Source organism: Anolis sagrei, chromosome X, assembly GCF_037176765.1.
Source record: "Anolis sagrei isolate rAnoSag1 chromosome X, rAnoSag1.mat, whole genome shotgun sequence".
Classification (NCBI taxonomy): Eukaryota; Metazoa; Chordata; class Lepidosauria; order Squamata; family Dactyloidae; genus Anolis; species Anolis sagrei.
Genome location: NC_090034.1, coordinates 96,035,108 through 96,096,055, shown reverse-complemented (window position 1 = coordinate 96,096,055; position 60,948 = coordinate 96,035,108). Strand labels below are relative to the sequence as shown.

The following is a 60,948-nucleotide window of genomic DNA, read 5'->3' as shown; positions in this document are numbered from 1 at the left end:
CAGAACCCCCATGTCCAACAGAAAATACGTTTTCTGATGGTCTTTGGTGACCCCTCTGACATCCCCTCGCGACCCCCACAGGGGTCCCGACCCCCAGGTTGAGAAACACTGGTTTAACCCATTGTGCCACAGGGGGCTCTTGTCACAATCCATATCCCAATATCACAGTATAAAGTTCACGTTGTTTCTGAGTAATGGTGATCCTGCCCCAGGGTTGTTGGGGGCACAGAGTGTGACCTGCCTAGGGTCTTCATGGCTGAGTGGAACCCTCATTTCGAATTGCAATGTTCAATCCATTATGTTGCAATAGTGTCTTAAATTTTAGCGGTCTTCCTTAAGCCTTTGGATGCTGCAGCTGCACATCCCCCTTGACTCAATGATTCAAACCACAACAAAACTTTCATTTTTATTCTGTTTTATTGACAGTCCTTCCAATCTTTTTTTTTTTAAAAAAAGGCAATTATCAAGAGAACAATTCCCAAAGAGACTGAACGCAATCAAGTTTTGATTTTTGTTAAAAAGTATAAAAACGCACTAAACGCTACACAAGTCTTATCCTGCTCACACAGAAACTTCTTTCTTCCTGGAAGGCAAAAGGGCATCATTGCTCAAGGCAGGCACAGGAGTTGAGACAGAGGCACGCCAGGTGAGGCCTGCTATGCCAACGGAGATCTGATTCAGAGAAAGAAGCAAAAGGTTCCCCGCTGTCCCAGCAACTCAAACAGTCACCCAAGAGAGAGAGAGAGTAGCAGAAGAGCTCCAAAAAGTGAAATGCACGTGGTTGCAATTTGGATTTCCAAGTGAAACGCAGAATGAGAAGACCCGCTTCAGATCCCAAGAAAACACCCAAGAGGTATATAGCCAGCGGTTGGAGGGAGACAGAGGAGATGGTTGCAAACAGGAGGGAAACCCACCAAGTACCGTTTGTAATTCCTTGCGGTATCCAGATCCCTGTCTTATGGACTGAGGAGATGGAAGTTCACAAGAGGTTCAATCAAAATAGTAGCCAAGGAGAAAGGGAAGGAGTGTTGAGGAAAATTTGGAACTCTTTCTGCTTATCAAGGTGGGGAAGAGACACTCTCCTTAAGAGTGTGCTGCAAAATGTCAAAAAGGGTTGAAAAGTGGCACAGCTATCTACTCAATCCCACCTGCTTTACAGCTGCAGTCGTTGTTTGTCCTTTCCTCCCACAAACAACCACAGTGACAAACCCCTGAGGACAACATTTCCCCCCACTTCTGTACTCTTCTGGATGTGGACATACCAGAAACTCTACTGAAAACCAAACAAGCCCTTGGATAGACGAGAATGGAGTCATCATTGCTATGAGAGAAGGAGCCCCTCCTAGGATAGATTTATGATCCAGGTGTATTCCTATGAAGATGGATCTACAGAGGATTGAGACATGGTGAGGAGGTTCCCCCCCCCCCCTCCCACTTGTGTATTATTTACAGGCGGCCGGAGCCCCAGCCGCGTTCGCAAGAAGTGCGCGCTCAGAGTGTGTAGGCGTTGTTCATCAGGGCCTCCTTGTCATCCATGGTGCTCCATACCCTCTCCAGTGTGCCGTCCTGGTTCCTCCGGCAGAGCTTGACGAAGAAGAACACCATGGAGCCCAGGAGAATGGCAGCCATGATAGCCAGGAGAATTGCCAGAACCACTGCTGCGGAGAGAATATCCAGGCATTAGGGCAAAGCAGGGCGAGGGTGGCCCAAATGGTGAGCTCCGTTTCATGGCCAATCATTCTTGGTGAACCATTTATCATGATTACTAGCTGTACCCTCCACGCGTTGCTGTAGCCAACCTTCCCTCCCTCTTTCTCTCCTTCCTTTACTCTTTTTCTTTCCCTTCCTATTTATCTTCTTATTTCTTCCATCTCTACCTGTTTCTTTCCTCCCTTTCTTTGGTGTTTGGTTACTTCCTTGTATTTTTCCTTTCACTTTTTTATTTCCTTTTCTTCTTTCTTGCTTCTCTACCTTTCTTTCTTTCCTTCTTTCCCTCCTTCCTTCCCTCTTTCCCACTTTCATTCCTTCCCTCTTTCCCTCCTTCTCTTGTTACTTCTTGACAGTCCCTTCCAACTCTGTTCTACAATTCTTTTAAATTTGTATTATGTAGTAATATATAATACTAACATATTATATAGTAATGTACATAACAATATATAAAATATTGTATTTATATCTTACATAGAAAGAAGGAAAGGAAGAAGGAAGGAAGGAAGGAAAAAGGGAGGGAGGGAGAGAAGGGAAGCAAGGAAAGGAAAGAAGGAGGGACAGGAAGGAAGGAAAAACGAAGGAAGGAAAGGAATGAGAAGGAAGGAGAAGGAAGGAAGGAAGGAAGGAAGGAAGGAAGGAAGGGAGGGAGGGAGGGAGGAGAATGAAGAAAGGAGGGAGGGAAGGAAATGAAGGGGAAGGAAATGAAGAAAGGGAAAGAAGGAGGAAAGGGAGTGAGGGAGGGAGGAAGGAAAGGAAGGAAAGGAAGAAGAGACAGGAAGGAAGGGAAAGAGGGAAAGAAGGAAAGGAAGGAGGGAGGGAGAGGAAGGAAGGAGGGGGAAGGAAAGGAAGGGGAAGGAAGGAAGAAAAGGAAAAAAAGGGAGGGAGGAAAGAAGGGAAGGGAGGGAGGGAGAGAAGGAGTGGAATGTGGCAGAGGCAGCTACCTCCCAGTCTGGATGTTAATAGGGGAGGGAAAGAGAGAGAGAGAGAGAGAGAGAGAGAGAGAGAGAGAAATGTGAGCTTGTGTTGTCAGAGACAGCTGAGCAGGTCACTTTAAATTTCCCCACAAGGAGGAGGGGGCATGGCCATGGGTCTCTTTGTGGGCATGCAGTTTAGAAGTCCTTTCTGCTTTATGTTTTCATTGTTTTTTGAGTGAAGGACGTACATTGGGTTGTTAGGTGTCTTGTGTCCAAATTTGGTGTCAATTCGTCCAGTGGTTTCTGAGTTCTGTTAACCCCACAAACGAACATTACAATTTTATTTATATAGATTGGTTTTACTGATGGGTCTATGGACCATAATAAATGGTTGTTGTTTGTTTGTTTTAGTTTATGTTTGGAAAATCCCCCAGCTCAGATTTCGCCACTTCCTCACAGAACTACAATCTTATTCACACTACAAAGTTATAGCAGTATTATTCCTCTTTATTTTCAGATATATTAAAATTAACTAGGTATTTTGAATGACAGAAATGAGTGAGTCAAGCACTGAAAGGGTTAAATGGATATAATGACTTTACAAAAGCTGCAGTTCAATATAAGCAGGTGTGCCTGTTGCTTAGTAGCTCTCAGTCTGTGAGAGGTCTCTCTGGGAGAAGGCCTCAGTGTGTTAGTAGGCCTCAGCATGAGTAGGCCTCAGTGGGAGAAAGGCTCGGTCTAAGAGAGTCCTCAGTGTGAGAAGGTCTCAAAGGGAGAGAGGCCTCAGTGTTAGTAGCCCTCATGAGAAGCTTTGGTGAGACAAACCCCAGGTTGAATAATAATAATAATAATAACAATAATAATAATAATAATAATATTTTATTTATACCCCGCTCCCTTTGGAAGAGTCACCTACCTCTGGTGGAGTGCATCAAGGGTCCTGGGAAGAAGTGGGACGGTGAGTCTGGCCCCAGGGGTTCATCAATGATATCTAAAAAGGCAAGGAAGGAGATTTGAGGGGTGCAAAAGTAGCGTCGTCTGGCTCACTAGAGTGCTCTTATCAATATTCTTTTGGGCCTTAGCATCTCCCTCCTCTTACCTCCACTCCCAGTGCACTGGTTCAGGCAATGCTCCTCAAAGATGTAGTTGTTCTTGTTGCCTCCGCAGCCGCCATAGATGAACATCTTGCATGTCCGAGTCTCGGTGTCAAAGTACCATCGTGGGAAGGAGGCCCGGCAGTGACCAACCTCCTTGGGCGCAGCACAAAACTCTGAAAGAGCAGGATGCCATCAGATATTACCCATTGCCTTCACTAGATGTATCAACAGGGCCAGAGGTTACCATAAAGTGGCCCCGAAAGACCTACAGCAGTGGTTCTTCTCAACCTTCCTAATGCTGTGACCCTTTAATACAGTTCCTCGTGTTGTGGTGACCTCCAACAATAAAATTATTTTCGTTGCTACTTCATAACTGTAATTTATGTTATGAATCGTAATGTAAATATCTGATATGCAGGATGTATTTTCGTTCACAAATTTGGCACAAATACTCAATACACCCAGATTTGAATATTGGTGGGGTTCGGGAGGATTGATTTTGTCATTTGGGAGTTGTAGTTGCTGGGATTTATAGTTCACCTACAATCAAAGAGCATTCTGAACCCCACCAATGATGGAACTGAACCAAACTTGGCACACAGAACCCCCATGATCAACAGAAATACTGGAAGTGTTTGCTGGGCATTGACCTTGAGTTTTGGAGTTGTAGTTCACCTACATCCAGAGAGCACTGTGGACTCAAACAATGATGGAACTGGACCAAACTTGGCACAAATACTCAATATACCCAAATGTGAACACTGGTAGAGTTTGGGGGAAATAGACCTTGACATTTGGGAGTTGTGGTTGCTGGGATTTATAGTTTACCTACAATCTTATTGATAATGTTGTATATTTTATTGTCTATGTTTTATTTTAATTGCTTGTACTGTTGTTATTATTGCTTGTACTGTGTTCAGCCTCGGCCTCATGTAAGCCGCACCGAGTCCCTTGGGGAGATGGTAGCGGGGTACAAATAAAGTATTATTATTATTATTATCATCATCATCAAGGAGTATTCTGAACTCCACCAATGATGGAATTGAACCAAACTTGGGACCAAGCTTTTGGGACAATGCAATAAAGCAGTGATACCTTACCAGGCCAATTAGATTAGATGCAGAGGATCGAGGCGGTTTTAAACAGTGTATTTTAATTGTTTTAATTTTTATGTATGCACTAGCCGTCCCCTGCCACACGTTGCTGTGGCCCAGTCTGTGTATATGTGCTTTGTGTGTGTATAAATTTTTATGTGTGTATATATGTGTACTTGCGTATATATATGTGGTTTTGCACATGCGTTGTAATGTATTTTTAGTTTTCTAAAGTCTCTTCTGCTGTGTTTTTCAGTGTCTTTATGAGTGATTGTCACTCATTGGCCTGAGAGGTGTCTTGTGTCCAAATTTGGTGTTAATTCATCCAGTGGTTTTTGAGTTATGTTAATCCCACAAACGAACATTACATTTTTATTTATATAGATATAATGAATTCTTGTCCCGGCATTGAATGTCTGCCATATATATGCTGTGCTCTGCTCTGAGTCCCCTTCGGGGTGAGAAGGGCAGAATATAAATGTTTTAAATAAATAATAAATAAATACAGAACTCCCATGATCAACAGAAGGTACTGGAAGTGTTTGGTGGGCATTGACCTTGAGTTTGGGAGTTGTAGTTCACCTACATCCAGAGAGCACTGTGGACTCAAACAATGATGGATCTGAACTAAATTTGGCACAAATACTCAATATGTCCAATTTTGAGTACATTTTGGGGGGAAAAGACCTTGTCATTTGGGAGTTGGAATTGTTGGGATTTATAGTTTACCTACAATCAAAGAGCATTTTGAACCCCACCAATGATTGAATTGGGCCAAACTTCCCACACAGAACCCCCATGACCAACAGAAAATACTGTGTTTTCTGATGGTCTTTGGTAACCCCTCTGACACCCCCCTCGCCCCCTCAGGGGTCCCGACCCCTAGGTTGAGAAATGCTAATGTAAAATCTTCCTCTGTAAGGATTAGTTAGGCATTACCCATGTTTCTACAATAAGTTCAGGAATGTATCCTCCATGGATTTGGTGTCTGAGCTGTTTGCAAATCCCCTTCTCCTCACTCAGCTATTCCCACTACCCTATCAATGGTCTATTGCCCACTAATCTCAGAGAAAGAAAGGGTGAATTACCTTCAAAGCCAACTCTGTCGTCTCCTGGTTCACGACGGCGGCCAGATCTGGACGTAGCTGCTGGGGAGAGAAGGCAAAACTGTCTGGAACCAATTTTGGCAAAGATATAGTTTGCTCAGGGCCTTGTGGCGCAGTGGGTTAAACCACTGACCTGAACTTTCTGACCGAAAGGTTGGTGGTTTGAATCTGGGCAGTGAGGTGAGCTCCCGCTGTTAGCCCCAGCTTCTGACAACCTAGCAGTTTGAAAACATTAGCTACCCAGGTGACCTTGGAAAGCGATGTATCCTCTGTACACACAAAAATCATTTTTGATTCCCAAATATCCCTTGTCATCCTTTTAGGATTATATGGGAGAGGTTATCACTATATTTGCAATACAACCCAAGCCATTTTAGGGAGTGTTTTTGTGTTTGAAAATAAGACCTTTGTCGAGGAGCCCCCGGTGGAACAGCGGGTTAAACTGCTGATCTGCTGAATTTGCTGATCAAAAGGTCAGTGGTTCGAAAACAGGGAGCAGGGCAAGCTCCCGCTGTTAGCCCCAGCTTCTGCCAACCTATCAGTTTGAAAACATGCAAATGTGAGTAGATAAATAGGTACTGCTCCAGCAGCAAGGTAACAGTGCTCCATGCAGTAATGCTGGCCACATGACCTTGGAAGTGTCTATGGACAACACTGGCTCTTCGGCTTAGAAATGGAGACGGGCACCAGGCCACAGAGTTGGACACGACTGGACTTAATGTCAGGGGAAAACCTTTACCTTTACCTAATAATAATAAATTGAGTAAAATAATAAATGTAATAATAATAATAAATAGAAGTGTCCGACGTGTGATCCGATACAACAGCCAGCATAGTGACCTTGTTTTCTGTGTACTAATCTTGATGTGTTTCAAATAAATAAAGTAAAATAATAAATGTAATAAAATAATAACAGAGTAAAATAATAAATAACCTTGACTCGAGTATAAGCCGAGGGAGGTTTTTTCAGCCTAAAAAAGGGGATGAAAAACCCAGCTTATAATCGAGTATCTATGGTACATTTTAGTCTTTGGTAAATAATTTTAATTTTTGCCATCCTAGTAGTTTGATAACATGCAAATATGAGCAGACGAATAGGTTCTGCTTCTGTGGGATGGTAACAGCGCTCCATGCAGTCATGCTGGCCACATGACCTTGGAGGTGTCTACGGAGAAGGCCAGCTCTTTGGCTTAGAAATGGAGATGAGCACCAACCCCCAAAGTCAGACACGATTGGACTTAATGTCAGGGGAAAACCTTTACTTTGTAAAAACAACCAACAGCTTAACTTTCAAAAAGTAATGTTCTAAGCTCAGCCAAAGCCTGAGATAAAATCTACCAGACATCCCTAGAAAACCTGCAGTGAAGAAGATCGCGACTAAAGGGAGGTTCTTAAATGGAAAGCCTTCCAAGTTGCCAAACTTTGTTTTGCCTTCTCTGAATCACAACCATGACAGCTGAGAGCTGTTCTTTATAACCAGTGGTACTGCTGGTTGTAAACAGGATTCCTCAGTGGTTCTCAACCTGTGGGTCCCCAGATGTTTTGGCCTTCAACTCCCAGAAATCCTAACGGCTGGTAAACCGGCTTGGATTCCTGGGAGTTGTAGGCCAAAACAACTGGGGATCCACTGGTTGAGAACCACTGGGAATAAAGGATCCAGGATGATCAGCCCATAAGTTTCCAGGATGATCAGCCCATAATCTCCCTTGACTCTCCATCCTTCATCCTCCAAACTTCTCAATGGAGAGGGCCTACCTTTAGTGGTGGACGTAATGATCTCTTCTGCTGGTCCGTCATGGGTCACTGGTACATCCACATCTCCATCTGAAAGCAAAAAAAATCTATATGAGCCAAGCATAGATGAAGACGTCCAAAGACAGATGTCCTTTGCGTTGATTATATTGGCCAACACACATTTTGGTGCCTCAAGTATCAGACCTGTTTCTGGGTATGTTTGAACACTGGATTCCAAAATGGCACTAGTTCTCCCCTATCAGCTCTGGCTTTTGAGATACAGAACATATGCAGTCTACCAGTCACCATCTGTTCACCCATTTTTTGTGTGTGACAGGAGCGACTTGAGAAACTGCAAGTCACTTCTGGTGAGAGAGAATTGGCTGTCTGCAAGGACGTTGCCCATGGGACGCCCAGATGTTTTAACAACTTGTGGGAGGTTTCTCTCATGTCCCTGTATGAGAAATTGGAGCTGACAGACAGGAGCGTACCCTGCTCCCTGGATTCAAAGCGCTGACCTTTTGGTCAGCAGATATTACCCAAGGGACGTTCAGATGTGTTACCATCCTATGGGAGGCTTCTCTCATGCCCCCGCATGAGAAGCTGGTGCTGACAGATGGGAGTCCACCCCTCTCCCTGTTTTTGAACCATTACCCAAGGGATGTTTGGATGTGTTACCATCCTATGAGAGGCTTCTCTCATGTCCCAGCATGAGAAGCTGGAGCTGATAGGTGGGAGCTCACACCACTCCCTGGATTCAAACCGCTGACCTTTTGGTCAGCAGACATTACCCAAGGGATGTCCAGATGTGTTACCATCCTATGATAGGCTTCTCTCATGTCCCAGGATGAGAAGCTGGAGCTGACAGATGGGAGCTCACCCCACTCTCTGGATTTGAACTGCTGACCTTTCGGTCAGCAGTCCTGTTAGCACAAAAATTTAACCAATTGTAACCATGGGGGCACCCACGGAAAACCATGTTAACCATATCTAAGAAACTAGAGCTGATGTAATGCATCTGATGCAGTTTTTTAAAAATATATATATATTATTAGGGTTTTGTTTAAAGAAATGAAAAAGAAAATGGATATTGTAACATTGAAAGTGGGAGAACAATGTGATATATAGTAAAGTAGGAAATGTAAAAAAAATAAAGAAAAATATATATAAATATAAAAATATTTTAGAAAATAGAAAAAATGAGTTTCCGAATCTGTGCCCAAAATAACTCCACGAACTGACCTATAAACAAAGGCACCAAGACATTTTAATTGGTTGTTAGTGCTTTGTTACAAACGTCAAAGACAATAATGCAATTTGTCAGCATTGACATGCCTTTGGACTTCCAAAAGAAAGCATCAAAGCCATGCATATAAAAAGAGAAAAGTGCCCAAAGCCCGGTCTGAAAATTGCTCTGCAAAACAAACCTGCCTTAAGATCATCAGGGGAGCCTTTGACAATGCAGGATTATAGTGTTATCACTGCACTTTAACAGCCATGGCTGAATCTTGTGGAATCTTGAGAGTTAGTGAGGCACTAGAATTCCCTGCCTGAGATTTCTAAATACCCTTACATGCACTACAAATCCCAGGACTGCATGGAGAAACGTAAGGCTGTAACTTGGATATTGCAAAAGGATCCCAAGCAATGAAAAATAGCTCAACGTTGTTTATCTGTAGAGCAGGCATGAGCAAACTTGGGCCTTCCAGGTGTTTTGGACTCCAACTCCCAGCATTCCTAACAGCCTCAGGCCCCTTCCTTTTCCCCCTCAGCCGCTTAAGCGGCTGAGGGGGAAAAGGAAAGGGCCTGAGGCTGTTAGGAATGCTGGGAGTTGGAGTCCAAAACACCTGGAAGGCCCAAGTTTGCCCATGCCTGCTGTAGAGGCAAAAGAATCAGCCAAGGAAGTGAAAATGGGTTTGTAGTTAAACATAAACTCAAGATCCCGCAAACAAAGAAGAACTTGTAATAAATGAACAGTTTCCTCATTTTGTTTCCCACTGTTCCAAATACTTTAACTATCAGATAGTAGGCGTTTGGATACTGAATACGAAAGAGGAAGTGGGTTGGAGGAAATAAATGCCTTTCTCCCTGCCCCATTTCTGTTGCATGACTTTTGAATGTTTACTTTCTGGAAAGGAGGGGAGACGCTGCATGTAGGTTGCAATCAGATCCCAGAAGTTACTCTATCTTTCTTTCTATCTATCTATCTATCTATCTATCTATCTATCTATCTATTCATGCATTAATTGAGCAATTTTAGTTAAAACTGACCCCATGAGGTGGTGCTGGTGCCTCTCAACTTACCCACGGGTCATATCAAAATCCATAATTTTGCTCCCCATACCATCCCTTGACTATATATATATATATATATATATATATATATATATAGTAAATAGTAGTAAGCAGAACCTCAGCATGGGGGAGCCAAAGCTGTCCCTGCTTTCTCTACTTGAATATTGACAAGCTGAAACATATCCAAAGAAAGGCAACTAAAATGGTCAAAGGTCTGGAAGCCAAGCCCTATAAGGAGCGGCTTAGGGAGCTGGAGATGTTTGACTTGGGAGAAGAGACAGTTGAGAGGGATATGATAGTCATGTTCAGTAATGAGGTGGAGGCAAGTTTGTTTTCTGTTGTTCTAGACCAGCGTTTCTCAACCTGGGGAGCACGAGGGAGTGTCAGAGGGGTCGCCAAAGATAATCAGAAAACACAGTATTTTCTGTTGGCCATGAGGGTTCTGTATGCAAAGTTTGGTCCAATTCTGTCATTGGTGGGGTTCACATTGTAGGTGAACTATAAATCCCAACAACTATATCTCCCAAATATCAAGGTCTATTTTCCCCAAACTCCACCTATGTTCACATCTGGGCATATTGAGTATTCATGCCAAGTTTGGTCCAGAGCCATCATTGTTTGAGTCCATTGTGCTCTCTGGATGTAGGTAGACTACAACTCCCAAACTCAAGGTCAATGCCCACCAGACCCTCCCAGTATTTTCTCTTGGTCATGGGAGTTCTGTGTGCCAAGTTTGGTTCAATTCCATCATTGGTGGAGTTTGGGATGCTTTTTGATTGTAGGTGAACTATAAATCCCAGCAACTCCAACTCCCAAATGACAAAATCAATCCTCCCAACCCCACCAGTATTCAGATTTGGGCATATTGGATATTTGTGCCAAATTTGGTCCAGTGAAAATACATCCACCATATCAGATATTTACATTATGATTCATAACAGTAGCAAAATTACAGTTATGAATTAGCAACAAAAATAATGTTATGGTTGAGGGTCACCACAACATAAGAAATTGTATTAAGGGTTTGCGGAATTAGGAAGGTTGAGAAACACTGGCCTAGATTGCCCTTGGAGGTCTCTTTCAACTTCATGACACAACAATCATACTATTGAAAGCCACTCTGAAATACTTCATCATTGTAAAACCACCATGAGAATATGTAAACATGACAGGTCTCAAAGGCAGCAGCAATGATTATTTGGTTACAAGGAAAAGAGCCAGTTTTAGCACAGCAAGTTAATCACCAGCTGCAGTAAATCTTGTCAACCGAAAGGCTGACAGTTCGGAGCCAGGTCAGGGTGAGCTTTTGACCTTCATCCCAGCTCCCCGCCCACCTAGCAGATTAAAAACAGCAATGTTAGTAGATAAATAGGAACCGAATTAAAGCAGAGAGATATTTTAGGCACAGCATTTCAATGAGGAAAAGTTTATGAACAAAGAAAGTTGTTCGTAAAGGAGATGGCACGACAGCACCCTCCTGTGGCTGGAACCGAGCACAGCCTCCAAATACGCCAAAAAGACAGAGAAAAAGCCTATATAATGCCTCTATCTGTTGTCTGTTCTGTCATTGTATAATCAGCATTGAATTTTTGCTGTATATGTGTTCTGTGATCTGCCCTGAGTCCCCTTTGGGGTGAGAAGGGCAGACTATAAATACGGATGATAATAATAATAATAATAATAATAATAATAATAATAATAATACAAGGAAAAGGTTCTTGACAAAGGCAGAATTTCAGGTGTGCTAGATACACTGGTATATTTTGCCCCTGTCTCCCCAAACAAACCTCTCACCTGTGGGACACCCCTTCTGGCACTCTTCTTCAGACAGAAAGTTGTTGTCGTTGCCTTTACAGCCCCCAAAGATGAATCTCTGGCACGTCTGGCTGGTGGCGTTGTACCACCATCTTGGGAAGGAAGCCCGGCATCGGCCCACAACTTTGGGCAAGTGGCAATGTTCTGAAAGCAAAGAGGGAGCCTGTGAGAGGGAGGCTGAGCCATGAATAGAACCACCACATGTAGATATTGGGAACAAGCAACTGATCACTTAGGTAGAGTATCCAAAACAGGTTGGCAATTTCTGTGGGGCCAGTAACCCCTTTTCAGGTTGATTACACTATCTAACAAAATTGAAAATGAATTCTGTTCCTGGTTTGAAAGTGCTAATTCCTGTTTAACCATGCGGTATTTACTTTGAAAGTAGTTGTTACACTCCAGAAACTTTGTTTTTGTGACTGCCATAAACTATGTTGAATTGGTTGAGACTCTAGGAGATCCTCATTGAAAAACTAGAGGAAAATGTGCTGCAAGATGTCCCACAAAAAGTTTTTGTACCTTAATCAACTTTTCCCATTTTTTAAAAAATGAGAGAATCAATTAGGAAATGGCATTTACAACCCGGGAACAAAATTGTGTTACATAGTGCTATTTGTGCAAAGGCCGCATACTTGAAAGGAAAAGGGCAAAGCATGGAGGACTTTTTCCTCTAAAGATATATTAAAATTACCATTTAGATAAAAATTGACTTTTGCTGCTTTTTATTATTTATTTATTTATTTATCTAAATCTTTCATATCCCGATCTTCTCTACCTCCGTAGAGGGACTCAGACCGGCTGACAGCAAGAATTCAATTCTAACAGTAAAAGTCTAAAACATCATAATATCAACAGTAAATTAACAAATACATATAAAATAAATACATAAATGCCCCTCGCCAAGATAAAAAACATGTCCAACTCAGTCCATATATTGCGGTCAATAACTTTGGTCGGTTACCAGTCTCAACCTCATTCTGCAAAGGCCTCATTCCACAACCAGGTTTTCACTAATTTCCTAAAGGTCAGGAGGGAGAGGATAGATCTAATTTCATTCAGGATGGAATTCCATAGCCGGGGAGCCACTACAGAAAAGGCCCTGTCTCTCGTTCCCAACAGATGCGACTGGGAAGGTGGTGGGACCGAGAGCAGGGCCTCTCCAGACGATCTTAACACTCTTGATGGTTCATAGGGCAGAATACAAGTGACTGACACAATGCGCATAATTTTAGATTTTCATCTTTAAAAAGATAATACAAGTAATAATTGGGGAATTCTCTTCACATATTTTTGTCCACATTAAAGTAATGGAAATAATTATAATTGGTAAGTATGATTATTAAGTGTTGAAGCTCCAAGCTGAAAAGCCCATCCAAGGATCACTTAGGAAAATGGGACCGATCCAAACTTTGGCCCTTCAGGTGTTTTGGACTTCAAGTCCCAGAAATCCTAGACAGCTTACCAGCTGTTAAGAATGGTGGGAGTTGCCCCACAAAGTTTGTCCATGCCTGATCTATACTGTGATCCCAACCATCAAGCCAGTGAACTCTGCTTGTTCATCCCGATGGAAAGGTTCACCCAACTTAAAGCGGACAGTGGAGATTTTCCGATTGCAACAGCCAAGTGGGACGACGTCTTGCAGCAAATAGCCCAGTGTGACAACATTTCAGACTGCATAGCAATGTGGGGCGATGCCTCTTCACCTAGGTCAAAGGGAAGCTGGAGGCTGGGCCAGGGATTGGGACTCAAACAAACTTCCTCTGGAAATGCTTAGGACTATCACAACAGAAAAACATGTTCCCTCCACATCATAACCGCCCCATCTGCCTACTTTTGTGAAGAAGTACCTTGTTTCAGGTAGCAGAGAAGGACAAAAGGAATACAGGACAATTCTCATGCCCTCTGTCAAAGGGAAATCCATCCTCCAGACCTAAGGCGATAGGGAGACTTCTGATTTCTTTAAAAGTATAAGGCCAATCTGAGAGTACTGTAGCTCCCCAAAAAAGGAAAATATTCCTTCCATTCCCAATAATTTAAAACTGGAGCACTAAAAATATAGAATCATAGAGTTGGAAGAGACCTCATGGGCCATCCAGTCCAACTCCCTGCCTAGAAGCAGGAATATTGCATTCAAAGCACCCCTGACAGATGGCCATCCAGCCTCTGTTTAAAAACTTCCAAAGAAGGAGCCTCCAACACACTCCAGGGCAGAGAGTTCCACTGCTGAACGGCTCTCACAGTCAGGAAGTTCTTCCTCATGTTCAGATGGAATCTCCTTTCTTGTAGTTTGAAGCCATTGTAATTTAGACAACCAAATTAAAAATAAGGATCAGGCAAAGTCACAGAGGGAAAGCAAACGCAGCACATGTTAAGAATTGTAGATGTCAACTCCCATCGTCTCACATTGTACAATGCTAGATATTTGGGGACTAAAAGAAAATTCAATTGGCAGGCAGAATTTTTGTTTGAAGGGGCAATGTCCTTATTTTGCCTTCCTCCTCCTCAATTCTTGTGGCCCCGGAGCTGCACTTTTTCCATCCCTGACCTACTGGGATATGGGCAGGGTCTATGTGCCTCCAAGGCATTTATTGATCTGTGCTGACCCTATTAATATCAAATTGTTTTCGTTAGTCAGAAATACTCAGAAGTAGCTCATCCTTTCAAATATATTTTACAGAACCTGCCGGTTCCATGAAGGTCTCCCATCCAAGTACTAATCCTGCCTGGTTTTGCTTCCAAAATCAGATGGGATCTGGTACTTTCAAGGTATTTAGGTTTGGGGCATATAAGGTTCGATTTGAAAAACAGATCATTTTTCTTGAGGAAAAAGAGGAGGATGAGTAAGGAGAAAAAGGGATGGTAGATAAACCAGGTCTTGAGAACGTATATTTGGTCTGGAATCATGGGAAACCAGGTTTCTGTAAGTTTTCCGGGCTGTATGGCCATGTTCCAGAAGCATTCTCTTCTGACCTTTTGCACACATCTATAGCACACATCTTCTGACCTTTTGCACACATCTATAATCTTTAATATTTAAATGAGGTTTGGAAATGTCTCTTTTATACTTCTTATATACTACAGTTGATTCTTGCATAGTTCCCTCTATGGCCCCTCTGTGGGGTTCCTCGCACATATCATTGTCAATAGATGATATGATTGAGAGAGTAGATAGATATGGTTGAGAGAGAGAAGATTGTGTCAAGGAGGTGTCAAAAGGGTCACCAAAGACCATCAGAAAGCACAGTATTTTCTGTTGGTCATGGCGGTTCTGTGTGGAAAGTGTGACCCAATTCTATTGGTTGGGTTCAGAATGCTATTTGATTTTAGGTGAACTACAACTTCCAGAAACTACTCCCAAATGTAAAGGTCTATCTTCCCCAAACTCCCATCAGTGTTCACTTTGGGCATATTAAGTATTTGTGCCAAGTTTGGTCCAGCTCCATCATTGTTTGAGTCCACAGTGCTCTCTGGATGTAGGTGAACTACAACTCCAAAATTGAAGGTCAATGCTCATCAAACCCTTCCTGCATTACCTTCCAGCCGGAGCGGTACCTATTGATCTACTCACAGTTGCATGTTTTCGAACTGCTAGGTTGGCCGAAGCTGGGGCTGACAGTGGAAGCTCACGCTGCTCCCCGGATTAGAACCTGTGAACTTTTGGTCAACAAGTTTAGCACCTCAGCGCTTTAACCCACTGTGCCACCGGGGGCTCCTATTTGTGTATATGTGTTTGCGCATATGTGTGTGTATGTGTGGTTTTGTGCATGGGTTGTAATGTATTTTTGTTTTTTTGGCTTTTTAAGTCTTTTCTGTGTGTTTTTCAGTGTTTTTATGAGTGATGGTCACTCACTGGCCAGATAGGTGTATTGTGTCCAAATTTGGTGTCAATTCGCCCAGTGGTTTTTGAGTTATGTTAATCCCACAAACAAACATTACATTTTTATTTATATAGATACTAGCCGTCCCCTGCCACGCGTTGCTGTGGCCCACATGGGGGTTCTGTGTGGGAATTTTGGCCCAATTCTATCATTGATGTTGTTCAGAATGCTCTGTGATTGTAGGTGAACTATTAATCCCAGCAACTACAACTCCCAAATGCCAAGATTCTATTTTCCCCAAACTCCACCAGTGTTTACATTTGGGCATATTGAGTATTTGTGTAGAGTTTGGTCCAGATCCATCAGTTTGAGTCCACAGTGATCTCTGGATGTAGGTGAACTACAACTCCAAAAGCAAAGGACACTGCCCACCAAACCCTTCCAGTATTTTCTGTTGGTCATGGGAGAACTGTGTGCCAAGTTTGGTTCAATTCCATCGATGGTGGGGTCCAGAATGTTCTTTGATTGTAGATGAACTATAAATCCCAGCAACTACAATTCCCAAAATGACAAAATCAGTGTTTTTTTTAGTGAAGGACATACATTGGGTTGTTAGGTGCATCGTGTCCAAATTTGGTGTCAATTCCCCCAGTGGTTTTTGAGTTTTGATGGTATCACAAACGAATGTTACATTTTTATTTATATAGATGATCACTCGTTGGCCTGATAGGTGTATTGCATCCAAATTTGGTGTCAATTCGCCCAGTGGTTTTTAAGTTATGTTAATCCCACAAACGAACATTACATTTTTATTTATATAGATATTGTATGAATCTCTTATAACAGGTTGGTTTAACCTCCAGCTTGCTAGTAAAACCGAATGACCGTGTCGCGAAATAGTGCAGGTCTAAAAAGCATGCCACCAACATGGAAAGTTTGGAAAGCTCTGAGATAAAGGACCCATTGTGGCAGAGCGCTCTCCCAGGCTCTTTTGTGATATATTGGACTCTAGCCCAGAAAAGCCGTACCATCATATATTACCCAGTGTCTGTCTTTTAGGTGTGGCTGGGCTGTTGTTGTTTCATGGAGGCAGCTGCTTAACTAAAGGATTTGTGGAAAGGTCACAAAACTCTCACTGCCTCCAGGTTGTTTCCTGAAGCAACGGTGACCAACCAAACTGGATTTTGACTCACTTAAGAGAGTAGGTGCATGTCCTTGAGAAACATAGCATGTTCCCTGCAGCTTATGGGCATGTGCTGGCCACAAGAAGGTGTGTGGGTTTTAGTTTGTTTACATATATAAGAAAAAGGAGCCTTGTGGCACCTTAAAGCCTAGCAGGTTATAGTTTGAGGACTACATCCAATTTCATTAGATCTACATCTAAGATGTAGGTGAATGGAAATGTTTAGCCTTTTAAGGTGCCCGAGGAGTGTTTGACTAACACAGCAAAAATACCTCCCCACTCCCAACGTTTTTACATGCGTCATTAAGCCAGACTCATACACCGTAAAGCTGCCCAAAGAAGACCCATTTCCTGTCTGTTGGTCATCGACCATTTTGTCATCATTTTTGGTAACAGGTAAATTCCATCTAATCCTAATCCCTCCCTCCCTTTAGGCAAAGTTTACCTTCCACATGTTAGAAAATGATAATGAGCTTTTAATAAGCAACTTTCACATATACTAGGGAGAGCATAAAATAACAAATGTATCTCCACCGACAAAAGTTTGCAATTGCAACAAAGTAGCAGAATCACACAAAAAATTATTTAGCAAAGACTAAAATGTAGCATGTACCATGGATACTTGATTATAAGTTGAGTTTTTCAGCCCTTTTTTAGGCTGAAAAAGCCTCCCTCGGCTTATAATCGAGTCAAGGTTATTTATTATTTTACTCTGTTATTATTTTTTATTACATTTATTATTTTACTCCATTTATTTGAAACACAACAAAATTAGTACACAGCAAACAAGGTCACTATATGCTGGCTGTTGTACTGGATCACAGGTCGGACACTTCTATTTATTATTATTACATTTATTATTTTACTCAATTTATTATTATTAGGTAAAGGGTTTTCCTCTGACATTAAGTCCAGACGTGTCCAACTCTGGGGGCTGGTGCTTATCTCCATTTCTAAGAGCCAGCACTGTCCATAAACACTTCCAAGGTCATGTGGCCAGCATGACTTCATGGAGCACTGTTACCTTCCAGCTGGAGCAGTACCTATTGATCTACTCACATTTGCATGTTTTCAAACTGCTAGATTGGCAGAAGCTGGCGCTAACAGTGGAAGCTCATGCCACTCCCCGGATTCGAACCTGTGACCTTTTGGTCAGCAAGTTCAGCAGCTCAGTGCTTTGAATTTATTATTATTGCATTTATTATTTTACTCTATTATTAGCTTAAAGCAAGGCTTTTCAAACTTTTTAAACAGAGGGCCAGGTCACAGTCCCTCAAATTGTTGGAGGGCCAGATTATAATTTGAAGAAAAAAAAACCATAAAAGAATTCCTATGCACACTACACATATCTTATTTGTAGTGCAAAAAACACTTAAAACAATACAATAATTCAAATGAAGAACAAATTTAACAAATATAAAATTATTAGTATTTCAGTGGGAACTGTGGGCCTGCTTTTGGCTGATGAGACAGGATTGTTGTTGCTGTGTGCTTTCATGTCATTTCGGACTTAGGTTGATCCTGAGCGAGGGCCGGGTAAATGACCTTGGAGGGCTGTATCCGGCCCTTGGGCCTTAAGTTTGAGGACCCCTGGCTTAAAGAGCTGGGCATGTTTAGCCTGCAGAAGAGAAGGCTGTGGGGGGGGGGGGGAGGGGGGAGAGATGATGGCCATGTATAAATATGTGAGGGGAAGTCATAGGGAGGTGGAAGCAAGCTTGTTTTCTGCTGACTAGGACATGGAACAATGGCTTCCAACCACAGGAAAGGGGATTCCACCTGAACATTTGGAAGAACTTCCTTTCTGTGAGAGCTGTTCAGCAGTGGAACTCTCTGCCCCAGAGTGTGGTGAAGGCTCCTCCTCTGAAGGCTGGTAGTTCCTCTTGGGACTTAACAATTGTGTAGGTAGTTTGGAGTACTATGTCCACAGCTATAGAATAGCACCTGATATTCTAAGTAAATCTACATATATTTTCTATCTTCTATACATATATCTTCTACACACATAACAAATATATAATAATATAAATAATAATATATCGATACGTATTTTTGTTTTTTGGCTTTTAAAGTCTCTTCTGTTGTGCTTTTCAGTGTTTTTATGAGTGATGGTCACTTGTTGGCCTGATAGGTGTCTTGTGTCCAAATTTGGTGTCAATTTGTCCAGTGGTTTTTTGAGTTATGTTAATCCCACAAACGAAAATTACATTTTTATGTATATAGATGTAATATTATTATTATTACAGTATAATGATATAGTACAATATAGTAATATATAGTACTGATATTGTGCTATGCTAATAATATAATACATTGCACGTATATATTATCTTGTAAGCTGCTCCGAGTCTCCTTTGGGGTGAGAAGGGCGGCATATAAATGTCGTAAATAAATAAAAACCCTTCACAAGGCCACCATTCTCAGTCCTATAAACTCTGCACCCTTGAATATGACACAAGACTATGCAACAAATCTGTCATTCTGAAACAAGAAGACAGCACGGAGTATCCAGTTAGGTCTCTTTGCACATTTGGGAAAGGTAAAGGGATGTGAAAGAAAGCAAAAGAGGTCATGTCAGTGTCAGACAAACCGACTCCCCACAAGGAAGTCTGAGTCTTGGCCATCCCTATGTGTCCAGTCCTCCTGCTGCTGCTTGTTGTTGACTCAGCCGGAGGCCGCCATGGTGACATCAGGGCAAACAGGTAGAGCCAGTTTGGGGAAGGTGGCCCAACCCAGTTCAAGCAGGTTTCACTCTGAATCTAAAGCACTGTGTTGGTTCAGTGCTAGGGCAGCCTCTTCCTCAACCCAGAAACAGTCATGCCCTCTCAAACTCTGTGAAAAGAATCCACCAAAACAAGGGAAAGATAACAAAGGTCTGGAGACCATCAATCCCCCTGAGGAGTGGTCTATTCAGCTTGTAGAAAAAGTGGAGAGGAGACATAATGGCCATGTTTAAATATCTGAAAGGCTGTCATAAGGAAGGGGAGCAGGCTTGTTTTGTGTTGCCCTGGAAACTAAGAGTAATGGGTTCAAATAACAGAAAAAGAGATTCCACTGAACATTAGGAAGAACTTCCTGACCATATTAGCTGTTCAATAGTGGAACTCACTGCTTCAGAGTGGTGGAAGCTCCTTCCTTGGAGGCTGGCTGAATGAACATCTGTCAGTGATGCTTTGATTGTGTTTTTCTTGCACAGAAAGAACCTCTTGACAGTAAGAGCTGCTCGGCAGTGACATAGGTTGCTTCAAAGTATGGTTGTGTCTCCGTTAAGCAGAGGTCAGATGGCCATCTGTTGGGAGTGCTTAGATTGTGTCTTCCTGCATGATGGAATGGGGTTGGAATACATGGCCCTTGAGATCTCTTCCAACTCTGTGACTCACTACACCTGGCATAATAGTTCACCATTCACCATCCATAGGCAAAGCAGGTTATGTCCTTCCAGGTCAGGTAAATGTTGGAACATCAGGGAAATTACCAACTTGGCAGGGGAAATTTCAGTGAAAACAGCTTGCTGGAAACCAGTTGGGAAGTTCAGATTGCCACCTGAAATTCCCAACTTGGCATTCCAATGAGACCTGTAGGCCTGAGAGGGATTTTCCCACCCCATTCTGGACAGGAACCATTCCTTTAGTAACTCAAGACTTCACTCCTACACTCTGGGCATTGACTTGCAGCTCTCTGCACCCACACACCTTTAGCCATGAGTAAACATGCACTATTTCCTCCTCCGCTTCCATTGTTAAAGGCAACTTCAGTTTTCCCAAAGCAAGCCACTGCCTGGGGCTGATTGAGTGGCACTCCCTCTTAGAATAATCCTTTTCTAAACTGTGTCACAATGGGCCAAAAGACTGCAATTGGGGGGGGGGGGGGTTTGCTAAGGGGAGCAGCTAGCCCTTCCCCTTCCAGTAATACTGGCATTAAGGTTGGGACAAGTTCACACAAGGGTTGGAACACAGTTTTAAGAAACCAGGAAGGACATCATGTACTTGACAGCAATGCCTCCCCTTCTAAGGAGGCTTTCTGGGAAACTCGGGAGTCCTAATGTGGGTATACATGGCAACAGTAGGGAGGACAACTCTCTTCAGAGCTTGCCCACCCTTCTGTTCTTGGGAGCAATACACAAAGAACCCACTAAATAGTACAATTTGAACATGAGTCAACAGTCTGATGCAGCGGCCAAAAAAACCAATGTAATTCTAGGCTGCATCGATAGGAATATAGACTCAACCTGGGGACAGGACCCCTGGGGAGGGGTTCCCAGAGGGTGTCAGAGGGTTCACCAAAGACCATCAGTATTTTCTGTTTGTCATTAGGGTTCTGTGTGCCAAGTTTAGTTCAATTCCATTGTTGGTGGAGTTCAAAATGCTCTTTGATTGCACGTGAACTATAAATCCCGACAACTACAACTCCCAAATGTCAAGGTCTATTTTCCACAAACTCTACTAGTGTTCACATTAGGGCATGCTGAGTATTGGTGGCAAGTTTGGTCCAGATCTATCATTGTTGGAGTCCACACTGCTCTCTGGATATAGGTGAACTACAACTCCCAAACTCAAGGTCAATGCCCAGCAGATTCTCCCAGTATTTTCTGTTGGTCATGGGAGTTCTGTGTGCCAAGTTTGATTCAATTCCATTGTTGGTGGAGTTCAGAATGCTCTTTGATTGCAAATCCCAACAACTACAACTCCCAAATATCAAGATCTATTTCCCCCAAACTCCACCAGTGTCCACATAAGGGCATGTTGAGTATTCATGCCAAGTTTGGTCCAGATCCATCATTGTTGGAGTCCACAGTGCTCTCTGGATGTAGGTAAACTACAACTCCCAAACTCAAGGTCAATGCCCAGCAGATTCTCCAAGTATTTTCTGTTGGTCATAGGAGTTCTGCGTGCCAAGTTTGATTCAATTCCATCATTGGTGGAGTTCAGAATGCTCTTTGATTGTAGGTGAACTATAAATTCCAAATTACAAAATCAATCCCCCCCCCAACCCATCAATATTCAAATTTGGGTGTATTGGGTATTTGTGCCAAATTTGGTCCCATGAATAAAAATACATCCTGCATATCGGATATTTACATTACGATGCATAACAGTAACAAAATTCCAGTTATGAAGAAGCAACAAAAATAATGTTATGGTTGGGGGTCACCACAACATGATGAACTGTATGAAGAGGTTGTGGTATTAGGAAGGTTAATAACCACCACTATACATCAAAGGAAATCGTAGTCCCACTGTATTCTGCTTTGGGTAGACCTCACCTGGTATAAGACTGCGTCCATTTCTGGGAAACCACAATCCAAGAAGAATATTGGCAATATGTAACAGAGAAGGGCAACTACAACAGTACAAAGTCTGGAAGCAATGCTCTGACAGTGGTTCTCAACCTGGAAGTCCCCAGATGTTTTGGCTTGAATTTCTGGGAGTTGTAGGCCAAAACATCTCAAGACCCACAGGTTGAGAACCACTGTTCTATGAGGAGCAGCTTAGGAAGCTGGGTATGTTTAGCTTGGAGATAGAGACCTTCGAAAGGGGACATCATGTCGAAAGATCTGAATGGCTGTCCCATTGAGGAGGGAGCAAACTTGGGTTCAAAGTGCAGGAGAAGAGGTTTCACGTAAACATTAGGAAGAACCTCTTGACAGTAAGAGCTTCTACGCAGTGGCATAGGCTGCTTCAAAGTGTGGTTGTGTCTCCTTTAAGCAGAGGCTGAATGACCATCTGTTAGGAGTGCTTAGATCAGGCTTAAGCACCTGAGGGGGGAAAGGAGGCTGTTAGGGCCCTGAGGCTGTTAGGAATTGTGGGAGTTGGAGTCCAAAACCCCTGGAGGACCCAAGTTTGCCTATGCCTGGCTTAGAATGTGTCTTCTTAGGTGATAAAATAGGGTTCAAAAGCCAAAAATCCTTGTGTGATTGTTGAGCAGAACAGACAACTCTGCATCTGTATGCTTGTGCACTGTGCCCTGCCTCATGTACAGAGGAGGAGTTGTTGGAGGCTACAGACAATGCCGTTTTATACTAATTTATGCAATGCTTTTGATACAAAATAATAATAATAATAATGGAATGGGGTTGGACTAGATATCTTTTGTGATTCCTTCCAATTCTATGGATTTTAGGTGCTGCAAATGAAGAATCCTCCCTCCCAAATTACCTGATCAACAGACAACTCTGCATCTGTATGCTTGTCCACTGTGCCCTGCCTCAAGTACAGAGGAAGAGTTGTTGGAGGCTACAGACAATGCCATTGCTGTTGCCCATTTTTTGGTCAAGGGATATTTAGCCGCCTGCGCTCCTTCTATTTTTATCAGTTTTATATTAATGTATGCAATACTTTTGATACAAAATAATAATAATAATAATAATAATAATAATGGAATGGGGTTGGACTAGATGGCTTGTGTGGTTCCATCCAGTTCTATGGATTTTAGGTGCTGCAAATGAAGAATCCTCCCACCCAATTTCCCTGATTAGCAGACAACTCTGCATCTGTACGCTTGTCCACTGTGCCCTGCTTCATGTACAGAGGAGGAGTTGTTGGAGGCTACAGACAATGCCGTTGCTGTTGCCTGTTTTTGGTCAAAGGATATTTAGCCACCTGCACTACTTCTATTTTTATCAGTTTTATACTAATTTATGCAATGCTTTTGATACAAAACAACAACAACAACAACAAAGTCCTAGACGCTTGGGAAGTGTTCGACTTGTGATTTTGTCGAACACTTCCAAAATCTTGCACATAGATCTCGGTGTCAATAATGATGATGATGATGGTGATGGAATGAAGATTGGACTAGATGACTTTTGTGATTCCTTCCAATTCTATGGATTTAGGTGCTGCAAATGCAGAATCCTCCCTCCCAATTTCCCTGATCAGCCACTCCCCATATTGTTGCCCAAAACACCCTGCCATGACGTCACACCATGGCTAGTTTGAACTCTCCTCCACTCCTTTTGGGGAGGGGGGTGCCTCTTTCTCCTCCTCCAGCACCAAACTGGTTCAATCAGGTTTCTAAACACAAACCGGATCAGTGTAAACAACAACCAGCAAATCCACTAAAACCACAATCTCTCATTGAGGGGTATTTTAGTTCCAAATCTGAAATAGTCCAACCCCCCCCCCCCTATAAGGCCTCGAAATGGATGCTTCCACTCCCTTTCCCGAGTGCATACGGACTGGTCCATTTCCATAAAGAGGGGAGTTTCCAAAGAAAGGCCAAAACTGAATGGGACATCCTGGTGCCCAGCCTGCCATCACTAATATCTCTTAAAGGACCCCGCAGAAAGAACGTCAGGTTTCCAAACACAAGTCGGTTCAGTGTAAACAACAACCAGCAAACCCACTAAACACACAATACTCCCATTGGGGAGCATTTTAGTTCCAAATCTGATAAAGTCAAATCCCCCCCTATAAGGCCTCCAAATGGATGCTTCCATTCCCTTTCCCAAACGCGTATGGACTGGTCCATTTCAATAAAGAGGGGTGTTTCCCTTCGAAATATAGGTTTCCTTCTCACCTGGCACCGACTCCGCCCCGGTCAGCATCATCAATAGGGCCAGCAAGGCCCACAACGGGGCTCCACCGCTTTCCCTGGCCGAATGCATCCTCTGATCTCTCCACGCTGCTTCCAGGAGGGCAACTGGGCGGAGAAGGGCAGAGGCTACCAAACCCCACAGGTGAGCCACGCCCCCCGGGTCCCCGTCGCCCAATCGGGGAGCGCGACGTCACAGACAGAGCCTCGCCTCCGCAGCACCTGCGATGCGAAGAGGGCCCAGGCCACGCCCACCTCGTTTACATAGCGCCAATGAGGGGGAGGGGCTAAGGAAGAAGGAGCATGCGCAGATTCCTTCTCCTCTTCCAAGTGTTTTGGACTTCAACTCCCAGAAGCCTCAGCTAACTGGGACAGTGATCAGGGATTCTGGGAGCTGGAGTCCAAAACCCGTGGAAGACAAAATTTCTTGTGCTCATGGTGCTGCTGAACAACAGTAATATAATAATATAACAATAATAAATGATAACTATTATTATTGTTGTATTATTACCTGCCTCTCCTTGCATCACAAAAGGGGCCTCCAAAATAACAATAATAAGCAATAATATGATGAACCATGTGTTACTATTTTAATAATAATATAATAATAAATAATAAGCATGATTATTGTTATTGTGAAAGCCCCTTTTGTGATGCAAGGAGAGGCAGGTAATAATAATAATAATCATAATAAGCAACAACATGATGAACTATATATTACTATTTTAATATAATAATAATAATAAATTAAGAAATAATTACAAATTATTATTATTATTACCTGCCTCTCCTAGCATTACAAAAGGGGCTATCACAATAATAATAATATGCAATATTAGTATAATGACAATGAACCATATATTATTTAATAATAATATAACAAAAATAATAACAACATATTATTAACTTTTATTATTGTTGTTGTATTATTACCTGCCTCTCCTTGCATCACAATAATAATAATAATAAGCAATAATAATATAATAATGGTGATGTCGATGAACCATATATTATTATTTTGATAGCACTATAACAATAATATATATTATTATCTGCTTCTCCTTGCATCACAAAAGAAGCTTCTGTAATAATAACAAGCAATAATAATATAATAATGATGATGTAGGTGAACCATATATTATTATTTTGATAGTAATATAACAATAATATATATTATTATCTGCCTCTCCTTGCATTACTAAAGGGGCTTTAATAATAATAATGATGATAATAATAATAATAATAATAATAAGCAATAATAATATAATAATGGTGATGTCGATGAACCATATATTATTATTTTGATAGCAATATAACAATAATATATATTATTATCTGCCTCTCCTTGCATTACTAAAGGGGCTTTAATAATAATAATGATGATAATAATAATAATAATAATAATAAGCAATAATAATATAATAATGGTGATGTCGATGAACCATATATTATTATTTTGATAGCAATATAACAATAATATATATTATTATCTGCCTCTCCTTGCACCACAAAAGGGGCTTCTGCAATAATAACAATGCCTTTCATGTTCCTTAATTGCCCAGACACAAATTAAGGAACATGAAAGGCATTGCAGACTAATTCAACCAGAGATGTCAGCCACAGCAGAGCACCTGATGAACCAACTTGGACGCAGCATATTATTGGAGAACTCAGAAATGCTGGACCACACAAACAACCACCATGTCAGCATGTGGACAATTTCAACAGAAAGGAGGAAACCATGAAAATGAACAAAATCTGGCTACCAGTATTTTAAAAAGTCTAAAATCAGGACAGTAAAGATAGAGCAACACTTAAAAAACTGGAGAATTCCAGGCAGGAAACAATCATGACTAGCTAATCACCTCCCAACAAAGGATTCGCCCAGACAGGAAGCTACGGGGCTTTGAAACTGCAAGACTATTCAGTGATGATCAAGGTGATTAACTGCAATGTTCACACTTAATAATAATAATAATAATAATAATAATAATAATAATAATCTTTATTTATACCCCGCCACCATCTCCCCAATGGGGACTCGGAGCGGCTTACATGAGGCCAAGCCCAAACAACAAATTACAACAGAGTAAAACCGAAAACGCAAACAATAAACAATAACATCATTATTACACTTGCCTCAAACAGAGAAGCGTTCCTTCTCCCACCCTGGATATGCCACAGATATATAAACCCCACTTGCCTAGACCTCACAACCTCTGAGGATGCCTGCCATAGATGTGGGTAAAACATCAGGAGAGAATGCTTCTAGAACATGGCTATACAGCCCGGAAAACTCGCAGCAACCTAAATAAAGCTTTGTCAAACTGCTTTACTTTGACATTGCAAATCCAGCCCTGAAAAGTCTTCTCTCAATTGCAATGTGTCTGTTTTGATCACTGTCCTAAAATAATTAGATGGCGGGCAATAGTTTAACAAGATCAATTAAAAAATGTATATTGCTAGTAACTCTTTGGTGGAATTCCTATACAGTCTCCCAAGAAGGTAAGTAGATGTAAAGGAGAGGTGGCCAACTTTAGGAGATATAGAGGGCAATTTGGGAAGTAATTACAGTGCCAAAGGCCACTTCTCAATCTGTAACAAAGGAAACTTTTTTTAAAAAAATTAATAGTTCAGTGGGACAAGGATGTGACTAATTTAAAAGATGACACTCCATTCCACACCTGCGGGCTTGTAATAAAGGAAATCCCCTCCCTTTTGCTTTCCTTGCATTCTCACTCCAAAAGAGGTGGGAATTGGATAGACGCCCAAATCAGCAGGAAATGCAAACTGATCCTTTACATCCTTCACAATATTTTTTGCTGTGCTGGTTCAACTTGATAATTTCAGGCCTCGGGAGTCATGGTCTCTCGGATAAGCCTTCCTTCCTTTGTGAACCACACATCTAACATGTCATTGTGTGCCTTTAAATCATTTCTGACTTATGGTGATCCCAAGGCGAAACTGCGAGGGTTGAATGAAAAGTAATGCCTCCACCTTCATAACTCCTCAACAGATGGCAGTATTGGTATGTGGCAGGTACTGGCTTGTATATATTCATACAAAAGACATATATACAGACTGGGCCACAGCTACGTGTGGCAGAGTACAGCTAGTCTATATAAATAAAAATGTAAGGTTCGTTTGTGGGATTAACATAACTCAAAAACCACTGGACGAATTGACACCAAATTTGGCCACAAGACACCTAATAACCCAAGGCATGACCATCACTAAAATAATGATTTTTTCAGCTATGGATAGTGAGATCCGGACTGTGGATAGTGAGATCCAGACCATGGATAGTGAAACCCGATTACCTTACTTACTTACTTAGGCGATCCCTCATTGTCCAAGTAGGATAGTCTTCCAAGATCAGGTCCAGCGGAGCTGATGGCAGAGGACCATCGCTTCAATGCTGGTGGTCTTTGCTTCTTCCAGCATGCTGACATTTGTCCGCTTGTCTTCCCAAGAGATTTGCAGGATTTTTCAGAGGCAGTGCTGATGGAATCGTTCCAGGAGTTGCATGTGATGTCTGTAGACTGTCCACGTCTCACAGGCGCATAGCAGGGTTGGGAGGACAATCTATATATATAAAAATGCTCTGTGCGTAATGAGTACCTTAAAAACAAAAGAACCAATGAACGAAATCACACCAAATTTGGCAGCAGAATGTCTCACAACACAAGGAGTGACCATCACTCAAAATTTATGATTTTGTCATTTGTGAGTTGTAGTTGCTGTGATTTATAGTTCACCTACAATCAAAGAGCATTCTGAACCCCACCAATGAAGGAATTGAACCAAACTTGGCACACAAGACTCCCATGACCAACAGAAAATACTGGAAGGGTTTGGTGCGCATTGACCTTGAGTTTTTGGAGTTGTGGTTCACCTACATCCAGAGAACACTGTGGACTCAAACAATGATTGATCTGGACCAAACTTGGCACAAATACTCCATATGCCCAAATATAAAAAAAGATTGAATTTTGGGGAAAATAGACCTTGACATTTGGGAGTTGTAGTTACTTCTTGGGAGGAGAGCAATGTCCAATCTTGATAAAATAGTGAAGAGTAGAGACATCACACTGGCAATGAAGATCCACACAGTAAAAGCAATGGTATTCCCCATAGTCACCTACGGATGTGAGAGCTGGACCATAAGGAAGGCTGGGCGAAGGAAGAGAGATGCTTTTGAACGGTGGTGCTGGAGGAAAATACTGAGAGTGCCTTGGACCACGAGAAGAACCAACCAGTCCATACTTCAGGAAATAAAGCCCAACTGCTCATTGGAGGGACGGATTTTAGAGATGAAGTACATTGGCCACATCATGAGAAGAAAGGAAAGCTTAGAGAAGACAATGATGCTGGGGAAAATGGAAGGAAAAAGGAAGAGGGGCCGACCAAGGGCACGATGGATGGATGGCATCCTTGAAGTGACTGGATTGACCTTGAAGGAGCTGGAGGTGGTGACGGCCAACAGGGAGTTCTGGCGTGGGGTGGTCCATGAGGTCACGAAGAGTCGGAAACAACTGAAAGAATGAACAACAAACAACAAGTTACTGGGATTTATAGTTCACCTACAATCAAACTTCACCAACAATAGAATTGGGCCAAACATTTCACACAGAACCCCCATGACAAACAGAAAATGCTATGTTTTCTGGTGGTCTTTCGGGTCCCTTCTGACACCCTTCACGACCTGCTCCCAGAGGTCCCTACCCCCAGTTTGAAAAGTGCTGCCTTAAGGCCACCCAGTCCAACTCCCATCATCAGGTCAAGAACACATAAAGTCCTCCTGACAGAGCCATCCAGCCATTGATATAGATATATATGATTCACATATATGTATATGACAGATATAGTATCATATATTTGAAAGGGGCCCCTAAAGAAGGACAATTATATGTTGCATGTTCCAGAGTAGGCAATCTCTATGTCAACACTGATAAAGAAGCAACAAGAAATACAGTTTGCCCACAAGCATAAAGAAATTACATACATTAGAAACTAAAACTTTCTCGTTACTTTATTTTGCAGATCACCAAATTGGGCCACAGCAACGTGTGTTAGCCCTGTTTCTGCCAACCTAGGTAAAGGTAAAGGTTTTCCCCTGACATGAAATCCAGTCGTGTCTGACTCTGAGGTGTGGTGCTCATCTCCATTTCAAAGCCGATGAGCTGGCGTTGTCCGTAGACACCTCCAAGGTCATGTGGCCAGCATGATTGCATGGAGCGCCGTTACCTTCCCGCCAGAGCGGTACCTATTGATCTACTCACATTTGCATGTTTTCGAACTGCTAGATTAGCAGAAGCTGGGGCTAACTGCAGGAGCTTACGCCACTCCCCAGGTTCGAATCTGCAACCTTTCGATCAGCAAATTCAGCTCAGTGGTTTAAACCACTGTGCCATCGGAGGCTCCTTTAGCGCCCTTAGAGAGCTAAAAATCTCCAGTGTGGGGCATGCCATATTCAACAACAGATGCACCTTAAGTGACCCTAATTTAGAAAGGATAGAGGAGAAGGAACAGGCAGGATGCAGTTAGTTCTAGAGACATCTTTGGCTCCTGGAGGAAATCCAGCCTTGCTGCCATGTCACATTAGCTGGAACAAGGGGAACCAGCAGCAGAAATGTGAATTTATTTCCTTCCTTCCCAGCTGCTTGTTTGGCTTTTTTTGCAGAGATGTGGGAGGGACCTATGGGTGAAATAGGGAGGTGAGTGGTGCAAATAGTCTGGCACTGCAGCAGGGGGCTCAGTCTTCCCTTTATCTTCTTCCAAAACAACACCCACGACTTCCTTTTCTTCCCTTCCAACTGGGCTTTTCCCTTTGGGTTGCCATGAATCAGGAATGAACTGAAGGCACACAACAACAGCAACAACAACACCACCACACTTTGGCACTTCTTTTGTGAAAAATGTGCTGATGCATAAAAACAAAACCTGGACTGGAGTGCCAGAGGCACTGTTTTCCAAAATATTGGGAGATATTGTAGGTTTTCCAGGCTATATGGCCATGTTCTAGAGGCATTTTCTCCTGACGTTTCGCCTGCATCTATGGCAAGCTTCCTCAGAGGTAGTGAGGTCTGTTGGAAGTAGGAAAATGGGTTTATATATCTGTGGAAAGACCAGGGTGGGACAAAGGACTTTTGTCTGCTGGAGCTGGGTGTGAATGTTTCAACTGACCACCTTGATTAGCATTTTCCTACTTCCAACAGACCTCACTACCTCAGAGGATGCTTGCCATAGATGCAGGCGAAACGTCAGGAGAAAATGCCTCTAGAACATGGCCATATAGCCCGGAAAACCTACAACAACCCAGTGATTCCGGCCATGAAAGCCTTCGACAATATATTGGGAGACAGATACATAGATAGATAGATCCACACACACACACACACACACAAATCCCACATTTATTAGAAAATTATTTTTTAAGGGTGGAATATGAGCCCCCGGTGGCGCAGTGGGTTAAACTGCTGAGCTGCTGAACTTGCTGTCCGAAAGGTCACAAATTCGAATCCAGGGAACGGGGTGAGCTCCTGCTGTTAGCTCCAGCTTCTGCCAACCTAGCAGTGCAAAAACATGCAAATATAAGTAGATCAATAGGTACCGCTCCAGCGGGTAGGTAACGGTGCTCCATGCAGTCATGCTGGCCACATGACCTTGGAGGTGTCTACGGACAATGCCGGCTCTTCAGCTTAGAAATGAAGATGAGCACCAACCCCAAGAATCAGACACGACATGTCAGGGGAAAATCTTTTTTACCTATAGATGTGTGTGTGTATATACACACTCTCACACACACACATATACATATATACGAAACCCACGTTTTGGAGACAATTTTTTTTTAAGGGGGAATACGTTCCAAACACATGTTCTCAGACATTTTTGGAAAATACAGAAATGCTGGACCCGTCTAACAACCACCATGTCAGACTACACAGAGAAACCATTGAAATCCATAACCATGTGGACAATTTCAACAGAAAGCCACAAAAACGAACAAACTCTGGCTACCAGTATTAAAAAGCCTTTAAAATCAGGACAGAGGAACACTAGAAAAAAGGACATTCCAAATAGGAAACAATCATGGCCAGTTAACAGCTCCCAACAAAGGATTCCCTCAGGCAGCAACCAGCTAGGCTTTGAAACTGCAAGGCTATTCTAGGTGGCCAATTGCAACATTCACACTTGCCCCAACCAGACAAGATTTCTTTCTCCCACCCTGGACATTATTCCACAGATATATAAACCTCACTTGCCTAGTTTCCAACAGACTTCACAACCTGCCATAGATGTGGGTGAAATGACAGGAGAGAATGCTTCTGGAACATGGCCATACAGCCTGGAAAACTAACAGCAACCCAATGAACAATCTTGTTAACAATTGATCATATCCTTGACAAGATGTGGATGTGTTTCTTTTCTGGGGAAGAATTAATACAATTTGACACCACTTTAACTGCCATGGCTCAATGCCATGGAATCATAAGAGTTGTAGTTTTACAAGGTGTTTTCTTTTAGCCTTCTATGCCAAATAATGCTGGTGCCTCACGAAACGATAACTCCCAGGATCCCATAGCATTGAACCACAGCAACGAAAGTAGTGTCATATTAATTTTTTTCTGTATTGACGTATATATATCAGAGCAGGATGTCTTAAGATCTGCAACATCCTTTCTCATAGAAGATGGGGAAAATGCTGACCCCCCCCCCCCCCATTTTAAATCAATGGCAGGGCATTGGGTCAAGAAATGACCTCTCTCTGCCCCTTTCCTCCAGAAAGAATGGTGAAAGCTGATGGCAGGAGCTGGGCTTTGCCTCTCTCTCAGTAGCAACCTTTAACCCTTTTCGAGAGCAAGGACCAGGCTTATCTCTTCCAGGAAAAGGTCCAAAGAATCTTGCGGCACTCGTTTCTGTGCACAGAAAGGAAGGAGGAAGGAAGGAAGGAAGGGGGATCTGTTTCTCTTAAGCTCAAAACAACAGTAGTTTATTTCATCCCTGTTCCAATCTTCTTTCTCACTTCTTTACTGACAACAACAAAAACAAAAACATCTGGGCAATATGTAGGCCTTTGATTCCAACATCATCACCCCTATTCTCCTCCTGTATAATTGGAATGCCTGGGGTGGGAGAAAGAACTCTTGTCTGGTTGAGGCAAGTGTGAAGGTTGCAATTGGCCACCTTGATTAGCACTGAATGGCTTGCAGCTTCAAAGCCTGGCTGCTTTCTGCCTGGGGGATCCTTTGTTGGGAGGTGTTAGCTGGCCCTGGTTGTTTCCTGCCTAGAATTCTCCTGTTTTTCTGAGTGTGGTTCTTTATTTACTGGCAGGAAGCAGCCAGGCTTCAAAGCTGCAAGGACCTGGCCTCTCTGGGCTAGACAAGAATGTTTATTCGAAACAACAAACAATTACTCAGGCCAGGCTTGAGAGCCTAAAGCTATCGCCCAGCCATCTAGCAAACACTATTCACCTTAATCCTATTTTTTTCTCCTTCCTTTCATTGTTTCCCATCGAACACGCCTCTTGCCTCCCCATTGACTGAGCGGCCGAAGTGGGGCTAGTGCTCTGATTGGACAGAATGCTGCCGCCCTCAGCCGCTCCTCCCAACCAGCTGATGTCTCCACCAATCAGCACGAAGCCGGCTTAGGGGGGCAGGAATGGGAAATTTGAATTTGACAGCTCTGTGTTTCTATAAATATTGTGTTTCTTTGCCCAGCGGGTCATGTTGGCTCCTTGGCAAATGATTGTGGTCATCATCCTTTCCAGCTGGAATGAAATAAACATCTCAGTGGCTTTCCTTCAACTTGGTGAGACTTTATTTGGGGGAAAATAGGGAAAAATCTTTTTGAGTGCTTGTCTTGCCAGGTGTCCCGGATCCTCTTTCTTGGGTCTGGCCGGTCTCTGCCTTTACAGGGCACCCCAAATTCGTGTTCGACATCAACACTGCTATATAATCCAGTTCAATGTGGATTTTATACAGCTGCATGGAAAGTGCCATGGTGTAATTTTTGAGAGTACTAAGTAACAGTTTGGGGACTGGGTTGTTCTGAGTTTTTCGAGTCATATGGCCATGCTACTGAAGCATTCTCTCCTGACGTTTCACCTGCATCTATGGCAAGCATCCTCAGAGGTTGTGTGGGCTGTTGGAAACCAGGAAAATTGGGTTTATATATCTGTGGTATATCCAGGGTGGGAGAAAGAACTCTTGTCTGTTTGACGTAGGTGTGAATGTTGCAATTGGCCACCTAGATTAGCATTTAGGGTTTCCCCCTGACATTAAGTCTTGTGGGGGTGGTGCTCTTCTCCATTTCTAAGCCGAAGAGCCAGCATTGTCTGTAGACACCTCCAAGGTCACGTGGCCGGCATGACTGCATGCAGCATCGTTCCCTTCCCGCCAGAACGGTACCTATTGATCTACTCTCATATGAATGTTTTTGAACTGTCAGCTTGGCAGAAGCTGGGGCTAACAGTGGGAGCTCACGCTGCCCCCCGGATTCGAACTTGTGATCTTTCGGTCAACAAGTTCAGCAGCTCAGCAGTTTAACCTGCTGCACCACCAGGGGCTCAGCTAGATCTATCTATCTATCTATCTCCATCCATCCATCCATCCATCCATCTATCAATCCATCATCTATCATCTGTAACTACTATCTTTCTCTGATCTATCTATCTATCTCTATCCATCCATCATCTATCATCTGTAACTACTATATCTCTCTGATCTATCTATCTATCTCTATCCATCCATCATCTATCATCTGTAACTACCACCTCTCTCTCTGATTTATCTATCTATCCCCATCCATCCATCCATTCATCATCTATCATCTGTAACTACCATCTGTCTTAGATCTATGTATCTATCTTCATCCATCCATCCATCTTTTTATTCATCCATCCATCATTTATCATCTGTAACTACCATCTCTCTCTCCGATCTATCTATCTATCTATCTATCTATCTATCTATCTATCTATCCATCTCCATCCATCCATCTATATCCACCCATCCATCCATCATCTATCATCTGTAACTACGACATTTCTCTCCGATCTGCCTGTTTATCTATTTCCATCTATCCATCTATCCATCCATCCACCCATCATCTATCATCTGTAACTACCATCTCTCTCTCTCCTATCTATCTATCTATCTATCTATCTCCATCCATCCATCCATCCATCATCTATCATCTGTAACTACCATCTCTCTCCGATCTATCTATCTATCTCCATCCATCCCATCTATCTATCTATCTATCCATCCATCCATCCATCCATCCATCCATCATGCATCATCTCTAACTGCCTCTCTCTGATCAATCTATCTCCATCCATCCATCTATCCATCCATTCATCCATCCATCATCTATCATCTGAAACTACCATCTCTCTCTCTGAGTGATTGATCGATCTATCTCTTTCCATCCATCTATCCACCCATCATCTATCATCTGTAACTACCCCTCTCTCCGATCTATCTATCTATCTATCTGTCTATCTATCTCTATCTGTCCACCCATCATCTATCAGCTGTAACTAACATCTCTCTCTCTGTCCAATCTATCTATCTGTCTGTCTGTCTCCATCCATCAATCCATCCATTCAATATCTATCATCTGTAACTACCATCTCTCTCTTCAATCTGCCTGTCTATCTATCTATCTATCTCAATCCATCCATCATCTATCATCTGTAACTATCATCTCTCTCTCTGATTGATTGATCGATCTATCTCTATCCATCCATCATCTATCATCTGTAACTTTCATCTCTCTCTGATTGATTGATTGATCTATCTCTATCCATCCATCTATCCATCCATCATCTATCATCTGTAACTTTCATCTCTCTCTCTGATTGATTGATTGATTGATCTATCTCTATCCATCCATCTATCCATCAATCATCTATCATCTGTAACTACCTCTCTCTCAGATCTATCTACCTATCTCTATCCATCCATCTATCCACCCATCATCTATCAGCTGTAACTAACATCTCTCTCTCTGTCCGATCTATCTATCTATCTCCATCCATCTATCCATCCATCCATCAGCTGTTATCTGTAACTACCATCTCTCTCTCCGATTGATTGATTGATTGATTGATCTATCTCCATCCATCCATCTATCTGTCTGTCTGTCTATCTGTTTATCCATCCATCCATCTAATCTATCCATCTATCTGTCCTATCTCGCACTCCCTGGGGGAATCCTTTGTTGGGAGGTGATTAGTTAGCCCTGCTTGTTTCTTGTCTGGAATTTTTTGAGTGTTGTTCTTTGTTTAATGTTGTGGTTTTAGAGTTTTTTTTAAAAATATATTGGTAGCCAAATTTTGTTCATTTTCATGGTTTCCTCCTTTGGGGATGATGGAAATGATGGCTGCAGTGCGCGGTATCAGCCAGAAGGGGGCCGCCTGGGTTGCTTGTCTGCAGCCTCGACGGGGCGGACCAGCAGGTGGCGCTGCAGAGGCGCCTGCCCCAATTGGGCAAGCAGAAGAGGAGGAGGAGGAGGAGGAGGAGGAGGAGGCGCTGCTCCCCCTCCGACGTTATAAAGCCCGGTGGGTCCCGTCCGGCGTGGGATTTGGAGCCATGGCGGCCAACCGGGTGGGCAGGAGGCTGGGGCGGGCTTCTCCGGCGCGGCCGGGCGCGGCGCTCTCCCCGGAAGGCTCCCGCACGGACCGGACCCCGAGCCCCGGCATCCAGAGGCGCCAAGCCCGAGTCACCGTCAAATACGACCGGAGGGAGCTGCAGAGGCGCCTCGACACTGAGAAGTGGATCGACGGCTGGTTGGAGGAGCTCTACCGGGGCCAGGTGGGCAGGAGGCGCATCTACACCAGCCATGGGCCAATTTGGGCTCTCCAGGTGTTTTGGACTCCAACTTAAGCGGCTGAGGGGGAAAAGAAAAGGGCCTGAGGTTGTTAGGAATGGTAGGAGTTAGAGTACAAGACCCTGAGGGTGCTAGGAATGGTGGGAGTTGGAGTCCAAGACCCTGAGGATGTTAGGGATGGTGAGAGTTGGAGTCCTAGGGGCCTAAGGGTGTTAGGAAGGTGAGAGTTGGAGTCCAAGACCTTGAGGGTGTTAGGAATGGTGGGAGTTGGAGTCTAAGGGTCCTGAGGCTGTCAGGAATGGTGGGAGATGGAGTCCAAGGGGCCTGAGGGTATTAGGAATGGTGGGGTTGGGATCCAGAGGGCCTGGGGCTGTTAGGAATGGTGGGAGTTGGAATCCAAGGGCCTGAGGCTGTTAGGAATGGTGGGAGTCCAAGGGTCCTGAGGCTGTTAGGAATGGTGGGAGTTGGAGTCCAAGAACCTGAAGGTGTTAGGGTTGGTGGGAGTTGGAGTCCAAGACCCTGAGGGTGTTAAGAATGGTGGGAGTTGAAATCCAAGACCCTGAGGCTGTTTGGAATGGTGGGAGTTGGAGTCCAAGGGGCCTGAGGGTATTAGGAATGGTGGGAGTTGGAATCCAGGGGACCTGAGGCTGTTAGGAATGGTGGGAGTTGGAGTCCAAGGGGCCTGAGGCTGTTAGGAATGGTGGGAGTCCAAGGGTCCTGAGGCTGTTAGGAATGGTGGGAGTCCAAGGGTCCTGAGGCTGTTAGGAATGGTGGGAGTTGGACTCCAAGACCCAGAGGCTGTTCGGAATGGTGGGAGTTAGAGTCCAAGGGCCTGAGGCTCTTGGGAATGGTGGGAGTTGTAGTCCAAGACCTTGAGGGTGTTAGGAATGGTGGGAGTTGGAGTCCAAGGGCCTGAGGCACTTAGGAATGGTGGGAGTTGAGTCCAAAGGGCGTGAGGCTGTTAGGAATGGTGGGAGTTGGAGTCCAAGGGCCTGAGGCTCTTAGGAATGGTGGGAGTTGAGTCCAAAGGGCCTGAGGCTCTTAGGAATGGTGGGAGTTGAGTCCAAAGGGCGTGAGGCTATTAGGAATGGTGGGAGTTGGAGTCCAAGGGGCCTGAGGGCATTAGGAATGGTGGGAGTTGGAGTCCAAGGGGCCTGAGGCTGTTAGGAATGGTGAGAGTTGGAATCCAGGGGGCTTGAGGCTGTTAGGAATGGTGGGAGTTGGAGTCCAAGGGGCCTGAGGGCATTAGGAATGGTGGGAGTTGGAGTCCAAGGGGCGTGAGGCTGTTAGGAATGGTGGGAGTTGGAGTCCAAAACACCTCGAGGGCCCAAGTTGGCCCATGCCTGCTCTACTCCCGAACTAGGTCCGAACTGTGTTAAATAGAGTTGATTGGGATGGGATGACCTTGGGATGCTAACTCTATATAGGAGGATGAAGCGCCTGTCTCTTCTGCCTCATCTCCCTTTTGGCAAGCAAGAGGTTAATCCTTTGGAGGCCCTTCCCTTCCTCTCTCTTCCCCAGCTGCTGCCCTCTTTGCCCCCAGGGAAGGAAGGGGCTTGGGGTTGCCATCTGCCCTGATGGGGAGGCGCATCTGGTGTGTGGGGAGGAAAGCAGCTTGGGTTCCCCCTCCCCTCTCCAGGCAAAAGAAGGAGAGACATCCCCCTTGTCTAAGCCTTTTTACCTAGACGGAATATAGGCAGTCCCCGAGTTACAAACACCCAACTCTTAGTTAAGAACAAGGGTGAGACAACAGGAAAGGAGAAAAATCTACCCCCAGAAGGAAATTCACTCCTTGGAAGAGTTACCATGGTGGAAAGTGGTCTTCACTGAAGTCTGATCACCAATCCTTGTTTCCACTACAAGTCACATTTTTCAAAATCCAATTATCTCAGGAACAAAAAGTGAAGTGAAATCTTCCAAACAGGACACAGACACCCAAACAAACACCACAGGGGTGTTGACCCTTCCATATGCTATCCAAAGGTTGCGTATGTATGTATGTATGTATGTATGTATAAGTGTGTGTGTGTGTTTGTCTGCACGTACCTGTCTATTTCTATCTGCATCTCATCTATCTATCTGTTTATCTATGTATCTATCTATCTCTCTGTAACTCATCTATCTAGCTATCTAGCTATCTCTGTCTGTATCTCATCTATCTGCATATTGATCCCCCCAAATGAGATTAGAGGTACCTATGTTGTTGCTTATGATGCTTGCTTTTATTGTTTACGATTTTTTTTGTTCTCTTTTTAATTGTATGTTGCCTGGGCATTGCCCATGTAAGCCGCCCCGAGTCCCTTCAGGGCGATGGAGGCAGGGTAGAAAAATAAAATTATCATCATCATCATCATCATCATCATCTGTCTATCCATCTATGTAGCTATCTATCTGTCTATCCATCTGCTTATCTATCTAATCTATCTATCTGTATCTCATCTATCTATCCATCCATCTATCCATCTATCTGTTTCTGTATCTCATCTGTCTATCCATCTACTTATCTATCTATTCTATCTATCTCTTTCTGTATCTCATCTATCTATCTATCTATCTATCATCTGTTTCTGTCTGTATCTCATCTATCTGTCTATCCATCTACTTATCTATCCATCTACTTATCTATCTCTATTTGTACATCATCTATCTATCTGTCTATCCATTTACATATATCTATCTCTATCTGTACCTCATCTATCTACCTGTCTGACTATCTATTTCTATCTGTATCTCATCTCTCTATCTCTTTCTCAACTATCTACCTGTCTACTGTCTGATTATCTATTTCTATCTGTATCTCATCTCTCTATCTCATCTATCTACCTGTCTGCTGTCTGATTATCTATTTCTATCTCATCTATCTATCTGCCTATCTGACTATTTCTCTAGCTCTGTATCTCATCTGTCTATCTGTCTCTTATGTATCTATCTATCTACATATCTATCTTTCTGTCTATCCATCTATCCATATCTGTATCTCATCTATCTACTTCTCTCTCTCTCTCTCTGTATCTCATCTTTCTGTCTATCTGTCTGACTATCTCTATCTCTATCTCTATCTGTCTATCTGTCTATCTGTCTATCTGTCTGTCTGTCTGTCTATCTATCTATCTATCTATCTATCTATCTATCTATCTATCTATCTGCCTCTCTCTCATCTACCTGACTATCTCTCTCTCTCTATCTGTCTGTATCTCATCTACCTGCCTACCTGACTATCTCTATCTGTATCTCATCTATCTACCTGCCTACCTGACTATCTGTCTCTCTCTCTCTATCTACCTGACTATCTATCTATTTATATCTGTATCTGTATCTGTATCTCATCTATCTACCTGCCTATCTGTCTATCTCTCTATCTCTATCTGTATCTCATCTATTTCAAATTGAAATAAGAGAATGCACAAAGTATAGACTTACTACACAATAGACAAAATTTCAATTCCCTAGTATGCTAAAGAATTAGGGAAAACAAACTCTTGTTTGTGTGTGTGTGTGTGTGTGTGTGTGTGGGTAACTGGAGTTACACTTGATCATGTACCTGTTCCAACTTACATACACATTCAACAAACCTACAGAACCTATCTCGCTCATAACTTGGGGACTGCCCGTACTGTGTGAGGGGTGGAAGCCAAAGGCAGTGAGGAGATGCTTTCAGCATATAGCCTGGGTGTTCTTATAGGAGATGTGGTTGGATGATCGCATATCCCATCAGGCCCAAACAATATCCTACCTGGCAAGAATGGGAGCTTGGAGTCATAGAATCCTAGAATATTTGGTTGGATGATCACAAATCCCATCATGCTTGAACAGCATCCTACCTGGGGAGAATGGAAGCTCAGAGTAATAGAATCCTAGAGTTGGAAGAGACCCCCAAGGGCCATCCAGTCCAACCCCATCCTACCAGGCAAGTACACAACAGATGGCCATTCAGCCTCTGTTTGAAAACCTCCAGAGAAGGAAATTCTACATCACTCTAAGGCAGCATATCCCACTATTGAGCATTCCTAACCTTTTGGAAGTTCATCCTGATGTTTAGGTAGAATCTTGTCATTTTGAACCATTGAACCTCTTCCTTTGTTGGTGGACCTTCCATCCCAGCCTTGGTTCTCTTCCTTGCCCAAAGAGTCTGCCTTCCTCTTAGGTTCCTCCCTTGGTGTGTTCCAACATCTTCCACATCTGGTTGATTCTAGTGTCCCTCAACCAGGAAATCAGGAACAGTCTGTGAATAAGACTCACCTGGTCTATTACAGGTAATGGTGTACTGAATCCAAGGCTTGAAGGCCCAGGTCCTTCAATCTGTAACAGGTATGGGCCAACTTGGGCCCTTGAGGTGTTTTGGACTCCAACTCCCAGCATTCCTAACAGCCTCAGGCCCCTTGGACTTCAGTTCCCAGCATTCCTAATATCCTCTGGCTCCTTGGACTTCAACTCCCAGCATTCCTAACAGCCCCAGGCCCCTTAGACTCCAACTCCCAGCATTCCTAACAGCCTCAGGCTCTGTGGACTTCAACTCCCAGCATTCCTAACAGCCACAGGCCCCCTTGGACTCCAACTCCCAACATTCCTAACAGCCTCAGGCTCCTTAGACTCCAATTCCCACTATTCCTAATGCCCCCAGGCCCCTTGGACTCAAATTCCCACCATTCCTAACAGCCTCAGCCCCCTTAGACTCCCAACTCCCAGCATTCCTAATGCCCCCTGGCCCCTTGGATTCCAATTCCCACCATTCCTAACAGCCTCAGGCCCCTTAGACTCCAACTCCCAGCATTCCTAACAGCCTCAGGCCCCTTGGACTTCAACTCCCAGCATTCCTAACAGCCTCAGGCCCCTTGGACTCCAACTCTCACCATTCCTAATGTCCTCAGGCCCCTTGGACTTCAACTCCCATCTTTCCTAACAGGCTCAGGCTCCTTCCTTTACCTCTCAGCCACTTAAGTGGCTGAGGGGGAAAAGGAAAGGACCCGAGGCTGTTAGGAATGTTGGGAGTTGGAGTCCAAAACATCTTGAGGGCCCAAATTTGCTCATGGCTGGTCTATAGCATCAAATGCCACTTTGGGTTCCTCTCTTTCATCCTATATTCTCCAAAGTTACTAGAAGGGGAAATTAATATCCTATGCAGTAATTGTATTAGGGTGTTGTGTGGTTTCTGAGCTGAGAGTGAAGGAAAAGAAGAAAGAGAAGTAAGTAAAAGAAAGGGAAGGAATTCATAAACCATGGCGTAGTGGTTTGAAGCTCAGACTGTGGCCCTGAAACCACAGGGTGACTTTAGTCAAGAGTGTCCTTTCAACCTCAGAAGAAGAAAAATACATTTTCAAAGTGTGTAGGGTTGAATCCATGGGTGCGGAACCTGAGGATTCAGAGGGCCAATTACACTGCTGGTTATGGAACAGTTGGGCTTTGTCCCAAGGCATGTTGTGAAATGGTTCCTTTTTGCCTATTGTTTACCATCAGCCGGTGCTACGCCTCTGTGACACTTGTATTTGCATGATGGACTACTTCCTACTGGTGCAATTTGATAATTTTAGGCTCTGAAGGTAATAGTGGGTTGTTGTGTAAGTTTTTCAGGTTGTATGGCCATGTTCTAGGAGCATTCTCTCCTGACGTTTTGCCTGTATCTGTGGCAAGCATCCTCAGAGGTTGTGAAGTTGTGTGTAAACCTCACAACCTCTGAGGATGCTTGCCACAGATGCAGGCGAAACGTCAGGAAAGAATGCTTCTAGAACATGGCCATACAATCCGAAAAACCTACAACAACCCAATGATTCTGACCATGAAAACCTTCAACTTTACTCTGAAGGTAATAGCCCGAGAGTTCCCATCCCTTTAAATGGCTGGGTTGCTGTGAGCTTTCCCACCTGTATGGCCATGCTCCAGAAGCATTCTCTCCTGACGTTTTTCCCACAACCATGGCAGGCATCCTCAGAGGTTGTGAGGTCTGTTGGAAACTAGGCATGCGAGGTTTATATATCTGTGGAATGTCCACAGTGGGAGAAAGAACTCTTGTCTGCTTGAGACAAGTTGGCCACCTTGATTAGCATTGAATGGCCTTGTAGCTTCATAGCCTGTTTGATTGCTGCCTAGGGGATCATTTGTTGGGAGGTGTTAGCTGGCCCTGATTGTTTCCTGTTTTCTGAGTGTTGCACTTTATCTACTTTCGTGATTTTAGAGTTCTTTTAAATACTGGTAGCCAGATTTTGTTCATTTTTATGGTTTCTTCCTTTCTGTTGAAATTGTTGAAAAGGAGGAAACCATGAAAATGAACAAAATCTGGCTACCAGTATATATTTTTTTAAAAAAAACTCTAAAATCAGGACAGTAAATAAAGAGCAGCACCCAAAAATCAGGGGAATTCCAGACAAGGATCGATCGGAGCTGGCTAACACCTCCCAACAGCTGGCTAACACCTTCCTGCAGGCAGGAAGCAGCTAGGCTTTGAAACTGCAAGGCTATTCTAGGTGGCCAATTGCAACATTCACACTTGCCTCTAGCAGACCAGAGTTCTTTCTCTTACCCTGGACATTATTCCACAGATATATAAACCTCACTTGCCTAGTTTCCAAAAGACCTCACAACCTCTGAGGATGCCTGCCATAGATGTGGGTGAAACGTCAGGAGAGAATGCTACTGGAACAATGGCCATACAGCCTGACAAACTCCCAGCAACCCAGTGATTCCAGACATGAAGGCCTTCAGTAACAAGACTGGAATCCCGTTTTTTTAGTCCCATTATCATTTATAGGTAGCTTTATTCTAGTTCAGAGTAATGTTGGATGCTTCACAACCAAAGTACGTGGCTTTGGACGTGAAGGATACAATGAATGTTTCTCTCCCCACTCAACTCTTTGTAACTGTGCTTAATGTGTTCTTGTTTCCAAATGCAGTAGTCAAAACAGTTTCCCAGTCTTGTTTCACATTTTAAATACACTTAAATCATAAGAGATTCATGACTACGAGTAGAATTGGCTTCTGCTGCTCTGATGCAATGCACATATTTGGGATGAAAACATCAACTTTGCTGTAGAGGAGGGTAATAAAATGAGCTTCCAATGATGGTCTGAGCTGACCCTGGGCTGCAAAAGTGGCGTTGACATTAGTGGCTTCTATTTTTTTTTTCATGTCAGGAGCAACTTGAGAAACAGTAAGTTGCTTCTGGTGTGAGATAATTGGCCGTCTGCAAGGACGTTGCCCAGGGGATGCTTGGATGTTTTACCTTCCTGTGGGAGGCTTCTCTCATGTCCCTGCATGGGAAGCTGGAGCTGACAGATGGGAGCTCACCCCACTCCCCGGATTTGACCCACTGACCTTTTGGTCAGCAGTTCAGCTGGCACAAGGGTTTAACCCATTGCACCACATGGCTTCCAATAAGGTCCTGCCTTCCCGAAATGCTCCTGTCATATCCCCTTCTTTCTCCTTGTTACTGCTTAGTTATACTCCTCTTTGTGGGTTCTAGAGATGTGTGTATATGTATAGTCCTAAGCAGGTTGCAGAGAAAAGGTTAATGGGGAAGTATGGGATGTTCCTTGACTTCATGGCAGCCTCCAAAGTTTCTGTTCTCTTTCTGCTCTGAGCAGACAGCTATCTCCAAGGGGGCAGGGAAGGGACTGATGGCGGGAATGCAGCCTATCTCTGAAAGCGGCGCCTCCTCTCCAAATCTTCCATGAAAGGACAGAGTTTCCAGTCTGACTGCCTTTCCTCATCCCCAGGGAGTCAGGCTTGGCTGCCTGGCTGGTTCCGCAGTGGCAAAGCCAGGCTTCCTTGTGCTCAGGCCTGTGCCATAAATGATGCAAGGGGTGCCGTGCTTGCTTTCTGTCACCCACTCAGTGCCCATTAATGAGGGTGCGGTCCTGAGATGTGGCACCTTTAGAGACCATGCACATGTCTCCTTTTGCTCCTGCACAAGGTCTTGCGTATTGATTTAGAGCAGCATTTATCAACTTGAGGGTCAGGACCCAAGGGGTGGGTCACAGGGGAGGTATCAGAGAGGTTGCCAAAGATAATTAGAAAACACAGCAGTTTCTGTTGGTCATAAGGGTTCAAATTTCGGCATATCGGGTATGCATGTCAAGTTTGGTCCAGATCCATCACTGTTTGGATTCATAGTGTGCTCTGGATGTAGGTGAACTACAACTCCTATAAATCCCTCCAAAGATCTCCAGTATGTTTTGTTGGTCGTGGGGGTTCTGTGTGGGAAGTTTGGCTCAATTCTATCATTGATGGGGTTCAGAACACTCTTTGGTTGTAGAAATCTTAGCAATTACAACTCCAAAATGTCAAGGTCTATGTTCCCCAAACTCCACCAAAGCTCATATTTGGGCATATTGAATATTTATCCCAAGTTTGGTCCAGATCCATCATTGTTTGAGTCGTTCTCTGTGGATGTAGTTGAACTACAACTCCCAAACTCAAGGTCAATGCCCACCAAATCCTTCCAGTATTTTCTGTTGGTCATGGGAGTTATGTGTGCCAAGTTTGGTTCAATTCCATCATTGGTGGAGTTCAGAATGCTCTTTGATTGTAGGTTACCTATATATCCAAGCAATTACAACTCACAAATGTCAAGGTCTGCTTTCCCCAAACTCCTCCAGTGTTCATAATTGGGCATTTTGAATATTTGTGCCAAGTTTGGTCCAGATCCCTCATTGTTTGAGTCCACCGTGCTATCAGGATGTAGTTGAACTACAACTCCAAAACTCAAGGTCAATGCCCACCAAATCCTTCCAGTATTTTTTGTCAGTCATAGGAGTTCCATGTGCCAGGTTAAAGGTAAAAGTTTTCACCTGACATTAAATCCAGTCGTGTCCAACTCTGGGGGTTGGTGCTCATCTCCATTTCTAAGCCAAAGAGCCGGAGTTGTCCATAGACACCTCCAAGGTCATGTGGCTGGCATGACTACATGAAGTGCTGTTACCTTCCCACTGGAGTGGTACTCACATTTGCATGTTTTCAAACTGCTAGGTTGGCAGAAGCTGGAGCTAACAGTGGGAGGTCACACCACTCCCCAGATTCTAACCTGTGACCTTTTGGTCAACAAGTTCAGCAGCTCAGCAGTTTAACCCACTGTGGCACCATTGTGTGGCAAATTTGGTTCAATTCCATCATTGGTGGAGTTCAGAATGCTCTTTGATTGTAGGTGAACTATAAATCCCAGCAACTACAACTTCAAAATTACAAAATCAATCCCCCCCACAATCCCACCAGTATTCAAATTTGAGAGTGTTGGGTATTTGTGCCAGCTTTGATCCAGTGAATGAAAATATATTCTGCATATCAGATATTTGCATTAAGATTCATAACAGTAGGAAAATTACAGTTACGAAGTAGCAACGAAAATAATGTTATGGTTGGGGGTCACCACAACATGAGGAACTGTATTAAGGGGTTGCGGCATTAGGAAGGCTGAGAAACACTGGTTTAGAGATTGCACAGCAAGAAGCATGGCTTCTCTCTCACTCTGTGTTCGGTGAGAGAATGGCAGCTGGTCCTGGATCACTCCCATCTGGAACTTGGAAGGAGAGAGGAAGGATGAAGGGTTGGAGGGAGAAGGAACAGCTGCCACCAATATCTCTTGAGATACTGATCAGAGAGGGGGGGGGGATGGATGTGCTGGCTGGAACCTCCCCCCTTCCCCCTTTCAAACAACAGAGACAAAGCCTATGGCTGGAATGTGGTCTGGCCTTTGGCAGCTCCACACTCTGCCATTCCTCGAGTGCATTTTACGACCTCCAAATTGGGAACAGCCATTGTTGACTTGAGAGGTATTTGAACTGCATAAATGGTTTGCAAACCAGCGGTGGTTAATTGGATTATTCCAGGGGGCTGGCCCTTGGGGAGATTGGTTTGGGAGCTGCAAATTCGTGGCCCGTTTCCAAAACCCTTCTTTCTCTTTGATGCAGGAAGAAGACATGCCGGATGAGGTGAACATCGACACTCTCCTAGAGATGGGCACAGACAGCGAGAGGGCTAAGAAGCTGCAGGTTGGTAGCTGTTTTGCAACCACTTCATCACATTTACTAAATTCCACTGAGTGCTACACTTAAAATCCGGGAAGCCACTCTTGTCATCACATTAGTAAACACACTAGAAAACATGCAAAGAATGCTCTATCCTACACTTGCTACTTCATCACACTAGAGAATGAATCCACTTTAAAACCGGTTGCTGCCTCCTGCAGAATTTTGGGGTTTGTAGTATAAGGAGCCCCCGGTGGCGCAGTGGGTTGAGCTGCTGAGCGAATATGCAAAGAATGCTCTATCCTACACTTGCCACTTCATCACATTAGAGAATGAATCTACTTTAAATCCAGTTGCCACCTACTGCAGAATTTTGGGGTTTGTAGTATAAGGAGCCACTGGTGACGCAGTGGGTTGAGCTGCTGAGCTTGTTGACTGAAAGGTCGCAGGTTCGATTCCGGGGAGCGGCGTGAGCTTCCGCTGTCAGCCCCAGCTTCTGCCAACCTAGCAGTTCGAAAACATGCAAATGTGAGTAAGTAAGTGTAAGTAATTTTATTGATTAGTCCTTAGGCCATATCACAATAAGAAACAGAACAACAAGGACTGTCAAGACCTTATCACACTCCACTTAGTAAGTTAAAATTACGACACTTATAACAATATAATAAATAAATACGATAAAACGTGATAAAACTGATAAACTTATCAAGCTGAGTATATACATCATATTTTATTATCACCCCTACAAATGTGAGTATATCAATAGGTACCGCTGCAGCGGGAAGGTAACGGCGCTCCATGCAGTCATGCCGGCCACATGACCTTGGAGGTGTCTATGGACAACGCTGGCTCTTTGGCTTAGAAATGGAGATGAGCACCACACCCCAGAGTCAGACATGACTGGACTTAATGTCAGGGGACAACCTTTACCTATAGGGAGGAGCCTTTAACAGCCTCACTGAACTACAAACCCCAGAATTCTGCAGGAGGCAGAAACTGGATTTAAAATGGATTCATTTTCTAGTGTGATGAAGTAGCAAGTGTAGGATAGAGCATTCTTTGCGTATGTTAAGCATGAGGGCGAGCATTTTTAAAAAACGTTTCAGGAAGTGGTGGGGAAGTGGATTTTTTGAATTCATCTGTAATGTGTAATGTGATGGCATTCGTTGCTCCCAGGTTTACAATGAAACGTTTCCCCAATTTGTGGGAGGAGTCAAAAGTACCTTTTGTGAGCATTACCTTTTGCTCACTGAGTTTTTACTTTGCCTGAACTTCCTTCCGTGATATGTCTGTGCCTTGTGTTGCATGGGAAAGCTGGGAAGGAAGGATTATTATTATGCCATGTCACCATGCTGTGCAGTCCTGGGAGTTATAGTTTCCCAAGGACCATATACTTCTCTTGGTGCATTTATGATATGGAATAAATGCTCTTGGACCCCATTTTAAATACCAAAACTCCATACTATGTGGTCCTGGGAGTTTGGGCCACATACTATGTGGCCCATACCCTTCTCTGTGGGGCAGCCAAGAGAGAGGAAAGGAGGGAGAGAGAGACACAGAGACCACTTCATCACATTAGGCAGGGAAGTGTGTGGCAGAGGAGAGCAGAGAAGAGCTCAGTCTTACTCGGTTTTTTAATGAAACAGATATTTTCCCTACCTTCTATCACAATGTTAAATGTCTCTCAGTTTCCTTTCAGTATTCTTTCACCTGCAGAGATTGGGTCCCGCCCGGCGCCCACCATCCCACAATTTCATTGTAAACCTGGGAGCAATGAATGCCATCACATTACAGAAATGTCCAAATGTCCAGATGATTTCAAAAAATCCACTTCCCCACCACCTCCTGAAACTTTTTTTTAAAATGCTCGCCCTCATGCTTAAAATACCCAAAGAATGCTCCATCCTACACTTGGTTTCATTTTCATGAAAATGAAAATGTGATGAAATAGTAATCAGGACCCCAGATTCAATGGCGGGGGTCCAACGTGTGCCCACTTAATTGAGAGAGGGCTTTGAACCTGACGAACCAAAGCAAATTGGAGTCAACCAAGATTAAGGGCAAGATGTGAGCTGTTGGTGGAGCCGTGGTCCCTGAATCCACATGGAGTGATTATATCATTTGGCGACGATTAGATATCACATTAAAGTAATTGCCTGGAGCGTGCTGAGAGGGCAGAAATGCACGCAGGAAATTCCGGTCCCAGCAATGGGAGTGTTCCAAGTTTCATCGTTCTCATAACATGAGCTGAGGAATTGGCTTTGAGCATGGAAGAAATGACACGAGATTATGCCAGGGATGGGGAACAATACCCACAGGGCATTTGTGGGTTCACATAATGAAAACACAACCAGTCGAGTGTAGCAGGTTGAATGTTGTTCTTGGACTTGGACAGAATAGGATTGAAATTCCCACTTAGTTGGCGAAACCCACTGGGTGACCTTGGGCAAGTCACATGCTCTCAGCTGGAGGCAACGTGCAAAGGAGACCCAAGGAAAGGATAGGGAGACAAGGCGTCAGAGTCCGCCTGATAACAACAAATACTGGAAGTGGAGCAAAGAGTCAGACCGGCATTTTCCTCCTTTGGCACTAAGTCCTAGTTAGTCTAATGGAGAACCCCAGGAAATTCAGACATCCTCCAATTTTTCAAAACAGATCACAGTTCAAATGGGAGTTTGGCCCAATTCCATCTTTGGTGGAGTTCAGAGTGCTCAGTGATTGCAAGTGAACTGTACATCCCAGTACCTACAACTGCAAAAGGTCCAGGCCAATTCCCTTCAAAACCCACCAGTATAAGAATTTAGGCATATCGGGTGTGCATGCCAAGTTTGGTCCAGATCCATTATTGTTTGGGTTCATAGTGCGCTCTGGATGTAGGTGAACTACAACTCCTATAAATCCCTCCAAAGACCTCCCGTATGTTTTGTTGGTCATGGGTGTTCTGTGTGCCAAGTTAGTTCCGGGTCCATTGTTGGTAGAGTTCAGAGTGCTCTTAGATTGCAGATGAACTATACATCCCAGGATCTACAACTCCTATAAATCACGGTGAATTCTCTCCACTATGACTCCAAACAGTGATGGATCTGGACCAAACTTGGCATGCACACCCGATATGCCAAATTTGAATACTCGTGGGTTTTGAGGGGAGTTGTAGGTACTGGGATTTATAGTTCACCAGCAATCCGTGAGCACTCTGAACTCCACCGAATATGGAATTGGACCAAACTTGGCACACAGAGCTGCCATGACCAGCAAAAAATACTGGAGGTCTTTGGGGAAAATTCACCTTGATTTGGGAGAGTTGTAGTTCACCTACATCCAGAGATCACTGAATCCAAACACCGATAGATCTGGACCAAACTAGGCACACATACCTGATATGGTAAAATTTGGTTACTGGAGGGTTTTGGGGAGAAATTACCTTCCTTTCTGGGAGTTGTAGTTCACCCACAGCCAGAGAAATTGTGACCTCCACCGATGATGGACCTAGACCAAACTGAACCTCCGTGACTATCTTAACCTATTAGAGGGGTTTGAGGAGACTGACACACCATAGTGGGAATTGTAGTTTACTCTGCAGTCTGAGAGTGCACTGAACCCCACCAAGGATGCAACTAGAGCAAACTTGCCCAACATAACAAACTTTAAGTACTGATGGAGTTTGAGGGGGTTAACTTGGCATGATGTGAGTTGTAGTTCACCCACAGCCTTTTGGATTTCGTACAATTAAAAAATTGACTTTTTCAAATAACCTGAGCAATGCCAGGTACCCAAGCTAGTAAGAAGTATAAAATCAAAATTTCAAAAAGAAAGTGCAACAAATTGTTTATTTACTTCATGCATATTTTTAATGTCCTGTGGAGAAACTCATGTGAGGCTTTCCAGACTGTTCCCTCTGGGTGGGAGATGGGTGTTGATCTTGACTGCGCTCTGTTTGGGGCTGGCCTTGCTCCTTCCCATCTTATTTATACTTCTTTTTCTTTCCAGAGTATCTTGGAAACATGCCACAACAACACAGAGGTGCGTATTTTTGTTCCCTGGACCCCAGTAACTTCCAGACCTTTCCCTGGGCCCTTGTGCAAGGAAAATGTTTAAACTCATGTCAACTATTGAAGAGTTGTTGTGTTGGAGAACTTCATGTGGAGGTGGAGGGGTAAACAGGAATTTGCCAATTCCGTGCATGAGCCCTGGAGGTTCTGCCAGCACCCCACACATTTCCTAAGGCCCTCTCTCTGGTATGGGTGTGCAGACGCTGCAAAGGGGATTCCTGGAGACCCAGTCCAATGGATGTTGCAGGCAATACCAGCTCCTGCCTTTGGTTCTGTTCCCACCAGCCGAGATTCTACATCAAGCCATTCCAGGACAATGTCCGGACTGCACAATCCCATATCTGCCCCATTATCTCTTTCTCTCTTGGTTAGGATTCAAGGGACTGTTCTCCAGGTCTTTGTCCTCCATCCTCACCACCCTTGCAGTTTCCTGCTCGGCTGCTTCCATTGGGAGGAGAGAGATCGGGAGGTCATGCAGATACTAATGAATCAACTTATCTCATCAGGGAAGGAAACGAGGGTGTGTTTGCAGATGGAGTGTGCCCTCCTGTCCCTTCCACTCCAAGCGACATCAGTCAAATTCTCTCCCTGCGCTCTCTCTCCCTCCTCCCCACTGATAAGTGGTAGTTCCTCCTGGGACTTAACAATTGTGTAGATAGTTCGGAGTACTATGTCCATAGCTATGGAATAGCACCTGATATTCTAAGTAAATCTACACATATCTTCTGTACATATATCTTCTACACACATAATAAATATATAATAATATAAATAATAATAATCTATATAAATAAAAATGTAATGTTCGTTTGTAGGACTAACAGAATTCAAAAGCCACTGGGGGAATTGACCCCAAATTTGGACACAACACACCTAACAACCCAATGTATGTCCTTCACTCATAAAAACACTGAAAAACACAGCAGAAGGGACTTAAAAAGCCCCAAAAAGCTAAATGAAGAAAAGCTAAATGACAGTACAGAAAAAAGGAAGAAAGAGGGAGGGAAGGGGAGAAAAAGAAAGAAAGAAAAGAAAGAGGGAGGGCAAGAAAGAAAGAAGGAAAGGGAGAAGGAAGCATGGAAGCAAATAGAGAAGGAAGGAAAGAGGTAGCGAAGGAAGAAAGGAGAGAAAGAGGGAGGGAAAGAAAAAGGGGGAAGGAAGAAAAGTTAGAGAAGGAAAGAAGGAGAGAAGGAAAGAAAAAAGAAAAAGAAGGAAGGAAAGAGGGAGCGAAGGAAGGGGGGAAGATGTAGAGAAAGGGGGAGGGAAGGAAAGAAGGAAAGAGAGAAGGAAGAAGAGAAAGAAAAAGGGGGAAGGAAGGAAAGACATAGAGAAGGAAGGAAGAAGAGAAGGAAAGACGGGAAGGAAGGAAAGAGGGAGTGAAGGAAGGAGGGAAAGAGGAAAGGTTGGCCAATAGAATCCCTATGACCAATAGAAACTACTTAAGGCCAGCATACAAGTTGAATAGGTTGGGGGAGAGTAGACAACCCTGCCGTACGCCTTTCCCAATCTTGAACCATTCTGTTGTTCCGTGGTCAGTTCTTACTGTTGCTACTTGGTCCTTATACAGATTCCTCAGGAGACAGACAAGGTGATTTGGTATATAATAATAATAATAAAACTTTATTTGTACCCCGCTACCATCTGCCCAAGGGACTCGGTGCGGCTTACATGAGGCCAAGCCCGCAGTACATCAATAAAATGAAGGCAATAACAAAATAATCAATACAAAACAGTGAAATAAATCTCATAAACAAAAATAAACAATAAACAATAACATACAAGCATACCACCAAGAACTTGTCACAATTTATTATGATTCATACAGTCAAAGGCTTTAGAATAGTCAATGAAGCAGAAATAGATGTTTTTCTGAAACTCCCTGCCTTTCTCCATTATCCAGCGGATATTGGCAATCTGGTCTCTCGTTCCTCTGTATGTACATCTGGCAACTCTCTCTCCATGTATTGCTGGAGTCTTCCTTGCAGGATCTTGAGCATTACCTTACTGGCATGAGAAATAAGGGCCACTGTATGGAAGTTTGAGCAGTCTTTAGCATTTCCCTTTTTTGGTATGGGGATATAAGTTGATTTTTTCCAGTCCGATGGCCATTCCTGTGTTTTCCATATTTGCTGGCATATGGCATGGATCACCTTGACAGCATCATCTTTCAAGATTTTAAACAGTTCAGCAGGGCGGAATATAAATAGTGTAAATAAATTAAATAAACTAACTCTCACCTCCACTGCCTCCCTTTTGCAGGAGTTCATCCGGGAGCTGCTGGGGAAGCTGCGAGGCCTCCGGACAGAACACGTCCTTCGACGGACGAGCCCCGGCGGCCGAGGAGACGTAGAGCCAGGCACTGAAATACAGGAGCAAGTCTGAAGTCGGCGGGCAAGGCAGAGCTTGTTAACTACTTGGCCGCAGCCGTTGCCAGGATGGACTGGTTTCCTTGTCATGGTGGTTCCTGGCTGCAGAGCTGCTGCTGCGTGTGTTGTGGCATTGTCATCGTTCCAGCTGCCAAATTCCCAACTGTGTTGAGCTGGGCAGACGTTTGCCCAAGGCAGCTGCATCGCAGGGTCTGCGAAGCTGCCTTTCGAAATATTACCTCTTCCCATGTTGTATAAATCTGTATAGTGTATCCTCTGCTTTCGGGGTTAACCTGTAATAAAGTGCGGTGTCTTTATTTCTTGTGGCTCAGAGCAGGCAATTCAATCAAGGAGGGCAAGTATGCAGAAAGGCATGCACATTGGAAAGTTGGAAACGGTGCTTGCCACTTGCCCCCGAGAAAAAGCTCCTGCCTGTGCTATCTTTTGTGAAGACCTGAAGAAGAGAAGACTGAGAGGAGATATGATAGCCATGTATAAATATGTGAGAGGAAGTCACAGGGAAGAGGGAACAAGCTTGTTTTCTGCTGCCCTGGAGACTAGGACATGGAACAATGGCTTCAAACTACAAGAAAGGAGATTCCATCTGAACATTAGGAAGAACTTCCTGAATGTGAGAACCGTTCAGAAGTGGAACTCTCTGCCCCAGAGTGTGGTGGAGGCTCCTTCTTTAGAAGCTTTAAACCAGAGGCTGGATGGCCATCTTTCGGGGGTGCTTTGAATGCAATATTCCTGCTTCTTGGCAGGGGGTTGGACTGGATGGCCTATGAGGTCTCTTCCAACTCTTTGATTCTAAGGCCTTAGAGACAGCATAGTTGTATTCCACCATTCAAGTCAACATCTCTGAGGGCCCTTCCACACTGCCATATCAAGTCCAGATTATCTGCTTTGAACTGGATTATATGGCAGTGTTGAAGAGACCTGGGCGGCTGATGTACTAACTTAAGGCAGTGGTTCTCAACCTTACCAATGCCGCAACCCCTTAATACAGTTCCCATGTTGCGGTGACCCCCAACATTATTTTTGTTGCTACTTCATAACTGTAGTTTTGCTACTGTTATGAATCGTAATGTAAATATCTGATACGCAGGATGTATTTTCATTCACTGGAACAAATTTGGCACAAATACCTGATACGCCCAAATTTGAATACTGGTGGGGTTGGGGCGGGGTTGATTTTGTCATTTGGAAGTTGTAGTTGCTGGGGTTTATTGTTAACTTACAATCAAAGAGCATTCTGAACCCCACCAATGATGGAATTGAACCAAACCAGACACACAGAACTCCCATGACCAACAGAAAATACTGGAAGGGTTTGGTGGGCATTGACCTTGAGTTTTAGAGTTGTGGTTCACCTATATCCACAGAGAGAACCCTAACTCTAACCCAAACTTGGCACAAATACTAAATATGCCCAAATGTTAACTCTGGTGGAGTTTGGGGAAAATAGATGTTGACATTTGGGAGTTGTAGTTGCTGAGATTTTATAGTTCACCTACAACCAAAGAGCATTCTGAACCCCATCAACGATAGAATTGGGTCAAACTTCGCACACAGAACCTCCATGACCGACCAAAAATACTGGAAGGGTTTGGTGGGCATTGACCTTGAGTTTTGGAGTTGTAGTTCATCTACATTTGGATTCAAACAATGATGGATCTGGACCAAATTTGGCAGGAATACTCAATATGCTCAAAGGTGAGCGCTGGGGAAGTTTGGGGAAAAGAGACATTGACATTTGGGAGCTGTGGTTGCTGGGATTTATAGTTCGCCTACAACCAAAGAGCATTCTGAACCCACCAATGATAGAGTTGGGCCAGAGTTCCCCCACAGAACCCCCATGACCAACAAATAATACCGTGTTTTTTGATGGTCTTTGGCAACCTCTCTGACACCCACCCGCTTGACGACTCCCTAGGGATCTCGACCCCCAAGTTAAAAGCTGAGGTTTTCCTGAAGTGAGACTGTTCAATGAAGTAGTCCTTTGGATTCAAATCATACTGAATAAGCCTATTCCCTTTCTTTTTTTGGACCCCGCAAGCTGATGATTTGACCCTTCCTGCCTTATTCTCATGTTGGAAGGAGTTGTAGTTCCCATTGTATCTTCCACCCATTGCCAATGTGCCAGCTGCGTCAACTCTTGTCATGTGCCTTCAAGTCAGCTTGGACTTCGAACTGCCGCATCCTGGCAAGATTTATTCAGAGGACATTTGCCATTTCTTTGCACTGAGTATAGCCTATAGTATTTGGTATTTCTTGGAAATCTTGAAGTTCTAGCTAGACCTGAACCTGCTTAGCTTCCAGGATTAGGCGGTTGCATTGTGGGCCTTCCTAAACCTCCCAGTCCTTGGCTGCAGAAGAGGCACGAGGGAACTTTGGCCTTCCAGATGTTTTGGACTTCAACTCCCACCATTCCCAACAGCCTCAGTCCCTTTCCTTTTCCCCCTGAGGCTGTTGGGAATGGTGGGAGTTGAAGTCCAAAACACCTGGAAGGCCAAAGTTTCCCCATACCTGGGCTATAAGTCCAGCCTAGCTGTCAATGCCACCTCTATCAGGATTGAGGCAATAGCAAGCTGGATGTGTTTGTGTTTACCCCCAAGCCTGCCTATCTGAATAGTCCATCACTTCCCTTGTTTCTGCTCAAAACAAGCACATGGACCAGACCAAGTTGCAATTCCAGCTTGGGTGCAACTGGCGCAATGGCCATAAGCCCTGAGGTCCTGTTCCAAACAGTGCCTCGCCCTTCAGCTTGGCTTGCAACATAATAATGTAGGAACCTTTGCAGCGGTGCTTGTTTACAACAGAGAATAAACAGCAGCTGCGCGCAAGTGGCTTCATCCTTGTCTTTTTGGGGCCGGGATGCACTTAGCAGTGAAGAGCAGACATCTCTTTAAAATGGCTGGGAGACAAAAAGGATGTTGACTCTGATGTGGGTCTTCTGGGGAAAAGCTCAACGGAGTCTTGGCAAAAACAAGGAGATTCCATCTGAACACTAGGAAGAAATTCCTGACTGTGAGAGCTGTTCAGCAGTGGAACTCTCTGCCCCGGAGTGTGGTAGAGGCTCCTTCTTTGGAAGCTTTTAAACAGAGGCTGGATGGCCATCTGTCGGGGGTGCTTTGAATGAAAATTTCTTGCTTCTTGGCAGGGGCTTGGACTGAATGGCCCATGAGGGCTCTTCCAAATCTATGATTCTATTCTATGATTCTATAAGGATGAGCTCGATGTGTTGTCGAAGGCTTTCATAGCCGGAATCAGTGGGTTGTTGTGAGTTTTCCGGGCTGTAAGGCCATATTCTAGAAGTATTCTCTCCTGACATTTTGCCCACATCTATATCAGGCATCTTTAGAGGTGGTGAGGTCTGTTGGAAACAAGGCAAGTGGGGTTTATATATCTGTGGAATGTCCATGGTGGGAGAAATAAGTCTTGTCTGTTTGAGGCAAGTGTGAATGTTGCAATTGGCCACCTTGATTATTTATTTATTTATTTATTTATTATGAGATTTATATGCCGCCCTTCTCTCCACGAAGGGGACTCAGAGCAGCTTACAAGATATATATACATACAATATACTGTATTATTAGCATAGTACAATATCAGTATTACATATTACTATATTGTACTATACCATTATATTGTAATATTATTAGTAATTTTACATGTAATATAAATATATAATTATAATATAATATTATTAGAAGTATTATATTGCATTACATTATAATATTATAAATATTATATGTATATACAATATATTACATGACATGACATTATATTATATTATATTATTAGCATAGCACAGGAGACAAGATGGAACTGTCCTCTGCCCACCTCTCTCTGATTAGCATTGAATGGTCTTGTAGCTCCAAAGCCTGGCTGCTTCCTGCCTGGGGTAATCCTTTGTTGGGAGGTGTTAGCTGGTCCTGATTGTTTCATGTCAGGAATTCCTCAGATGTTTTAAGTGTTGCTCTTTATTTACTGACCTGATTTTAGACCTTTTTAATACTAGTAGCCAGATTTGATTCATTTTCATGGTTTTCTGACACAGTATATTATTTGAGAACACAGAAATGCTGGACCACTCTAACAACCACCATGTCAGATGACTCAGAGAAGCCATTGAAATCCAAAAACATGTGGACAATTTCAACAGAAAGGAGGAAACCATCAAAATGAACAAAATCTGGCTACCGGTATTAAATAACTCTAAAATCAGGACAGTAAATAAAGAGGAACATTCAAACAACAGGAGAATTCCAGACATGAAACAATCAAGGCCAGCTAACACCTCCCAACAAAGGATTTCTCCAGGCAGGAAGCAGCTAGGCTTTGAAACTGCAAGGCTATTCTAGGTGGTCAATTGAAACATTCACACTTGCCTCAAACAGACAAGAGTTCTTTCTCCCACCCTGGACATTCCATAGATATATAAACCCCATTGCCTTGTTTCCAACAGATCTTGCAACATCTAAAGATGCTTGATATAGATGTGGGCAAAACGTCAGGAGAGAATGCTTCTGGAATATGGCCATACAGCCTGGAAAACTCACAGCAACCCAGTGATTCCAGTCATGAAAGTATTTGACAACACATCGAGTTCATCCTTGTTTGTGCTGAGACTCAAGAGCCCTTCCGTCTGCATCCCAGCTGCCACAGTCCAGAAAACGCACAGCAAACCTAGGATGAACTCTATGGCTTGGAAGTGTTTCTGGTTCTCTTCCCACTGGAGTCCATAGAGGCCCTGTCTTGGCTAGCAGGATTGAGCCTGGGCTTCTTTGGATCCCAGGCTTCGACCCCATCAGGCCAGGCTTCTTGCTATCAGCAGTTGCTCTGGCAACTCTCCTCTGCCCCTGGAGCAGCCGCAGAAAAAGGGAAGAGCGCCTTTTATGGTCTGGCTCCTTTGCTTGGGCCATGCCAGGCCATGGGAGCGGAACTGTTTGCTTTCTGTCACCTGCAGCCCCAGATCCCGTCACCATTTAAATACCATAATTAATGGCCAGATTAAAAAAAAATTCAAAGAGAGCTGCATTATTAGTCTGTTTCAACATCAAAAGGAATCGGGGAGGAAGGAATCTAGTAGCATTTTTGAGACTGATTTATTTCCTATTCCAAAGATGGAATTTAGGGCCCTTCCAGACAGTACCATTATCTCAGGAGTTTCTGCAGCAAACAGGAGGGTGGCCAGACGCTGTTCCCTGTAAACATGGAAGCAATTGTTACAAAAGGCAAAAAACACAAGATTTCCATGTGCTGGAATATTGTGGTTTTGAGCCAAATATTTGTATCTTCAAATGTGTGTATGTCCATGCAATTGGAAATCATGGGATTTTTTATCTAGGTTTGTTCCCAGTTTTTAGATGTTTGTTCCTGATTGGCCAGTTTTTAAAAAGAAGGTGACACTTGAGTAGAAGGCAAAAACTTTGTTTGTGTGGCAGAAACTTCATGAAACATGTGGAGGGCGCATTTTCTCTGGCCAGGACAAAGTTGTGGCCCACTAGTCAACGTAGTACATCTTTTCACAATAAGTGCAATTAGCCATGTATAACCCAGCACCCTGTTGTTTGATGCCACAACTACACAACCAAATCTGTCTGGACAGATGACCAGGCAGCCAGGCTCTAAAAAGTGTAAATAATTAAAAAGTTCTGTTCCTGGCTTGAAAGTGTGTGTTCCTGTTTGATTGTGCAGTGCTGACTTGGGCAGAAGTGATCCTACTCCGTAAACTTTGTTTATGTGGAAGATAGTTCATGAAACATCTGGAGGGCAGTTTCTCTGGCCAGGACAAAGAAGGGAACTTTTGCAGTCTTTCGCTGAAGTGATTCTCCATATATCCGCATATCTGCATTTTGAGGTTTTTAAAAAACCTCGGAAGTACCGTGGCAGCCATTTTGGGAGCCTCTAAATCTTGCAACAAAACATCACGTCTGGACAAGGGCTGCAGAAATCCCAGGATCAACAGGTTTGTATGTGGACCTCTTCTGAAATCCCAGGATTTTTTTGCCCCTGTTTAAAACCCATGATTTAGTGCTGTCTGGAAGCACCCTAAGTCCTTCCTGGATGTTGCAGTACTCTGTATTGAGTGAGTTGAAAACAATATTCTGGGCAGGATGTGGATGCAAAGACTCGAGTCACTAGCCTTTCTGGCTATTTTCCAACCATCTTCACTGTGATGCCTTCCTTCATCGGGGGCACACATAGTGGGCCATTCATTCCTCTTCACTGCCCTCCTGATCCCTTGCATTGTCTTTCCTCGCCCTCAATGGGCCTCTGTTGTCCAAGCTAACCTGTACCAGCCACGGAGGAATTGTTTCCCCAAATTTCTAGCATCACAGAATGAGACACTGAAAGTATTCACATTAGAAGGCCCCTTCTACGGTGACGTATAAAATCCGGATTATCCGCTTTGAACCGGATTATATATATGGCAGTGTAGACTCCTATAATCCAGTTCAAAGCAGATAATGTGGATTATCTTTTTGATAAACTGGATTGGATGGCAGTGTAGAAGGGGCTGAAGTCTTCCATTTGCGGTGTTTACAATCCTCCGTATTTTTTCACCTTGCCTTTTTCTTTGGGTGCCTACACTCTATTTCTAAATGCTCAGTTACTTCAGTGCTAGAGATCTGAGCACTGAAGAAAGATGTTATGGATGAGGCAGAATACTCTCATTTTTCACCCTCCTTCCAGAGATATATTCCTTGATGGGCCACACAGGCAGCTGACATGCTTTACCTCTTATCTCTGTAGAGCTGGGATGGGCAAATTTGGGTCCTCCAGGTGTTTTGGACTACAACTCCCACAATTCCTGACAGCCTCAGGACCTTTCCTTTCCTCCCCTCAACTGCCCTTTTCAGGAGGTTCAGCCAAAAGCAATCTGCTGCAGTCTCTCCCAGGCTGGATCCACACTGCCATATTCTTAGGCGATCCCTCGTAGCTCTAGGATGATGATCCTCCAGATATGATGTCTTGGCGGTGGGTCCATAGGTGACTGAGGACCCTATTCTTGATCCGCAGGTTCTCCCACAGTGAAGACATTGGTTTCCAGGTGGAAGGTGGTCCTGGTCAGGGTTGACTTGACGCACCTTACTCTTGGCACGTTTCTCCCTTTTACCCTCCGTTCATGCTTTTTCGAATTTTGCAGCACTGCTGGTCATAGCTGACCTCCTCTTAGAGCGCAAAAGGGCCAGGATTTCCCAGTTCTCTGTGCTTCCAAGCTTTATGCAACTGGTGACTTCCTAATCTTGCCCACGAAGGACAAGCAACTGTCTCCAATAACTTCTTCTTTACTTTAAATGGAAAATCCCCCTTTTAACTTCTCCCAGGCTGACTGTAATCTAACCCTTACTGATATGGGCTCTGCTACCAGGTCGAACTGCGTCTCGAAGCACCGAGTGGACCTACCAGTAAAGGCTTAGATATTCTCCAGCTGGAGTTCTTTGGTCTTTAGGGTAGTTTCCCTGGAAATCTTTGGAGACTCTCAAGACTGTTCTCCCCCGGAAGGTCTTAAGGGTTGAAGCTTTTGTACAGGGGAAGCTTGCACACGTCCTGTACATTAGCTTTCCTTGCTGAGACTAACTAAAAAATGGCTCCCTTCCCTTCCCAATTGCCCTGAGCAAGGGGCAGAACCAAAACTTAATGATGATAGACAGGTGACTTGCCCTATGACTGCAACCAAAGGAAGCCACCCTTCTGCAGAGTCCCTGAAACCTTGGACTGCAAGCAAACATTTAATACAAAGCAAATAAAGTTGGAGCTCCTGGTACAGCCGTACCAGCACAGTTGTTGTGTTATTGTTAATGTTTATTGCTTATTTTTGCTTATGAGTTTATTTATTGTTTTGTATTACTGTTGTTATTGTTTTTGCTGTTGTATTGTGGGCTCGGCCTCATGTAAGCCGCACCGAGTCCCTTGGGGAGATGGTGGCGGGGTACAAATAAAGTATTATTATTATTATTATTATTATTGTCTATATTAAGAACCTTTGCCCTCTCAAACACACTGATGTTGAGTGTCCGCATGTGTTGCAGCTTGGAGATCAAAGGGTTGGATCTTTCTTCTCTGCCCCTTCCCTCCCCATTGATAGGCTTTTGTGTGGGATGTGGGGCCCAAACCAGCTGCCCTACTCATTCCATGTGTGCCTTCTCAAGAGGCGAGCTAGCAAAGCCTCCCCCTCGGTCAGCTTCCTCCCTCCCTGGCTCCGAATGCACCCACCAGATGTCTCTCATGGGAACGTGGCTCATTCCCTTATTTGGGAACAGGCAGAAGATGGAGAGAGAGTGTGTGTCAGTGCGTGGGGGTGCTTTGCTTCCCTCCAGCGCCATCCATCCATGCAAGGAAGGGCCCAACACAGCCCCTTGGGAGCCCTTGCATAGAAAGGAAAGGCAGAACGAGTGGGAGTGTGGTCAAGCTGGGCCCTTAAGGACGACCCATA

At 43.8% G+C, this 60,948-nt stretch overlaps 2 protein-coding genes across 4 annotated transcripts; one reads left to right on the top strand and one right to left on the bottom strand.

The window, feature by feature from the left end:
- Positions 1-398: 398 nt before the first annotated feature.
- Positions 399-24,538, bottom strand: LOC132780142 (putative Kunitz-type serine protease inhibitor). Of its 3 annotated transcripts, none has more exons than XM_060783695.2 (7): positions 24,282-24,538; positions 11,745-11,909; positions 7,677-7,745; positions 5,904-5,963; positions 3,724-3,894; positions 3,541-3,615; positions 399-1,655 (listed from the first exon to the last, which is right to left on the bottom strand). In XM_060783695.2, exons 1-7 carry the CDS (start codon positions 24,367-24,369, stop codon positions 1,492-1,494), a joined length of 792 nt encoding a protein of 263 aa, XP_060639678.2. In that variant the 5' UTR covers positions 24,370-24,538; the 3' UTR covers positions 399-1,491. The 3 variants fall into 3 exon arrangements, with proteins under 3 accessions (XP_060639678.2, XP_060639675.2, XP_060639676.2); XM_060783692.2 differs by having other exon boundaries at positions 399-1,658; positions 24,282-24,537; XM_060783693.2 differs by having other exon boundaries at positions 399-1,658; positions 5,904-5,960; positions 24,282-24,537.
- An 11,146-nt stretch (positions 24,539-35,684) lies between these two features.
- On the top strand, positions 35,685-52,819 carry LOC137094863 (protein phosphatase 1 regulatory subunit 14A-like; the record flags this gene model as incomplete). The annotated part of the gene is given in 5 exon segments (XM_067460781.1): positions 35,685-35,730; positions 35,733-36,118; positions 46,031-46,111; positions 50,075-50,107; positions 52,396-52,819. Coding segments are annotated over 5 exon segments (669 nt in total), but the record flags the coding sequence as incomplete, so codon positions are not given.
- Positions 52,820-60,948: the final 8,129 nt, after the last annotated feature.

What these genes read in the sequence shown, in the direction of transcription:
- LOC132780142 (XM_060783692.2), bottom strand. Translation starts at nt 24,369, where the DNA reads ATGCATTCGGCCAGGGAAAGCGGTGGAGCCCCGTTGTGGGCCTTGCTG. An exon ending in CGGGGCGGAGTCGGTGCCAG is followed by an intron (nt 11,910 to 24,281) that starts GTGAGAAGGAAA and finishes CTTTGCTTTCAG; the next exon opens with AACATTGCCACTTGCCCAAA. An exon ending in CCAGTGCACTGGGAGTGGAG is followed by an intron (nt 3,616 to 3,723) that starts GTAAGAGGAGGG and finishes TTGCCTTTTTAG; the next exon opens with ATATCATTGATGAACCCCTG.